Genomic DNA, 72,089 nt, shown 5'->3' with positions numbered 1-72,089 from the left:
TTAGACATTATTTGAGCGTGAATTAGAATTTTACAAAGGAAATACATTATGAGCCACTAAAGGACAAAATCTTCAAGAGAAAAAATCTAAATCTGTGTTAAATACAGTAAATAGAAGAAGATTTTGTAGTAAAAATTTAATTTGAGGGTGAATTTTAAAAAGAACTTATTAATACTGAACGATTAAAGGACTCTTAACGGTTTTAGCTTCTGAACAGATTCTCGTTTTTGCGAAAATTAGGAAGATTTTCCAATAACAGAAACGTTTTTAACGTAAAACCTTGCGTAAAACCGTAAATTTCCGATTGAAGATTAAGTATTTAAGCAATGTTCTCTAGTCATTAAGATGTTTGTAAGTTTTTAGCTGAGAAATTCGTCTTCTGCTCTTTTAAAATGGTATACAATAATTTTGTTGTTGACTTTTGAACAAATAACAAGATAAAATATCAATTTTTTCGTTCTTTACACGAAATCAATGCATCGCGATGCGATCTTAGGTCAAGTGACACTGCATCCCCAATATTAGCAACCCCTTGGCCCAGAGTGCAGGGCCAAACAGCTACACGTGTATCGAAATCCGGAGCGCGGGCATAAAACTACACACACGGCCGTGTATTTAAGGGGTGGCAAAGGGCTGATCGGGAGGCAAAATAATAAAGCCGAAGCTGGATATGTGCGCATTGGTGGCTTTGGCGAATGCTGGCGATATTCGCACAGTATGGCTCTTTGTAGATTTAATTCAGCAAATTCAATTGAAACCATTACACGCGGCCCCACTGCATCCCCATCACAATCCTACATATGCATGTGAAATATGTGCTTTTCGGGCGGCTCGGCCGGCCGATGAGGGAGAGAAGTGGCCGTAAAACCGAGTCCTCTTGCTGTCCTCCACCATTTAGTGTTGGCTTTTACATATTTCATACATGCAAAATGTGTAGGTTGCACAGGGAGGTGGGATCGGGGAATTTGTATTGAAACTAAAGTTCAATAGGAATGAAATTAGAGCGACAAATTGTGGAACTCATTGAATATTTATGCCTAAAAGTTTAGTGTATTAATCATGACACTAATGGGTTGTATGTGAACTTCCTGGTGGGGTCAGCGAAATTGAAGGGGAGCATCATCAATACATCAGAGGCATTCATAGTAATGCCGTGTCCACACACACCGGCCATGTGGGCGGAAGAGAGATTTTATTGTCGCTAATGCAGCAAACATCCTCTGATTATATAATTAGTGCACAAGCGGACATGTTATTGCAATATGCAAAATTCTATTGACTTTGTCACAAAGGAATTCTTAACTAAGGATTTGCCGTGTGAATAAATTATGTATGATGTTCTGGGAAATGTTTCACACACATGTCGATGCTTTTGAAATTCACCCCCTTTTATCCACACACACGAAATGTGATTGAATATATCTGGGCCAGAAAAGAGCATATTCAAGTGCTGATGATGAGCTTTAGAATCCCCAATCATTAAATTATATTAATATTTCATGGGTTTTAAAATTTTTTCTTTATCGTTTCTCAAGAAGTCTCCTTAGAGAATGATAGTTTTACCTCATCTCGATCGCTCAAGAACAAACATGTAGTCAAGTGCCAATCTATGAGCTCTTTTATTTTCTGAAAAGTATATTTTTAAGACTCTTGCAGATTTTTTACCACTCTTTTTAGGTCTTTGAGTCAAATTTTTTATCCATGGAGGCTCTGGATTTGATGTTTCTTTTAAAATTGAGTTCAATTGAAAAAAATTAGTTTTTTAAAACAATCAAAAATTAAGTATTTTCGGCAAAATATTGAAATAAATTAAAGTATATTTAATTATCTTCTGAATATTTGAATAAAATTCGAATATATTGAAATATTTGACCACTTTCTCCGCATGTGGCCGCCAGAGGGCAGTAATGTTGGCGTGGGGGACGCTATTCTCACACTTTATGACTTCCTGGCGTGATCCTGGCCAGGAGAGAACGAAATTTGACTGCAAAAATGAAACATTTCGCGTAGGAAAATCCTGGTTTTATTTCATTTTCCGATTGTATTTGCCAAAGGTAAATTTGGCACCTTTAAGTTAAGCAAATATTTTAATTCATCTGTCTAATAAATTTCATTTTACGAGTGTTAAAGTATTCAACACAGTTAACAGATTATTTAGAGGCATTTAAACCCCCTTAAATTTGCGAATTGTTAAAATTATTGTATCGATTGGTTAAACTGCTGCCCTGATTTAACAATTCCTTTGTCTTATTGATATCTGTCTGAAGCTTTGTGCTTGAAGTGTGCGAAATTTCGTTTATAATTGTCCTTAATGGTTGTTAAGACGAGTTTGACTGACATGACAGAGCCTTGAGGGACTCTTATTCTATTCTATAAAGTTCTATTACTCAATAAATCTTTCATAACATTAAACATATGATATCTCCAGGCTCTCTCGTAAGATTAGAAAATATTAAAAATAATGTCATTAAAGTACTGAAGCACAGACGAGGATTTTTCATTCGAAGACTGTGGCAAATTGAGAGGTAAAGCAGGGAAAAAAAGGATTATGTGAACCGCAGTAAGTGAAAAATTCAGTGTTTTTGCAGTGTTGCATTTGCTGAGTAGTTGTTTCGTGTGCCATCGTGCATGATGTATGTTAGTTATGTATAAATGAAAGAGCGGTTAAAGTGGAGAAAAGTAGCAAAACACGCATATTTGAAAAAGCTTTTTACACCAGTGCTGTGCGCTTTCAAATGAGGGAAAATGTTAGTCCAAACATTTTTACTTCAAATGACCCTAATTTGAAAAGTCCCCTGAAAATGTGTGAATAATTGGTTTCCACCATGATTTTCTTTCTGAGCTAATTTTCCTGCCATGATATGGTTAATTTGTCCAGGGTTTGGAAAAGTGTCTTATTCAGTGTGAAAATTACGACATTCACAATCAATCATTGGAATTTATGTGAGCGGAAAGGATTAATTCTGTTCGCGTCACAGTTGCAAAATTCAACAGAGACATCAATAAAGTGTTTTGTAGCGCTTCTTGCTGTTTGCTGATAACATTCAAATATTCACGAGTTTTCGTTACAATTCACACAATTTCCAATTACATGAGTAATTGCAAAGTGTTGTTCGCTCACTCGTTGAGTTTGAAACACCTCGGAAAGCAAAATATTTCCCCATATTGTAGCTAATGTGAATGTGTTTTCACTGTACAGTAAGTCTAATTGATCAGCTATTGGAAGGGTGGTTTTAAGGGTAAATTTACCAAACAGATAGAAACGCATAGAAATTAATTTCAGTCCACTTCGCCAGCCAATGTCAAGAGCTGTAAAATCGCAAAGAGAGAAAGATAATATGGTATGTATGAACGAAATGCGGGATCTCTTGGAAATGATGTTACGTGTTGAAAAATCTCTCCAGCTCTGCTTGAATATTCACTTTATCCTTTTCAATAATAATGTCAGAGTATGTCGCAGTTGATTGCAAAGTCTGTCATTTCCTACCCTGTCCTATCCAATGTTTTCACTCTCAGTTCTTTTATGTAAATGGAGGATTAAAATGTGCTGCGAGTTTCAAACCTGTCACGCAGTAAATCAGTAGATTCCTGCCTCAGTCCTGCATCCTTCTTCCCCGCCGACAAATCCTATTCATCTGCTCTGCAGCTCCACTAGACGCAGTTCCTGAAAAACTTTCCTCTGTGCCGTCGCCATCCAAGTGGTGCAATGATGAAAAAGGGAACTCATATAATATCTGCATAAAAGAGGAATTTGTTCACATTCCACAGCAGATGAATGCTTAGGCACCCAGAGGGATTTTCAAGGAGACAGAGAGATATTTCGTCATCTGGCTGCACTTAAATTGCATATAATATGTATGTGAAAGCATGGCTGAGTGGCTTTTGAGGCCTTGTTCTCACCCTTTTCTCACCCTCTCTCACCCTCCCTCTCGCAAATTCAATATTTACTTATTAATGGGGTCACACATGGGATCGGTCGCTCGCAATTAATTTATGGAGCACACATCGCACTTGTGCCACAGCTCAATGCTCCAATTTTTATGGAAGGACTGTTTTGTGTGCAAGTTTATGCAGGAGAGACAGAATGTATGTGCAAGAAGATCTGAGTGCGAAAGAGATCCCTGAAAGTCTTCCTTCCCTCCCAAATAATATATGGCGCGTATGATGCTATATTTCTGTGCACATTTGTGTGTGTAACATATGTTTGCAGAGAGGATATTCGGTTGAACATTGCAGAAGATACATAGCTCTTGCCGCCAGGACTCATGCACAGGATAACGCCATGCGTTGTTTTCACCAATTAAATGGATTAGTTTATTGAAAATTTTATCGGAAACTACGGCAGTGAATCTATAAATATGTAAATTCGCTCATCATGGGCTTATTTACAACATCCAGGGTAGCGAAATTTTAGCTCTTTAATGATCTTGTCAAGGTGAAGATAATATGGCTAAAATCTGTACAAATTGTATGAAGATTTTCTGCTTTTAATTAAACTTTTCACATTTCTTCTAATTTCTTGTATTTTTTTTAAGTCTTTTTTCGTCTTTGGCAAGTGACATAACCGAGAAAATATTTATCAAAATTAAGTAATTGATAAGAAGAAAAATCAAATAACGTGGAAAGAGAAGAAAATCTGTGATATTGTGTCAAATTTTAGTTTTATTATCATGAAAAACAACCGAAAAGTAACTGAAATATCACTGAAAACATTAAAATTCAGGTTTTCATACAATATTTTACTATTTTCTTGCGCCTAAATTGCTTTTTTACGTTTTTTTTCTTGATCATAATTCTCAAATGATTATTAAATATACCTTTAAAGATATTGATTAGAATATTTCTATCTCGAAATCGCTCCTGTTCAGTGAAAATTTGAGGTTATGATTGACTTTAGCATTGCTTTTTAATATTCCAACTTCTAATATCACAATTTTATTGAGTAAAAATGCGCAATTCTAGTAATAAACTGAAAATTCTTTCAGTTTCGCTACAAGAATTTCTAATTTAAGCTGTTTTAAAGTCTTAAATCAGTTTCATAACCTAGAAAAATATGTCAAAATCAAAGTTGTGAGTCAAATATTGCATAAATTGAAGCACTTTCACTCCTTAAAATCCTCTCTGATCCGTACATCACTTCTGAACGGATTATCTTCCCCTTGGATCCTATCCGAAGTGGAATCTAAGCTCTTAATAGATTAATATTCCTCTAACACTATATACTTCATGACGATGGTTCGGACGATGCATATAACATACACGGACTTGTGGAGCATAAATACTCTGGATGGAAGCTGAAGAAGAGGAAGAAAGCTCATGTTTATTAATTATTCTCTGACCTCCTCATTCAAGCATGTTATCTTAAATTAAGGGCTGCTGAGTGATTAATTAGAGGATTATTTGGGATGATTTCTAAACTACACTTTGCAAAGTGTTAACCGGAAAATGCAAGGCAGTTTGTTGCTGAAGAAAAGCCTACGAAGATGACGCTGAAGTCTGCATTTTTTTTTTGCTACTTGACAACCTCCAGGCGCGAATCCGATAAGAGTGTCATTGCGGGTGTGGATGAAAAAGAAAAGTTTATTAATTAAATATACAATACATTAATGAGTTTTATGTCTATCTCACAGATTAATGTGCATTCTGGCGTGAATAATTCCTTGACATGTCAAAGCCGCCGTCAAGTCCGCGTGCTCACCGATGTCAAGAGGGAAAAAGTAAATTAAGGATAAAGAGGTGGAATGGCGCCTAAAGGTATAAAAAGCGGGTGAGTTTATGACGAAGTGGGGAAGCTCTGAGGTGTGAAAAATATCCTAATGAGCTTTTATCGGGGCAAACAATTAACGCTGAGCTTTTCTGCGGTGGCTTTTTGTGGTCGCCACAGAGTTTTCGAGGAGGAATTGAGTACAGTGCGAGGGTTTTGTCTCCGCACAGCAACTGCAATTCCGGTACTTTGGCATTTCCTCATTTGCCCACCCCCAAAATGCACACACACTCACACATCCCTTGCCATCCCTTGCCGGGGAAGGCGCACAAGTGGGTGATGACTGTGAAGTGCGCCATATTCATCAACAACTCTCATCTGTGCAGGAAACTCCAAATTTTAATGGTATTTCAAGTGAATGTGTGCATGACTTTGGCTTCACTCACGATGGTGGCAATGTTAAATGCACCCAAGGATGCATGCTGCAATAAATAAAAGTAGCGTTTAATGGTGAAACTTCATTCTTGTCTATTCTGCAAACTCTCCTCTTCATGTTGCCAGCTCAAATTATACATGTATGACGATGTTGTAACATGTTGGACGGCATCCTTCACTATCTCTCAAGAGCGCCAAAGTGAGCAAGTGCTTCCTATCTGGGCGAGATTTTGCGCCCTCTCGCTGTAAACCCCAGGAAATCCATTCAAGTTTTGCTCTCTGCACATTTATGAGTGTATATTTATGTTCTGAGACTCCCAAAAACCCCGCTTAAATAAGTGTACAACAAAGGCCCGAGATGCAATCACGAAATTCCCACCAACAATACCGACACAACTCTACTCATTTTCGTGCGGGAAAGGTGAAGTGAAAATTATGTTTAAATTAATTTATCTAACAACGGGGCGAAGAGATGCGATGGTGGAGGTGGAAATAATAAGGAAAAACTATACTTTTTCCAAAGGGGGAGACGAAAAGAGAGAGATAGAGAGAGAGAGCAAAAGTTGATACGTAAACATCAACTTTGCAAGATACACTTTCAAATGTAATTATTTCTATTGTATTGTGAGAAATACTTGTGAAATGACGTGCATTTCCATGTTTGTTGTGCGCAATAACTTCCTCTTGCCAATTCCGACAATGTTGACGAAAAGATTTTCACTGACTTTGGCAATTCACCCACATTTGTGGCTCACCTCAGTGTGGTGGTTGTAAAAACGAAACTTTTCTGGGTCACACACAGCCATTCAAGTTTCCTGCATCGTTCTCAGACATTCAGCTGAATGAATTCTTACTCTTCACATAATTGTGAGCATCTTCCGCTCCTTCACTTATTTATTGCCTAATGCAATTGGATTTTCCACTTCGACGGGTGAATAGAAAACTATGACAAGTCAAAATTGCAATTTTTTTGAAAGAAGATTTGAAAATTTGATGAAAAATGTGAAATTATTACCTTAAAATAATTATTTTGTGAATATTTCAGTTGATTTTATTGGTATTTATTGAAATTTTGACTAAAATATGGCAAAATTAATTTAAAAACTGAAAATATTATCTTTCAAAGTTGATTTTTTAATAGTCTTTGAGTACATTTTGTCGCAAACACTTGTAAGAAATCATTTTTTAAAACAGTTCTGTATTGCAGAAAATTAAAAATATGCCATATTTTCATATTTTTAGTCGTTTAAGAATAAAACGCCACAGCTCAAGAAATTTTTGAATAAAACAGACAAAAAGCTATCCAAAAATATATAGGACGTAAATGATGAAAAATCAATTTTTCATAGTTTTTGATTTACCCGTCCATTTTTCACTGTGACTTATGGGCAAATATGATTCTAACTCATCCTCGAAGGGCGAAGGATTCATAGAAATCACCTGTCGTCCGAAGTTTCCACGATAATAGCGACATACAGAGGGGAAAGGGATGACGTAAAAGGCACAAAATAGCACTGAAAATATGATGATTTTAATTGAAAATTAATTTGTGGAAAATATACACATGTTTTAATATTGTTGACAATATTCTCTGTTATATAATATGTATAATGGCATTCAATTCTTTGTGAAATTACAAATTTTTCACTTGTATTTTTTCCGTATCTTTCGCGAACGTTTAGCAAAAATTAATTATTCAGAGAGCCAAACAATTTAAATTGCTGACGTTTTCACTCTTATCAGTGATTTTAGTTCAAATGTATCTGAAAATACTTCTCATAAAAAATAGATTGGCTGTATAGTAATAAATTTTTGATTTCAGTTCAGATTGGAATGAAAAAAAAATAAACGATTTTTATCTGTCCTCTTTTATTTTTATATTCAACCCACGCGTCATTTGGTCCCGCTATACATATTAGCAATTACTCTATCGCCATCAAGGGGCGAATCAGAAGGCGATTCTTGAGGAATCTCAATGGTTTCAATCAAATATTTACCAATATTGATTATTTCCTTGTATTTTCGGCAAAATACTTAAATATTTTCAGGATATTTAGTCAAAACAATTATTATCTGCATATATCGACGCCAGAGGGCAGCTAAATTGGCGTGGGGGACGCCAATAATATCGCATTTCACGCATAATTTTCTGTCTTCTAACACTCTTTGACTTTCTGGTGTGAAAATAACACTTTTCGCGTAGAAAAAAGCAGTTTAATCATCAGCTGTTTAGGTTTAAAAGACATGTACAAGTTCCGGTTATATTTCCCAAAGATAAATTTAGCCTACTTTTAGGTATTTGACTTCAGATTGTGGCAAATTCTATGATTTTTCGTCTCTTTTCCACTGTTTTTGATGAGATTTATTGCCCTTAAGGATATTATAAAATTTAATTAGAATTAAAAAATTATTTTAATAGTTGAATATAATACAAATATTTAAATTTATCTCCTTTACAAATTATTAGTAGTTAACAGATTATTTGAGGGTGTTTCATTCCTTTTAATTAAAATTGTGGTATAAATTGGTTTTGGGAAATATAATCGAAACTTCTGTATGTCTGTAGCTGCTGCCCTCTAGTGGATATTTGTGGAGAAAATAATCAACATTCAAATGAAAGTCACGGAAAATCAAAAATTTATGAATATTCAAAGCTAAAATGCTCTGATATCGTGATTGACTTTCCCCTTGACCGCCATTGGATTCTCATAGCAGATAATATAATTTGTACAAATGTCAGAGTTTCGATAATATTCATCTCTCATCTTATCTAATATTCCAAACATATTTATAGTTATTCCCTGTTTCTTTGAACTGTTATTGCATTTTTCACATAAAATTCAGTTGTATTTAAATATTTATGTGCAAAAGCTTATGTTGAAGCATTTAATTATTGTATTTAATTTATTTTCATTTTCATTTTATATGAGAACGAATATGAAAATTCGCAAATGGGGATAATCATTTTTATCCACCTTTTTTTTAATATAACATAACAGTGGAATACGTATGAATATGAGTATGAAGTAGTGAAGCACATAAACTCTCTTGTCTGTATTGCTATCGTTAATAACTTTAAGCCCCAAATTATCTCCGAGTTGAGTCACGTTAGCAGGAAAAGGCCTTGCAAGAGCGATAAAACTATGTTTAAATAATAATTAATTTAGGAGAAGTCAAGTGATGTAGCAATAATTACTTTACTCGGCCACTTTCCGCACTCACTTTGTGAACAATACATCCTTTTCCGCTTTCCACACTCGGTCGTCGCATTAGTGTTATGAAAAAGCAAAGTGTCGATGGTCCAAAGAGTGTATTCGCATGTACAAAGGCGCAGGGACGATATGTGGATGAAGTGAATGAGGAGAATATTGGCTAGGATAATGTAATTTTTGAACTTTTCATCCTACTCAGTGAATCTGGTGAATTGTGTGTGAAGATATAGTCGTGAGTGGCGTTGGGAGGAATTCTACAGCCAATTTCACTGGCACAAGGACTCCTGAGAAGAGAGAGAGAGCGAGAGAGAATGGATTTGCAAAAGGACCCAGAGCGAGATTGTGGAGATTGGCAAAAACGTAAACTAGCTCCATGAAAAATACTTCCTATCAAGTTTTTCGCCTTATCGATCCCGGAACGCTTTTCCCCGTGCATAACTAATGGCTGGGCATTATATTGGGAGCCAGGGGGGGGGAGAGAAGAGAGAGTGTGATGGGACAGGAAGGGTGCGAGGAGGTTGAATTATTGTGCACGGAAAATGTACAAAGAAATCGTCCGGAAACATAACAAATACGATACACACTTTTTGAAATTGGGGGGCCTTCAAACGGACCAAGGGCTTGCCGCCCGCCGGACGGAGAGAGCCATGGGGTGGGCCAAGGGGTTGCTAATATTGGGGATGCAGTGTTACTTGACTTGAGATCGCATCGCGATGCATTGATTTCGTGTGAAGAACGATTTCGTCGTTGTTCTAAACAAAAAAAAATGGATATTTTATCTTGTTATTTTTTCAAAATTCAATTAAAAATTATTGTACACCATTTTGAAAGAGTGGAAGACAATTTTCTCAACTAGAAACCTTGAAAACATGGCAGTGAATAGATAACCTTGCTTAAATACTTAATCTCCAATCGTATATTTACGGTTTTACGTAAGGTTTTACGTTAATAACGTTTGTGACACTCGGAAAACTTCCTAATTTTCGCAAGAACGAGAATCTATTCAAAAGCTTAAACCGTAAAGAGTCCTTTAATCGTTCAGTATTAACAAGTTCTTTTTAAAATTCACCCACAAATTGCATTTTTCTTATAAAATCTTCTTCTATTTTTTGTACTTAATCAGATTTAGATTTTTCTCTCTAAATCTGAATTTTGAATGAAACTTCCTTCGAAATAACGCAAAGAATCGCGATGCAGCGAAGACGCGAGATACTGAGGCACTCAAAATCTACATTAGCAACCCCCTTTGGTGGGCCGTGAGCTCTCCTGCTTTGTGCTATGTATATAAGATGGGGTATTAGGGATTCTGACGGAGTGATGCCCTTGGCATGGGTGAGTATCTGCGCCCTGAAAAGAAAAGTGGAAGACGATAAAAAAAAATCGGAGTGGAGAATCTCGGACAAGAGAAATTGATTTAAATCGTGTCTTGTCGCTCTAATTGAGTTAAGCTCCGCAGCATTCACTGCACGAGCGAATGAATTGGAGGAGTTTTGCTGACGATCGGGTCAGCAATGACGATAAGCGATGGAAAAGTTTAACATTTTACAAAACTACTCCCACTTGTCCAATATGCCGAATATGCTGGCTGCTTTTTTGCCATCTCAATCCGCTTTTCAATCTTCGCAGCGTCTCCTCGAAAGCGTGTCTCTTCCATGTTGCCGAAGATAAAGTTGGAACATGTGGAGAGAAGCGTTCATGTGCAATTACAATTTAGAGGTCTTCATATGCACATGATGGCTCTCTTTGGTGTCTGTGTGTTAAAAAAAAATGGACAATCTGGCGAAGCGCGCGGAAAAATTATCGCTGCGAAGAGAGATGCGATGATAAATGATGATTATAAATTTCCCTCTTCGCACTCTCTGTCCCACCAGAAAAATGCCTTCTTCAGCTCTTCCTCCTTTTTTTATTTCTTGCCATATTTCGCAAATTTCGCGGAAGCACAAATTGGCGGAAAAGCCAGTGAATTTGGCGAGATGCGCAAGATCTACGCAGATTGTTATACATGCGGAATATTTTTCTTCTCCTCCGCACCAATGTTTCAGGGGTGGAACATTCATGCTGGGTGTCTCGCAGGGCGCCGTGGTGCCACGAGAAATATTACACTTTGGCAAATTGAATAAAAGTTTTACAATTTATACACACTGACTTTCACCCACACTCAAAGTATTTTCATTATATCTACTTATTATGCGCTACTTTCGCACGAAACTGAAGCTCTTCGGCGTAAGACAATCTCCCCAGAGAGGGACAAGGCTGAGTGGCGCGCGAAACGGGAGAGGCGAAAAAAGGGGAGGCCACGCAGGAAAGGAAAGGTGAAAAGAGGTGCTGCGCCCCCGCCTTCGTCTCTTGTGCGCTCATTTTAATATGTGAATGTGAAATTATGAGACTGTGGGTAGTGGCGTAGGCTCATGTCTTCGTGGGGCGCTCAACTCCCCGAAAATACGGCGCGCGAGAAAGCGACATTCTGAAACTTTGCTCCTCACTTGGGTGGATTTTATTATTTTGAAGAAAATCCACCCAACACGCTTGGCGTCCTGCTTAACCACAGGTATAATTTCGAGTAATCAAGGAGGAGATAATATGCCCTAAATCTGTACATCACATTCAGACACTTCTTTAGCCTCTGTGCTGAATCTTAACACTTCAGACACTTCTGAACGCCCTATAAAGGCATTTGCGTAGCATACATCTGATATTAATCGAGAATTAGTCTTAAAATCTCTGCAGTATTTCGATAAGATCACATCACAACTGCCTGAAGTCGTCCGCCAGGAAATTGCTGACAAAGACACAGAATTAGTTTATCTTCTCATCCGGCTCGAAGGACCAAAAGTATGACCAAACAATGGAATTGGATCTTTCGTATGCTTAGATTTTCTATTGTAAGAACTGATTTTAGTGTCTCTGGATTTGTTTATTAACAATTTCTGTACAAATTTGGATTCTGTATGAAATTGCGAGGTTATAAATTCACCTTAAAATCTTTTTTGAACAAAATGTGAAATTGTAGTGAATATCTTAATGTTTCCACTAGATAATTAGCTAGAATTTGTCACTTTAAAGCACAAAATAAGGAAATAACTTAGAAAAGAGAAATTCTTCTAGATTGAAACGATACTTTTTAGATTATGGTTGGTTTTCTAACAGATTTTTATTACTCAAATTTAGCTAATTTGAAGTTCTTTTTTAACACAACTGCTTAACTTTGACACGAAAAAGAGAAACATTCCCAGTTTGAAGGTTATTTTATCAACAGAATCTCTTTTAAATCAATAACATAACCTAGAAAAGTAATAAAAATGATCTTTCTAAGCAAAATAATTAAGAAAATATCTCAATTTGTTGCAAAAGAAGCTTTTGTAGTGAAAATATTGTGAATATTTGAGCACTTCCGCAAAGCTGTACACCATTTCCGACCATAATATCATCCCCTTACGGATAATTATGCTTTTATTTTCGTGTCTTTGTGTGGTTGAGACTCTCTCCAGTCTTGTTCCGCCGTAAATATTTCCATTTTTACGGCCCGAATTAATGATAACGCTGTTGAATTAGTGCATTTCTTGCTTTCAGAGTGCTATAAAATAGGAAACAGGACGAATATTCTCAGCTTAGCATTGTGTATTCATCAGTAGTATTTGAGAAAAAAAATCAATGTCTTTTTAGCAAATATACAAGTTAGTAGGATTTGTAAGCAAAATAGTAGAAAGGAATACGCAATGTGGGTGAATTGAAAGCCCCAGCGAAGGTCCTTGTTCTCCTCCTTGCGCCACTCTTTTTTTACCACGAAAAATGTATGATACAGCACATAAATAAGATAAACGAAAATAAACAGTCATCCTCAATTTGTCCTTCGAAGTGAATTCGCACTTTGTCGCGGCGGGCAGGAATATGTATGTGTATAATATCTATAATCTCCGCCTCACTCCTGGGCGAAGGAAGAAGAAAAAAACCGCCGCCGAGGAGGCACAGTGTGTTGGGGAAGTGCCACAAAGGAGGACCACCGACTATTTATTCTAATTTATTCCATTTAACGCAAATATAAGAGTGGTATAACTGCAATGTAAGTATTATACAATGAGATTTTCATCTCTCTCTCTCTCTGGCTCTGTGTGTATGTGGACTTTTGGGAAAAGAAATGACAATGTTCTCGTGGGTGTATAAAATATGGTAATGGACTGTCGTTTGGGCATCTCTTTGCGTTCTGTTGGGCGCCTCGCTCAGCGCAGCGGCCACGAGTTGTGTATTTATCATACGTTTCGAGGACGCCGAATGGCGCTATACACATAGTCAATGTGCCACAATGGGGTGACGGGGGTTGGGGTGGGGGAGGAGGGTGCAGTAATCAGAGTCTCTTACGCCGTGGCGCTTGAGGTGAGACGGAGGAAAGTGCGCGCGCGGGGGCGGGAAGAAATGAGATGAGGAAGTGGAGCGGTGAATTTGAAATTTTTCATGCAAATTGGGTGTTAAGATTAATTTTTTGGTATTTGATATTAGTAGAACGATGGAATTTTTTATCGTATGAATTATTCAAATATTTCCCACTCATAAACATTATCATGCGACAAATCTTTCCTTCTCCACACAGACTTGCTTTCTTTCTGCCTTTGTGGGCGCTTTCCACAATCTGACACTCTCTGAGAACGCTCATCGCATTACACATAAGAATCACGACAGACTATTTTATTCGACGATCTGCCGATAAATTATGACCGAGAGTCAAAGTATTTGTGGTAATTTACATTAAGGTTCACTTAGTGACCATCAAGGGGAAAGTCACTCGCTTATTTATAGTTATTTCCTGATTTTTTTGTGATTATTTTTTAATTTTTGACTCATATTCTTAATTTTGATAATATAATTGACTTATTAACTGTGGCAAAATAGAGAAAAAGCCTAAAATTTGCCATAAGTTGAATTTGGAGTCCTAAAAGGTCAATTTCGCCTTTGGGAAATACAATCGGAACTTCTTCATGCCTTTCAAGCTTGATAAGATAATTAAAACTTCACTCTTGTGTTCAAATTTCCTTCTCTCCTGGCCAGGATCACGTCAGGAAGTCATAAAGTGTGAAAATACGTAAAGAGAGAAAGAAAGTTTTACGAAAAATGCGATATTTTGGCGTCCCCCACGCCGACTTTGCTGCCCTCTTCTGGCGATATGTGGAGAAAGTAACAAATATTTAAATTTTCTTCAAATATTTAACCAATTTTTGCTTATTTTGCAATTTAACGCTAAAAATAATTTTTTTTTATTCAGATTAAATAAAAATCTATAAGTAAAAATTTGATTGAGACTTTCCCCTTGCTGATCATGAAAACATCAGCATTTCAGAAAATTGAACGAAAGTTTAATTAGTATTCTCAACAGTGACAAATAATGAGGAAAGTCTGGGGCATTTTTCTTCATAATCATAATGGTGAATTAATGAGTGGTGAAACATTAGGCGCTGTGACACTTTTCCCAGCACTTTCTGCATATAAATATTTAATAATTGTGTGTCAGACTTGATAATTCTTCTTCAGACGCACTCAGGACTTCCGATAGCGATGCATATATCTGAGTTTTAAGTCAAGAGGGTGGATTGAATGGAGAACAGATGATTGCCATTATGCGTGAATGCTTGTGTGCAAAGAGATGCCGGATGAAAGGGAATCGCGAACGAGGCGGAAAAAAAAAGTAATTTTCCATGTTCATTTGGCAAATTGTGCGCAAGGAAATGGCATTGTTGGTAACGGAGCATATTTCATGTATGTATGCTGAGGTCTCTGTGCGGTACTGATTAAGCACACAACGAGGAAATATAATTTTCACAATTTCCATACATTATGGCAGAGAAACTCATGTGCACAATATATACATACCTTTTGAAAATTCCTCCAAAATGCTCAGCGGTATTATAAGCAAATATTAAGTGGATTGGCGCTTTCGGAGCGGGGAAGAAGATGAGGGAAAGTCAGGGAAAGAAGTATACCAGCGATGTGACTCACTTAATGTTGCCAGTGTGAGAATAAAGAGGACTTTAGATTGTAAGGAATATTATTATATAGTGTCTCGTATCATAAAGGGAGACGATAAAGTCGCAATGACGCTCACTCTCACAGGGGGATGAAGCACGTGGAGCCACTGTGATTGATGCAAATTGAATTAGTCGAGCATTAATTGCAACTCTTATGTGAGTTTCAGTGAGCCACACTTGCCCCTCTCAATAATATTCAAAATCCACCCCATGTGCACGAATTACGCTCCGGAGGAGATTTTGTAGCTCAATTTCTCCCACCCACACTTTCCCAGCCAGATTGTTTTTCCGCCTGATTGACTCGCAAGTGCGTGAAAATATGAATGGTTGAGTGTCTAATCTACCGTACATTATGCCTATTCCGTATTCCATTAGATTAGTTTCACTCACTTCTCAATGATGGGCTCGGACAAGGGGGAGATATTCGCATTGGAGTGGAGAAAAGCAGACGCCGCAAGCGCTGAGCACAATATTATAATGTTGTATTCAGTAAATTGTCAATGGCGTGCTTAATATAGAATACAGTGTATCAAAACTGCATTATGTAACTTATAAGCAAGTTAGTTCCGTTCTTGCATGTAATGTATTAATGCTGTGAGGCCTAAACATAATGAATTCTACATTTATAGATGATAGGGATTAAAGTGAGAATGATTTGTGGATAAAAGAAAGGACGGTAAAAGAGTGAACTTTAACTGGTATCGAATTTCAGCTACAATATACTAGAATTTAAAGAAAATGCACCGTCTTTGCTCTGAAGTAATTGATTTTGAAAGTTCGGAAATAGTTTTGGACTTTAGCGCCCCTAGCGGTTGTTGCATCAAGTAAAATTTCATTAAGTAAAAGGTTACATTTTGTAGGATTTTTCCAATGAGCCTAAAACTATTTTCTTCGGTTAAACAGAGCCTAAAATAATAGTTCATTGGAAAGATCTTAAGGTTAACTCTTGGGTTAACTATAACATTCTAAAATTTGTTAGTGAAAAACAACACGATGTTGTTTCTTAATGTTTTAACAATAATAGGTAGTTTTATTGACTTATGAACTTTGAAAAACTTCAATCTCGAGCTCAAATTTCCTTATTTTTTGGCCAGGCTCAAGCCAGAAAGTCATAAAGTGTTAAAATGTGTGAGAAAAGAGAGAATAATACGATATTTAAGCGTCCCCCACGCCGACTTTGCTGCCCTCTGGCGGCGATATGTGGAGAAAATCATGAAATATTTAAATTTTAATGAAATATCCAAAAAATATTGGAATATAATTTGATTATCTTGCAATTCTTCTTTTTGTCCATACAAAGTAGTAATTAATAATGAAATATTTAATTGAGACCACTAAGATTCCTCGGAAAATCGCTTTTGGGACTTTGTCGCTTGTGTTGAAAGGTCTCTGATGGTGTACACTACACGGTGATGTGTCTGTGCTTTGAAAATCGATGATGACGGGGAGTTTCTACGGATGGGATCACATTGTATATATGGGGAAGATGGGTTCTGTAGTGCTTTTTTGCCACGCCATGCCTCCACCATAAGAGACACTCCCATGGCAGTGAGAAGAAGTGGTGAATTGGCTCTGTGCGATTGATTTTATCAAGTCAATTGCACACGCAACGCATCCATAAAGAAAATTTTCAAGTAAATTGAATGCTATTTGCACATATTCTACTCTTAAGCATCGCCCCAGCAGACAAAATGCCGAAGTATAAACTCTTGTATTGTATCGTGTGCCACTCTGCGTGTCGCCGCCTCAGAGCGCTAAGCCATAAGAGTAGAGTTGGTAATGTGGCGCTGATAGGATTTCTTTTAAGGAAAAATTTCCATTCCCTTTTTTTTCAATTTCAACCCCTTGTATGGGTGAAAAGTTCAGGGAATAAATGTACTCTTTGTCTTTTTATGTGGCCCGCTCTCTCTCTCTCTCTGCCCCCGCCGAGGGTGGCAAAATGGGGGTAGAACAACATTGTCACCAGAGTTTTCAGCATATTACGCACATGTACATGTATGTTGCTATTATAACCGAAGGAAAATTGTGTGAACGCAGTGATTTCCGAAAAAAAAGGTGGGCGATAAGTGTGGGTGGTTGATGAGGAGTTGCCGCTTTTAGTGGGGGCTGCTCGGCAGAGTTGGGGTGCATGTTGTGCGATGAACGGAGGAAAAAAGTGTTCACGGCATTTTATGATGGTTTCACGGATATAAAATTTTACGATTGAAGTCTCTGTGTGAATGTTTAAGTGAGGCGCATAAGAGGCAGAAAATACACCTCAAGTTTGTTGGACCAAACGAGGAGGAAAAACGACGGTGACGTCTTTTTTTTTCGGTGTCGGTGCAAAATTGGGAACCACTTTTAAGAAAAAAAGTTAACTTCCTCCCCAATATCGCACTCTCACCATCAATAATATCACGGCGATACTATCTAATCGGATACATTCCCAATTCCCAGGGAGATATTACCGAAAAACACGCCCTCGCATAACTTTCACCCCCACACACTGTCATCCCCCTCGTCCTCGGCGGTGCCAATTCACTCTTGTTCAGCACCAAGAGGGTTCACACATAACGAAAAGTTTTCAATTTAATGTTTCATGCAGGCTTTCAATATTAAATGGAACGCAAAGGCTGGAGTGCCTCGAAAGTGGTTGGAATATGATGTGTGATGATGTAAGTTTTGAATGATTCTCACCCTTGCCGATTTCCTCTTTTCATTACATTGAAACCCTGTGGAATTGTGCGAAAATATTGCTTTAAACATATTCATTACTGATTTATTTCTGTAGTTTTTGCAAATACAAAAGCAGAGTGTAGAGAAAATTGAGAATTTAGCATTGATATCGCTTCGAAATTTGCCAAATTTTCCTTCATTAAAGTGCTAATATTTATTTTGTAAAGTTTTGCAGTTGAATTCATTCGTTATTTATTGAAATTATCAATAAACTGGAAATATAACCTTGCAAGAGTTTTAGAGATAATATGGGCAAAATGAAGATTGTTTAAAACAAGACTAAAATCTAACTAAAAATTAACTAACAACTTAAAAATTCACGTTTTCCTACAACAATTTATGTTTTTCTTCCACTAAAATTGCACATTTACGTATTTTTTTCTGATCATAATCCTTTAATTGATTTTCTTTTCAATTTCTAATTCAAAATCGCAACGTTTTATTAAAAAAATTAAGGTTATGTATAAAATTGTTTGCTAAAATCACGATTTTCATTGAATAAATTGAATATTTTCAATTTTCTATGGCTTTTTAGATTCCTTCAACCGTTTCTTACAATAATTTTTAGCTTATCACAATCTAATCCGGGTTTTTCCGTCTCAAGAAGTCTAAACTCTTTAAATGCTTAGATTTGTTCAGATCGTAAGAACTGATCCTAATGTCTCAGGATTTATTCATGAACAATTTCTGTTTTGATTTCCTAGTTTTATCTTTGGAAAATGCCTAGAAAGATTCTGGTCGAGGTTATGAAAACCGGCTTTAAAACCGTCTTGAACTAATTTCAATCCTTTCAAACGTAGAAATGGAGTAAATTTAGACAATATTACAATATTTCTACAGGATAATGAAGTTCAGAACGCGGAAATAACTAAGAAAAGAGGCTAAAATAACAATTTTTGAGGTTATGTTTGACTTTAGTGCTGTTTTTCTTTCGAAATTTAACCAATTTGAAGTTTTATCCACACGAATTCTAAAAAATCAATTTATCATTCAAATTCCGAAAGTTTAGAATTAATATTTTTATTAAAGAGGCTTTTTAAGCGATAAATAGTAGATTTTTCATCGATTCTGAATGACACTATTTGACTGAGTGTGTTGAGTTTGTGGCTTTAATTGAATTTCACCGCAAAAAGCCAATTCAATCCACAAAATAATGATATTCCTTTTTGATATTGATAAAGTTATAATTGTAAATTAATACAATTAATGCCGGCAATCTAGATGCAAATTCAACTTGTTGAACTCGAAGCGATGCAGCTTGAGATTGAGCAGCAATAAGAAGTGCTTGAGGATGTTCTGGGTGGGTGTTATCTTGGGCCGGCGGAAGAGTGCGAACCCCTTTCTTGTGGCATCGTGAACATTGTGTGTGACTCGCGTTCACATTCTGCTGGCAGTGCGCGTGGCAGGAAATCCTATTATCCCACGGAGGGTGAATTAGAAAATAAAGAAATTTCCAGACAAACAAGCTGTAGCGACTCCCATCACGCAATGCACGGCGGAATCCACCATTTGAGGCATCTCCTCTTGTCTTTCTCACCCCCAAACAGCACACATTCCGAGGGAAACTTTCGCCACGTCGGTGTTACCTGTTGTAGCGACACGGAGGGCCCACCTGTGCGGCTCCTCTGGCGCCCATCGGCACTCACGGTTGTTGCTCCACCACCACTGGATAATGAGGGTTGTGTGTGGCTGATGGTTTGGGGATTGGCAGAGCGGTATCTTGATTATACTTTGAATCGCTTTGCATGCGTGCTCGGCCGGTAGGCTTCCATTCAACAGATCCTAATCGGTCTTTCATCGGAGCAATATGTTTACTTAAATAATTCCGCACTTTACGACGCCATAAGTGTGTCTCAATTCATCGTTCTTGGCGATCCAGAGAGATAGTCAAAAGTGGAGCACATTTGCGCAACCAGCCGCACAAGTGAAACCCCATGATAAATTTCATAAAACAGATATTCGTATATTCTCTCTCTCTTTAGTATGCAGAAGCTCGCCTACACACTGTACAACAAATTTTTATATAGTTAATACCCACAAATACACACACTCTCTCCGAAGCCCGAAGTATGCACATCATGGACTTTGGCGAAAATACTTTTAATCTGTGCCGTGGATCTAATGGAAAATGCTGGGGCGGCCAGAATTGTTAAATATGACAAGAATGGAAAAAGAATTATAAATTCTTCAGCATATTTGCATAAATGGATGATTCATGTTTGAGGAAGACGCTGCGAAATTTGTCCTTCTGCTCCTCACTCAGCCTCCCATGGAAGTCCCGCGAGGCCTCGCGGAAAATATACTCCTCACGACGACCAAGCGTGCCAAAAGTCTCGAGGATTTCGGGGAAAATCTTTATCAGATTCAAGTTTAATGAAGCCGACACGAAGATAACGCTGAGACAGGAAACCGCCTTCGCTGGTGGCAGCGTCACGAAATTGGGTAGTGAGCAAATGAGCCAGTCCTGAAGGAGGGCCAAATACGCAGAATCGATTGCAGATCGAAATACCTGCAAGTTTAATTGGAAATTGAGGCAGAGTGGCAAAAACCATATATGAACGTCACTCACAAGGGGGAGATAATATGCTTTCAATCTGTACACGACTTCCTAACACTTCCAACACATGAAATTTATAGGTTAATCTGTTAAGTTTCTATCATTTCTATCTAATATTTATGTTGGAATTCATTTAAAAGCACTTTTTCAAGTATCTTTCCAAACATAACCTAAAAATATTACCAAGAGATCTTTAGAAACTCCGTTTGGAAGCTTTCTAGATCACAAAAACACCTGTTATTATTTGCAAATGAACCAAGAATTGCTGATTCAGAGTCAGAATTGCCCAAAAAGATGACAATTTTTGAGGTTATGTGCTATCTTAGCACAATTTGAGGTATTTCTTGGCTTCAAAGGAGTCTAATTCAAGGGGAAAATTATGTTGAATTGAGTTTCCATCCGATATTTGTATAAGAATTCACTGAAAACCTCCTTTTTTGGGTGTCTTTATCGACCCTAACCTCACAATGTCACTAAGAAATCTTCGAAACCTGCTAATGATCTTAAAATTACTCAATAATAACACATAAATGTTATTGAGTACAAAATTACTGATTCAGACTCAAAATCGTCTAGAAAGGTTTCTAAAGAACTATTTTCCAGGTGTAAATGATTATTTTTGAGGTTATGTTCAACTTCACCACAATTTTCAGTGCTTCTTGGCTTCAAAGGATCAGAAAAACAATATTGATTGCATGCAAATGCTTAATTATGATAATAATTGGCGATCTTTCCGACTTCAGTACATGAATTGATGTCTTATAAAGCGAATTTTTCACTAAAAAAACGTCATAGATTCGTCACATAACCTCAAAAAGGATTTTTGTCATTGTTTCTATGTAAGGAATCAAAAGAAATTCATAGAATTGGGATAATTTGACGGTAAAAAGAAGCACTCAGGAAATAAAAAATGTAATTTTTGAGCACTTCCGTTGAGCTGTACACCACTTCTGACTGTATTATCTCCCCCTTGGTCATTCAGTCGCTTTGACAAATTATTCCCACTCGTGTGTGTTTGCCTTCTGTGCTCGCGAACTCACCTGAAACACAATCTTCGCCACAACCTCGCCGTGCGGCTGGGTCAGAGACAGCAGCTCCTTGATAACTTTCGTGAGGATCTCATTAGGTGGCACGAGGTCCCGTGTGATTTGGCATAAGACATCCCCAATGATATTGGCCGCCTCGGGAGTTGATGACTTTATCTTGAGGAAGAGCACATCGATTTTCTCAGTTGACTGCACAATTACTTCCGGCTCATCCTGAACGATGCCATTTGAGTGCTCAGTGTTTTCCAATTGACTTGCTGAACCTTTATTATATTATGTTGTAATAAACAAAAGGATATATTATATTGTGAGAGAATTCCATCTCAAGTGCATTATATTCACGTCGTTTCTCGCATGAAATACAATTCGAGTGTGTGAGTTTCTCGGTGTGACAAACACACACACACGTAAGTCAAAATCTAATCAACATATCAATTTAATTATTCTCCGTCCATTACATATAATTTCAACAATCATCCCAAACCCACATTTTCAGCAAATGTTGTGTAGCAACTTTAATGAATATTTGCCTGATTTTCAAGCCCAAAACATTAAATGAGGGTAAAAATTGGTAATAAAATATTGAAATAGTCGATCAACCATAAAGATTAAATGTCGATGCACATGCTAAATAGCCATTGCACAGCAATTATTTAGTGGCATCACGGATTTAAAAGTTCGTCGCAACTGTCAATAAGCAAGTTATCAGTTTTCCGAAACAAATAGAATATTAATGAACGTCACAAACTCGTAAATTTTCAAATCAATCAATTTAAATCTGCCCCCAAAATGTCACTGAGTCGCGATTTTGCTGCAGCTTTGCTGGAAAAAAACTAAATCCCGCCCTTTTTTTCTATTCGCACGCGAGAGATGAAAAACTAAATAAAACACTTTCTGCTTTATGACCTAAAAATACAGCAAAATCGATTTACATCGCGAGATGCACAGTAATAATGGATAAGTATATTTGTGTAACGATAATATTATTTATTTACAGCTGCAAATGGAGTGAAAATTATAACGTTTGAGTGAATTGAAAGAATGTCTTGTCAATTTTTAATCAAATCAGTGTGAAAATTAGCTTGACTGCATTTTATTGCACCCTTAATTTTCCCGTCATTCATTCATTAAATTGGGCAAAAGATTTTTGAGCAACAAAATTTCAGCGCAGACTTTCTTAATCATATTTCCACATGTATTTTTCTAAAGCTTTTTATTCGTTCTTCCTGTACAAAAAATTGAAATTTGTATCTTATGAGACAATAGAAAAAAATTGTCATATTTTGCGAATATTCATTGTTTACGCGGTACAATTTTTCTAAGAAAAATGTCTCCGAAATTGCAGTGAAACGCATAAAATGCCTTTTAGAAAATAATTTTAGATAATCAGAATTATCCTAAAATGTTTTTTAGTCTTTGAATGAATATTTCTCATATCTTTTAAATTTTTACACTTTAAAACTGTAAGGAAAAGTTTAAGTAACGTATGAAAAGTTGATTTTTACAATCTTGTTGAGATAAAATCGACTCGCAACGATTTAAAATCATATTTCCATTGTTTCTATTAATTTTTCCATATTTAAGTTAAAAATTATAAATAAATATCAATAAAATCAACTGAAATATTTACAAAATAATAAATACAGAGCAATATTTGCACTTTAACGGACGATTTGAAGGCGTTTTGAGGGTTTTGAAGTAAATTTGACAAATTTCGCAGCTTTAAATAAAGAATATGAATTGGTTTACTATAATGAGATTTAATGCCAAGTTTAATGCCCTTAAATAGCACAGAAAGTATAGAGATGGCAATTTTTGAGCATCTAAGAGAAGTTTTGTACTCTTTTAAGGCACTAAAATTTAATTAAACGTTTCAATTTGATTTAAACTATTTCGACGGGCGCTTCGAAAGCGAACAAAGGCGAAAACCGCCGTTCTTTAGTAGAGATTAATTGATAGTATTGGTCAATTTGAATTATTTTCTATAACTTTCAGGTGCTTTCATTGGATATTTTTTGAAATATTAACTGAAAAATCAAGAATTGATAGACAAACTCACGATATTGAGTACAAAAAGGCGGGTTTTAATAGTTTTCTTTGTTCTTATTACGTGAACACATCGTAAAAAACAATTTTTCACCCTTTTTCTGTACATTTTGCTTATGATTTATAAGATTTATAACAGAAATAATGAGATTTTTGCTGTGAATTGAGATTATGTAACTTCCAACTTTATGTGTCCATCAATGTAAAGGATTAAAAGTGGATTTAGGGATGCAAAACAATTAAAAGAGCACCAGAAAAATATCAATTTGTATAAATCTCTGAATTAATTAATGAACGTAGTTAAAATGAAACGAAAAAGTCGAGTTTTCAGCGCATTTTAGAACATTTTTCTACACACAAACATTTTAAGATAAATCTATGCTTTCTTCCAAGGAAGAAATATGATTGAAAATCTGTGCTCAAATCTTGTTTGCTCAGTTCAATGTTGATAAACATGATGTCATAACTCTTTTACGATAGTTTTCCACAAAAAAATCCATAATTTCACATGTTCAAACTTGGAAACAAGTGTAAAAACAGTAGAGAAATTTAATAGAAAGCTTTTTTTAAAAGGTTAATAAAAATGCAGTGCTGCTATTTGGCCTTGTATTGACACATTCCAACTTTTCATGCCATAAAATATCTATTTATTGCCAGCAAAGTGTGGAGAACATTATTTGATTGAGCATCAAAAAAAAAAGTCAAATGCATTTTATCCAATTATATTGGAGCACTTTGGGGAGTATAAAAATTTTCGTTGATGTGTGATGTTTACCGATGAATTTTTAAATAATTTTTGGAAAATTAATACGAATAATGGAATTTTGGAATTTACAGCACGCTTATGAAATTTTCATATGCATGACATTATATGGTTGGATGTTTTTTTTTCTGTATGGAGAATTTTTGCATAATATTCTTGGCTTCTCTTTTTGCTGGTTTTGCTGGTTTTTGCTCTGGCTTTGATCGGAAGCAATACGGAGAAGTCCGCGTATGTAAATTGCAAGTGCATGGCAGATGAGGGAGTTTTAAATAATGCAGAGACAGTGAATTTTATATACTCGGTAATTGCATTCATGAATCTGTTTAATGATTTATAGGTGAAGTGGGTGAATGCATAAAAATTAGAAAGCACCGTGGGGTCGCCAGGGGTATTCAGATGTACAAGAGGAGGTTCTTCAGCGCGCATTTGGCTGTGTTGTGGAAGAATGAAGGGAATGAGAGACAGGAAAATTGCAGTGGGAAATAATTAAATGTGTTTGACTATACTTTGGCAAAGGCAGAATCTTGGGAAATGCTATACGTTAATTAATATGTGCATTGGAAGCGAGAGAGAGTAAGTGGATGTGGAGTTTGCAGAACTTACCGATATACATGCAGGAAATTAGTAGTTTCAGGGCTGGCAGGGAGAATTCCTCGTTGTCACATTTAACTAGATCGAGCGAGAGTTTCTCGATTTTTTCCCGGTACACCTTTTCGATGGAGTTGGTGATTATAAGACGCTGCATTCCCTGAGACGCGAGAGAGAGAGAGAGAGGGTTAAAAAGGTGCTGCAATTGGAGCACAACTGACGTCATTTGCAGGTGAAATTGATATGCATGTCGGTAGTAAGGGGGAGATGTGTTGGAAAAGTGTTGAAAATCCTACAATATTCTTTCTCTGAATTCTGCTTTTACTGACAAATCATCCAGATTCTTTGAATTTCCTTCGATTTTCATGCAAAATCATACGTATCGATCTTTTTTCCAGGTTATGTAACGAATCAAAATGGATTTAGTGAATAATTCGCTTTGTAGAACATAAATTCTACTAGTTTTTGGCAAAAATAAGTATTTTCAAGCTATTGACAGTGCTTTTTTGATCTTTTAATGTAAAGAAACACTGCAAATTGTGTTAAAATTGAACATAACCTGAAAAAATAGTTATTTGGACACTTGGAAAATGTTTATATAGACAACTTTCTGGGCAATTTTGACTGAGAATCAGTAATTTTAAGATCATTAGCAGGTTTTGAAGATCTTTCAGTGACATTTTGAGGTTATGGTCGGAAAAGACACCCTAAAAAGCAGTTTTAAGTGAATTCTTACACAAATATCGGATGGAAACTCAATTCAACATAATTTTCCCCTTGAATTAGACTCCTTTGATGCCAAAAATACTTCAAATTGCCCTAAGATAGCACATAACCTCAAAAATTGTCATATTCTTGGGCTATTCTGACTCAGAATCTGCAATTCTTGGTTCATTTGCAAATAATAATAGGTGTTTTTGTGATCTAGAAAGCTTCCAAACTGAGTTTATGAAGATCTCTTAGTGATATTTTGAGGCTATAGTTGGAAAAATACCCAAAAAGTGTCTTTAAACTTAAGAGATTGATTATAATTTGTGGATTAATGTGGAAACAGACTACAAATTTCGTGTTCTAAAAGTGTTTGGAAGTGTTGTATGGATTAAGGGCATATTATCTCCCCCTTGGTTCATAGTTATAATGGGGAAAACTTACAAGGATGATGCACAAGTACTGTGGCAAGTTTGTCGTCCTCTTTAGAATATTGTTACAGGATATGATGACGTTGGACAAGAGGGTGCAATCAGGCATGAATTTGGACGTTTTCTCAATCAGGTAGAATGTAAGTGTCCACACGAGTTTGGTGTGCGTGTCACTGTATGAATAGCCACTCTCATCAATAACCCCATTCTTATTAATGTAGCTGATTGCAATGTTCCGGAGCAGGATTATCTCCTCGCTGAGCGCGCCAATGCTTGTGCTGGTATTAATGGCAGTCTCCAGCAGACACAGAAGGCCATTCAGTGCTGCATTTCGCACAAATACGTGCGTGCTCTTCAGATATGTTGGAATTATGGAGCACAAGTGCGCCAAATCACTCAGCGACGGCACGAGAATTGCATGTGATTTGCAGAGGAGGTAAATTATATATTGATGCGCCACCGTGTTCTCCAGCGGTAGTTTCTCCTGAAGTTGCTGAATTGTATTCTTAATCCACTTGCATTGATCCCGATTCTCGCAGACTTCACACAATTTTACAACATTCGCCAGCACATGTGTGCACTGTCGATCGATCAGTTGGGCGAAAACGTCATAAATTAATTGGACTGTGCTTCGGAAATCGATGCCACATTGATCCACAAAGTAGTTGACACTCTTCACTGTTGTATCCATGTCCTCCACATTCTCCTCCACAATTTGCCAAATGAAATTCATGCTGAATTGATTGGGTGCAAATGAGTGGGTGCCAATGGCTCTGTCACATGATAAATCCCTCTCTAAATTGCTCTGGTAGAAGATATTAGATCCCGGAATGAGACTGAGAATCTTGTGTAGTTTCTTCACACCTATTCCATCCACTTTCACCCTGTCAAGTCGGGGTGAATGATGAAATTCACCTTGGCGAAATCCTATTCGGGGAAACATTTTGCATGTGAGTAGCAATTCTGAAATCGCTCCCAGGCACATTGTCTTCACGAAGTACTCCTCCTGCGCATCTGTGAGCGAAACCGGGGGGAAAGAGAAGGGAGAGAATAAGGTGAAAATTATAATTACACCTTTCAATCCTCCTAATATTATTATGTGTGATCTCTGTGAGAAGCAAAAATGGGGATTTTTCACAAAGAATTCCACCTCCTCTTCCATGCTATAATCAGATTCATAGAGCAAATCGTTCAGTTCGAGCATGCTTTTAGATAACCAGTGAATTAATGCATTTATTTCTATAGAATGACGGGTCGTTGCAACATTACGGATTTCAGTTCGTAAAAGCTATCAATTTGATATTGCAACTTTACGTTTTAATAACTTATATTAGCGGCCGCTCGGCGGCGCTAGTGTGAAGTACGAATGAAATACAAACGAGAAGGCGTTGCAAAGCAAAATTTGGAGTTTATTTAATACGAATTGCAGCTGTCAAACGCGAAGAATGAATTCAACATGGGGAAATAAGGAATCGAGACTTTCCCTGACATTAAGACTGTTTCCCATAGGATTCTTGAAAGATTTTCCTGACCAGAATGTTCAGGAAGATGTCTTAGATGTCAAAGGATATCCGGAAACACATAACCTCAATCTGGAGCATTGAAATGTGCACAAATGGCCAGACAAATCCAATAATTATGTATTTATTTATATAACAACGTCATTACTGTCTATTTCCTCGGTTTTCTCGTGAATTTTCCGGCTTTTCTTGTCTTCACGCGACGAAATACATGAATTGACGTCAAAGTTTCAAATATTTTAAGTTTCAAATCGTAATCTTGCAACGCCTTTTTACGAATTCATATTTTTGACAGCTTATTTAAAATGTTATGAAAGTAAAGTTGCAACGACGCCTTAATATGGGGTTTGAGGAATAAAAAAAAACTGTGTTTCAAATGAAAATCAATAAGCGCTTTTCAGTGGCGCAGCGATAGAATAGAGATGTGAAAGCTTTTGACTCTTTTTCACAAGCTCATCTCATCCACGCTGTTTTGGCAGTTTTTTCATGCTGTTATTCACAACAAATACCTCGGATTTCATTAAACTAATACCATTTCATTTTTGTTCTCAGCCTCACAATGCCTTTGTCTGGCGATATTGCATATTTTCATAGAACATCTCTCGCTTATTAAATGAATTGTTCTGACTCGCAGAAAGGGCTTAAATGGAAGAGCAAATATATTGATTTCCAAGAAGTACATAAGATACTCCGAGTCATCTTTGCTCAAGGTGTATTTGCTGTACATAAATATCATATAATGTACAGTAAATACTGCTTTTTTTTTAAATACAAATTGCTAAAGGAAACAGTATTAGGGATTTGCTTAGCAAATATTTCACACATTTGACTATAGTTTCTAGAGGAGCAGCAATGAAACCACAATATATGTGAGCACGTGTAGTATTGGATTATAATTAATTAATGATACCTTGATTAAAGCATAATCCAGGATTATTTAATCACATTTCGTGTGTGTGTCTGTGGATTGCAGTGGCATTTTTATGTATGGTCAGAGAAATATGCAGATCAAGAGTAAATAAACTGCAGAATTATAAAAATAGATGCACTCAGAATGAATATTAGTTTATATTCTCAGCACTACACACAGCACAACACTTCATACGAAGCATTTGCTAATGCAAAATTCATGTGCTGTCATTGGAAACGTCATCCTTCGTTGACGAAAATGAAGTGAAACAGGAATTGTTACTTAAATATGAAAAAAAATTGCATATCCAAAGCAATATTTGCTGAATTAATCTTAAAAAAATTAATAGAATAATCGGAAACTATAATAAATAGTTTAGTGAATTTTAATGTGTGTTTAATTCCACCAATTACTTCACTAGCTTATTCATATATAATTTTCAATAAATGCAAAATAGCACTAAAGTCTAATTAGGAAGCGGTCAAAGTAATTAAGTACAATTATCTCTGACTAAATCAATGCTATAAATCAATGGTGCTTAGTAATATAACACCCCAAAATTAACACACACACACACACACTGTTTAATTGCTTAACATCCGTACGTTTCGCACAAATTTCTCATATTGATTTTACTTAAACTTTTAAGCACTCTCACAATGTTACTTCTACACAGAAGACACTCATTTACATTGCTTAATTAGATGGAAACTCAGCAGACTTAAGGTGCGAAGAGAGCGAAAAAAAATATCATTTTTATCCCTCATCCCTTTGTCCATGGCAATGATGGCTTGGTAGGGGTGAAAAAATAATGAAATTCACGAGTAAATCTACACAGAAGTTTATAAACAAAATAATTGTGCAAAGTTCAGCGTCTCTGGGTAATTTTTTCACCATCAAGAAAAACTCAAGGGGCAAATCACAAGACGATTTCTGAGGAAACTCAATGTTCTCTAATTAAATAATCAATTATTTGAGTAAAATAATCAAAAAATGATTATTTTCCCGAGTAAAATCGAAAAATATTCAAATTCTGAATTGAATAATAAAAAAAAGATTATTTTTCGAAAGTAAAATTACAAAATCATTTAATTCTGAATGAAATAGTCAAAAACTGATTATTTTTTCAAGTAAAATTGAAAAAAAATCAATTTTTGAATGAAATAATAAATTTTTAATCAAGTATTTTGAAAATAATCAAAATTTGAGTATTAATCACAGATATAAAAGAAGAAAAAAAATGATTCAATAATCACAAAGTTAATGATCTCAACTGGCGAGTGATTGTCCCCTTGAGAAAAGCAATTACATGAAGAGAAAATATATGATTCTCAAGCTATAAATGGTGGTGTTTGTGAAAATAATTTCAAACGAACTATCACTTGGTGGGGAAAGTTGTGTGAATTGCCCACAAGTTTTTGGGGGAGGTTGAAAGTGCACGTCTTGAAATTTTTGAGTTTTCCAGAAAGAATAAAAACTTCATCATTTGCATTAAAATGCATGCAATTACAGAAACAATACCATTCTTAACACAGAGAAAGAGAGCAAAAGAAGGCGCAAGAGAGAAAATTAAACCTCTTAAATAATACCAGCACAAACTTGACACAATTACTTCCGCGAAATATACTCCTCTTAATAGGATTTATTTAAAATTCTAAAGGAATCCCACACGGATTCCAACTATGCGCTTCGAACACGAAATACTAATTACACGATGAAATGGAGTGTGATGTAATTATTCGGAATCCTTCGACTACAATGATGGCGAATAGGGGATGAATTTCCTCCCAAAATCGCCTTAAATGAGGATAATATTGACAATATAGTATTTGGCTCTGTGTGATGTAGGGAAAATTCATTTAATCGATTTTCAAATGAAACCACCCGGCTGATGTTTGTTTAACTTCAATTCCTATTCAATTCAATATTGATTGTATTTTACAATGTGAGCTTTAATACATTCTATTTCCTTCTTTCTCTTCTTTCGCCACTTCCAACTCTTTGTTTTCTTGTAAAATGTCTAACAAAACAATGATTTATAGTCAAAAATGAATTAATCTTGACATTTTATCTATTCCAGTGAATAAATTGGCAGTAATTAAACATGATTTAATTCAATTTTGCTCTTTTTCACGGAGCTTAAATTGCAACATAGCCAAACTATGTGAAAATACTGATATCAAATATGCTTCAAAAATAGATATGATTTTGGGAGATTCAAATTGCATCAGCAAATTGAATAATCTAATCCATTTCGTGATTGGAACTCAACCGGCTAAATCAATGTTGGATTTTATACAATTCTCAGCAATATATCTAATATAATCAAGGGGAAAGTCACTGGCAATTTCTGATCATTAACTTTGTGATTTTTATTCAGATCTTGATTCTTTTCTTTCCACATTTTGTCACCAAATGGCAGTAGTTTAAACATTAAAGGCATACAGAAGTTATGATCTGCATTCTTAGTCCAATTTTTTGCTCTTAATTCTCATATTTCGCTGTTTCTTATGACATTTTTTACTCTTTAAAATGTTCAAAATTAAAATATAATCAAAAATTGAATATTTTGCTGAATATATTGCAAATATTTTACTTTATCTGCTTTGCAAATTTCATTTTACCGGAATTTTTGTGGTTTATATATTATTTAGAGCCTTTTAAACCCCCAAATTTCGTTTTCTCTTGGTTAGAAAGACGCCAAGAAGTTATAAAGTGTTAGAATGTCTGATATTATAAGCGTCCTCCACGCCAACTTTGCTGCCCTCTGGCGGCGATATTGTTTTTCATGTAAAATACGAATAAATATTTATATATTTGATTAAAACTACTAATATTCCCCAAAAATCGCCTAGTGACTTTCCCCTTGAATACAATTTATATAAAATATGATATGTATTTTATAAAAATGCGTTGAATAAAATTTGAATCACTGAATGTTGTGCTTTTTGTTGAGAACAAAGATACAAAAAAATATTCTGTATTTTTATTTATAGAATACTTTTTTTTATATAAATACAAAAAAAGGGGGAAAAAAGTGTTCTGCACAATGTGTAGATTCACAAGGAAATTGCATTCACTTTGTGTATTGAAAGCAAATGAGGAGGAAAAGAGTGAAATGCAGAGAATATTATGCATGCACACAAATTACTTTTCTTCCTTATGAATTTACATTTGAATATCAAATGGATTGTGCAATTTTGCATTTTAACTCTACATAATAATCAATGTTTAGCAACATTGTTGATGAAATAGAATAAGGCTACACACTTACCAATGATGTCAGGATTTGCATCGCTGTTCAGCAGGACGAGAAGTGACATGAAAATCTCCTCAAACTGTTGCCTTGTGGAGAATCCAATTAAATTCAGCCTGTGGTTTTAGAGAAAGAAAAAAGAATATATATATCCTGACCCTCACAGGAGGCAATAAATAGAGAGATAAAAGAGAGGAAATGTACATAATATGAGTACCTTGATATAAATTTCGGCAGGAGTTCAGAATCATTAAGTTGTTCGATCGGAATTGATGGAATTGGACACCGTTTCGCTGGATACTCGACAGCTAGGGGACCCATGTCATGCAGTAAAATAAAAGGGGTTATCGCTATGGGATAGAGGACGCCCACTCGAAGGATCGCGGTGGCGATTTGAGATAGCTGGCGCAGGAGATTGACAACTTTGCCCCGTTCAGCACTCATGCAGCAGTTGACGATGTCCTTCTCCTCCTCAATAAATCGCGCCACAAAAATGGCATCCATGTACATTTGTCTGACCTGAAACTCAGGCTCATCCACAGCCACACTGGCAAACAACGCCGGCTCACGATGGTTGCGAACGAAGTGTGTCGCCGAGAGAATGTTCATCAAACATTCACGAATTAGCCTCACAACAGCCCTCAAGTCGTCGCCGTATTTGTCTGGGGAGTCGAGCTCGTGCCAGATCTGTGGCTGCTGAAGGGCAATTCTCATGTAGTGCAGACACTTCTCCACATCGCTGAAGTCCGACTCCCGGACGGTCAGCAGTCCGCTGTGGTGGGCGACAGAGTTCAGGGTGGTCAGGACGGGGCGCATGGCGAAGCGAAGGAGGAGGGCGGTGAGTGAGGGACGCAACAGATGCTCCCCAATGTATCGCTCCACTTGCCTGCCGTCGACGTGAATGAGGCAAGTTCTCTCAGTTTCTGACACATTCTCAATGAAGCATGTCGCCGCCTCGAGGCACACACGGAACCTTTGATAATGTGTCACCCCATCGCCTCCCGAATCGTCAGTCAATTGCTGCAGATCAGCCTCAAATCGACGCTGAACAAACTTGAGGAGCGGCGGCACTTTGAGGTATGTCATGTGCGGACTGTGTTGCACACAGTCTGCCATGAAGGCGCGCCTCATGCCATCGAATGCCACCCCCAGGCAGGCGCTGAGGAAGTGGCTGGTGAATTCGCGTGATGTGATCAGGGAGGACAATCGCATTTCCGATTTTATCTCCATGAGCAACCTCGCCACGAGACCCGCTCTCCGCATCTCTGTCATGTGATACAGTATCTGCTGGCTGTACCACTGCTCATCCACACCACCTTTCGACACATCTCCATCGCCACCGCCGCCGATGCGGTCAACCGCGCGCCCGTCAGCCATTTCATCTGGCCGGAGGAAGTCCAGCAGCGTGGCGAAGAGCACGGGAAAGCGATTGGGCAGATTCTCCCGCTTGCAGTCATCAATGATGGCAGTGAGTTCATTAAGTGGCACATTGCGGTGTCTCTCCACGGTGGCCATGGCTCTCAATGTGTCCACTTTGCCAGCAGTTATCACAAGTGCGCGCTGTTGCACTGATTTGCTGCTGTGTGCCAAAAACTCCACCAATAGCATTCGCAGTCCCACAACCGTGGCGATGGGGTGTGATTTATCGATCAATTTTAATATTTCATTGTCAATGGCAATTGAGTGGAATTCCGTGCGACAAACAGCAACGAGAGCGAGAATCCCATTGGCATGCTGCTGGCTGCTGCACAGGCCATGGAGGAATTTGTGGTGGTCTCGCAGGAATGCCGGCAGATCCGATTGAAGAAGTAGCTGAATGGTATTCGACTGCCAATCGCTTGGCTGATGGTATTTCTCTGTTATTCGCCCACTCAATTGTCTCCTCAGTTGTCTATCGCCCAAACTACCACCCAATCGACACAATGCCTCCACTATGGCGTGCTGGTCATAATTGAGATGAATCATCATATCCATGAAGCCGATAAACAGTTTCGGCTGAACTGTTCGTATGCCATGGAAGAGATGAATGAAGTCACCGTGGCGAGTGAATTCATTGAGAAGTGGCGTTGAGAGTGCATTAAAGTTCGCAACTTGACACAATTTCCCAAGAAACCACACCATGAGTGTTGAATAAGTGGAATCACTCCAGGGAATCAGAAAATTTACACTGTCTCTTACCACTCTCGACACAATTTCAGCGAAATAATTTAACTCCAAGCCATTTTCATGCATCACTTTCCCATCGTCTTCTTCATCAACTAACTTCATCCTGACTAAATGCACTTTTATGCAATTTATCAAATAAACTTGGTCCACACGGAGAATGCCATGGCATAGAAGGAGGTGAACTCTCGTCAACTTGTTGTAACTCATGCCAGGTGATGTAGTCGCCTCTAGGAGAACATTCAGCAATTCCTCCAACTTCTCTCCTCCGCACATTTTCCCATCCAGCACATGGAGGAGCAACATGATGCTGTTCAGCTTCTCCTCACAGTCAATGGTGAACTTCTCATCACGAAGCAGTGTTAGCACATGAGCCACGGCATCCATCTCGTACGACTGATCAACATCCTTCTGCGACAAGACAATTAATGCCACGGCGCGCTGAATTTGTGTGTAGTCGAGAAATTTCAACATCATCGCGAACACCACTTCCCTCTCTGTGCTCCAGTCACCCTTGCCACCCACTGTGGGCGCTGCATTTGGCCAATTGAAGAACAACTCATAGCCCAGCTCCACAAGAGCATCAATGCTGCACTGTCTTATCACACTGTTGGCCAGCAAATTGTCCGTAATGTTGATGATCTTGGGAATTGTGATGACTTTCTTCTCCTTGGACTGCTTGCAGAGGTGAAAGAGGAATTTGTAGATATTACTAATGACTGTTTCACACTTTCTCACACAGCCCGTCTCAATAATCTCCAAGTGTCGCAAAATGTACTCGATGAACACATTATTGGCATCCAACAGATAGTAGTTCACCTTAAAGTCCAACAGTTGGCAGAGAAGTTCCAGAATAACTGACTGTAGTGTCGAGTTGGCCTTCATAAATAGCCTGAGACTGTGAATAACCATTGGTTCGAAGATTTTCAAATGCTGACCCACATCCTCGTACGGCAGCAATTTCCTCCCATCCCGCGCCTCTCTAACACACCTCAGCAATGCCGCCACATCGTTCACATTGCCAAAATTGCTACACGTGTCGATAAAGTTGCGGAATTCACCACGACGTGAGATAAAGTTCTTGTCAAAGAAGTGTCTCAGCATGTGTTTCGTGCACACAACACACCACTTTGGCTGGTAACTGACACAGCTCATGAGATACGTCAGGATCTCCTCAATGGCCGCCGTGGACTGGCTTATCGATACCATTGGCTTGAGCTCGAAGATCAAGGTGAGTGTTTGCAAGCAACTCTCCAACAAATCCATAAACTTGCCACTTGTCTCCTTGTCAATGGCAATTCGTCTCGAATCGAAAGCCATCCTCAGCATCTTGTACAGTTTCATATAGACAAAATCATTGCCAAAGTATCCCAAATTGTTAAGCTTCATGGTATCTTTGCCACTCAGGAATATGTCAGTCTTCTGCCCTTTGGGCAATGTAATCACCTTTGTCGCCGTGAATATGTGATGATAGACATTAATCAATTTCAATAAGTGGATTAGCAGCGACTCACCGTGATCCCCAATGTCACCACGAAGGGCTTTGGCTGCCAACAGGCGTGTGCATAGCTTTAGAGCATCACTATGAGCCGTTAAATCATAGACAGTGATTGGATTTTCCTGGATGTACTTAATCACAACGCCAAGGAAATTGAATTCATTCCATGCATCGTAATACACGGTGGGTTTAAAGTGGCGAGAGAGTTCCTTTGTGGCACTCAAGACACCAGCAATTGACTCCTTATCGCTGCCCTCCATCAATTTGTTGCTGAGAATGTAGAGAACCTTAACGAGAGTTGAGTTAATTTTCTCATTACCACCAAATTCAATGTGCCTCAGCTCATGCGGGAGTTCCTGGAGAATTCTACCGCAGAGATCTCTCCTGAGAATATCCACAGGTTCTCTCAATGCTGGCACACTGAAGTGCTGCTTGAGTGTGTAGTGTGAGAGTGACTTTGAGGCGGCATTTCTTATTCGTACATCTTCATCACTCAGCATGCCAATGATGCGCTCAAGACACATTCGCTCAAATTCCACAGACGCATCCTGACCCAGAAGCTCCTGCAATGCACGAAAGTCCAAATTCGCCAACACTTCGCTGTACTTGCACTGCACTGTCCAGTATTTAATGTCATTAACGTCCAGCAAGCTCGCCAAATAACCCTCCACCGAAATGATTTCCGGGATTGTGGCATTGTGGCCACCGCACAAAAGCCAGTGGGGCAGGATAGTCTCTGTTGCAGCGAGAGCTTGACGAACAACAGCGTGATTTTCATCTGATAAACCCTGCATGGAGGATAAATAGAGAGAAGGAGAGGGAATTAATGTCAGAATAGAGGGAAAATTAGCTAATTGTGAAATAGTGAAAGGATATGTTGTATTATTCAGCACTCAGTGTGACTATAATTAATGCTTTGTCGAGATCATTTCGTATTATAGCCAATGATTAGCTTGATATTTGATCTGGGATTCCTTCATAATCACACGATTATCGCTCTGGTGATTGACCAAAGAAAGGGTTGCAATTTAGGAGGGATAATAAATTTTATTTCCTCAAATAACTTAATGATTTGTGCCCAAAATAATATCAAAGTTTCCCTTTAACAACCATCTTAGTTTAATATCCGTGTCTTAACCTTCTCGAGCAGATGCAGATTTAACTATAAAGCAAGGGGGAGATAATACAGCTCAGCGGTGTACATTACAAAATCCGTGAGAGAATTACAGACGCTTTCAGAACATTAACAGTGCTTGAAATACGGGTTTTTCTCATTTACTTCTCTTTTTTAGGAATCTTACACATTTTTCCCAACGCCCAAAGTATCATAACCTCAAATTTGGGAGTCTTTGTCCCGAAAAAGACACAATTTTTACTTATTTGACCCTGTAAAAACTTGCAGAGAAACAATATTTTAATAATATTTGAAGTTTCCAGCGGATATTTTGATGTTAATAAATTTCTAATCGTATTTTTGGATACACTGTTGACCATAACCTAAAAATTACCTTGATATGTCTGAAAGAATTCTTGAAAGAATCTTATTCGTGTAGTAAAATAATGCGCGACAATTGAAAACCCACCGATTTCCATCAATAATAATTCGTTATAAATCAACAATGAACTGAAATTTGCTATTTTAGAGTAGAAAATCAATCAAATAGTTCTTAAGTTTGACAACTTTGTAGATTATGATCAACCTTAGCGTAATTAATTTTAAGTACATTAATTGGCGTTTTCCAATGTTATTTACGCGTCGTTTCAACATTATGTTTTCATATTTCAGTTCGTAAAAGCTACCAATTTAGTGTTGTAACTTTACGCTTTTCATAGTTTTTATTTGCGGCCGCACGGCGGCGCTAGTGTAAAGTACGAATGAAATACGAATGAGAAGGCGTTGCAAGGAAAATTTTTTTATACAAAAGTGCGAAATTTGCACGTGTGAGTTTGATTGAGTGTGTTTCCGATGGGATTCCTTCAGGATTCTGCCAACCAGAATGTCCAGGAAGATGTCTTAGATGTCAAAGGATGTCCGGAAACACATAATCTCAATCTGGAGCATTGAAATGTGCACAAATGGCCAGACAAATCCAATAATTATGTATTTATTTATATAACAACGTCATTACTGTCTATTTCCTCGGTTTTCTCGTGAAATTTCCGGCTTTTCTTGTCTTCATCCTTCAGGTTTCACAGAAAATCAATTCCTCACGTTAATAAATAATACGAATCGTAATCTTGCAACGCCTTTCTATGAATTCATATATTTGACAGCTTATTTAAAGTTATGAAAGGAAAAACAAGCAATGACAATTTTTATTGAAGAAAATAGTGTAAAAATTCTGAAACTATTGCAATAATTTACTTTGAACTGTACTTCTGATCATAATATCTCCGCCTTGCTGTAAAGTTGGGTTTATTCAGTTATTCTGACGAGTTGACTCTTCATTGCGAGAGTTTAGGATATAATTTTATTTAGCAAATTTAGAATTCAACCCCGGAAAACCTATTTCACATATAAATGAGTTTTATCTCGTGAGTTTTCCCAGTCAATGATTTATCGTTTAATTAAATTGGATCAGTTTATAAGTGCATTAATATGAAAATGCCACTTGTTATGTCCGAGAGATAACAGAATTATAACGAACTAACTTGACTTGATTTTAGTGTGAAACACACATTAAATTTTGGGTATGGAATTGAATAGTGACGAATATAATGCACTCTCAGTTCTGGTCACACTGTGTGGCGTTCGGCAGATGTGTGAAAATGAAAGCATATGAGTGGTTAAATAATAATTACCTGCAGAACAATTTCAATGAGTTTTGGAAATTTCAGCAATTCACTCACATCCTCAGCAACTTGGTCGTATTTCATTAAACCACAACTCAGGCACTTAACAAAGCTACTGGCAATTTGTATGATATCACTCCGAATAATTGGATCCTGGTGTGAATGCAGCTGGAGAATGTCGGCGAGGTGTTGTGTCTTGTCGGACGCTTTTGGTGACAATTTTCTGGGTGTTGTTGCACAAATGGGTGTTGTGGATATTTTCAATTGTCCACTCGCCTTCGACAGCATCGCACTCAAATCCCTATTGATTTTTGGCGCCAAATCCACTTTTGATGTCGTCCACGACTCCAACTGGCCAAGCAGTGTGGCATCTGCACTCTTGGCCAGCGGTGTGAAGTAATCTTTGTAAGATGTTTCACTTTTCCCAAAGTGATCATCCTTCATCTCTAAATACCCTTCACTGTTGCCACCCTTCTCCACCCCATCCTCTGGCCGCTTCAGCGCCTCCTCCTCCTCGGCATCCACTTCAGCCTTGATTTCCTCTGTGGCCTTTTCCAATTCAATTTTTATTAATTCATTTCTCGACTGCATCTCAAGGGGCTGCACGAGAAGCTGCGGCGAGAGCAGCACACAGTTGGCAATCACAGTGAGGGAGAGATTCTTTATCGACACCCTCACTTGTTGATCAGACACGAAGCCATTGCGCTCGCCACTTAGGATGAATTTCGATGCAATTAGGCGGGCAGTGTAGGAAATCACAGACTGATCGAAAATGCTACCAATATCCACACTCGCCCCTCTCGCCGCCGTCTCGTACTCGAGAATCAATTCCTCCTCCTCCTCCTCCTCCTCTTCCTCGACAGCATCTGGGCTATTTTTTACCGCCGCCTTATCGCCATCTCCCGGGACTCTTTCCTCCACTTTGCGCGCACTCATCACGGGCGAGCCGCCCAACTCCTCCACAACTCGGGGGATGTTTTTCGGCGTGTTGGCGAGTGAAGACTCACTCGACCTCTGACCGCGGAAGAAATTTGTCACAGTCTCTGTGGTGTTTGGCAGAGGATTTGTGAGCAGTGAGTTGAAGAATGACCCAATGGATTCTGTCGATTTCTGACTCCTCAGCGATTTCGTGTCAGGATTCTGACTACCCGCAGACTCTCCAAAGTCCGTCCTGATGTCCATGCTTTGCAGTGACTCCGACTCCACATCGGACATTCCCGCCAGCAGCGAAGAGCTGTCAATGGATTCACAGAGCAATTGTGCCTTCAAGTGGACATTCTCCTCTTCTGGACTCTGCTCAATCACCAATTGTTCAGCATCTGAGGCATCAGTCTCGATTGTGAGCGAATTGATAAGGCCACGCTTCTTCAGCAGAATCTCCTTGGACGCCAAAGCGGTGTCAATAAGCAGATCTCGCCACAGTGCTGGTGGATTGAGTGTCATCACATTCAGCACTTCCAAGGAGGCATTTATGATGCTGTGATTTCCCTCGTCAAGATATCCCAGACAAATTTCATACACTTCCAGCAACTTTGACAGATCACACTCCTTTTCCGCCAGCAACACAGGAACAATCAGGCGAATGAAGCCAAAAACACCCACTGTAGCCTCTGAGGATTGCTGCTTCACAAGGATTTCTGCAAGAGAATGCAGCAAAATTACAACTTACACTTCAATCCACTTCCAGAGAAGTGAATAATTGCATAAATTGCATGAAATCTGTCAATTGTGGACATAATTTGAACAGGAAAGTCATCGTGTAATGAAAGAATTGAGTTTCTAAGACAGTTTCATGATGGAATATCAAGATTTACTCTAATTTAACAAGCAAACTGATCAACTGAACGTGTATTCTTTGCATTCTTTTAAGCAGAATGTCCATCCAAGAGCGGACAGACTTCTAGAACATCGGAGTGTATTTTTAAATTACATTCTAGAGTAGATTTGACGATTTTTGTGGCTTTTCTGGTGAGCAAAAACTACTTCAAGCACATTTCACGCTTCGGACAAGCGCTTAAGACACCCAGAAACTTCGTAGAAGCTCGCTGAATAAACTTTGATGGCCAAATCCTAATAGAACGGCGCTTCAAAGATCATTTTCGTGCCCTTGGACAATGAGAATCAGCAGTAAAGCCCCTCAGAATGATCACGACGTCCTAAACGGGGCGCAAAGGATGCAATTCATCCTCAAAATATGTTATAAATCATGTTCATGTACAAAATAATTCATTCTAGGCTGAATTTTTGCCTTCTTCGCAATATTTGGCGTAAAATGGCGTAAAAGACACTCAACAGTGCTTACCCATGGATTTAGAGAGAGCCAAGAGAGCCAGTTCACGCTTCTTTCGTGCGTGCTTGATGAACGTGACGAGATTGCACGCAGAGCAGCGTCTCTTTACCGCGCAACCGGACGAGAGATCGTCCAGGAAGATCTGCAGCACCACCACCAATTCGTTGTCCATCACATTGCACTGAAGATACTCGCAGAAGACCTTTATGAAGTCCGACAGGGTCTCGAGCAGGAGTGTCTCGCGCCTCCGGGCAGTCGCTGCGATGCACTGCAGCAGATTCTGGGCGTAAGATCGGGCCTTTCGTTGCTTGATTTGCGGGCAGTAGTGGCTGAAGATGTTGAGGCAGATGCGCAGAGATCTCTCGTTGCCGTTCTTCTTGATCTCGTGGTACAAATCCACCTGCACGCGCTGGATGTTCCCGTTCTCGCAGTGCCGGATGATTCTGCACAGATTCTCCTCGGCGTTCATGCGAACTGTGGGATCTGAGTCCTCGCAGAAGAGCAGCAGGACGCTGATTGCCGTGCTGGTGTGCAGGAAGTGGTTGACATTGAAGTGCGGCGACTGGATGCAATCGCTCAGCTGTCGGAAGTGATGAAGCTTGTCCTTTTGGCTATTCAAACAGGGAGAAAAGACAGTGAAAACTGAGACGGGGAAAATGCAAGGAGATTCTTGTGATTCATGAACCTGCAAATTGTGTTCTTCAGAGCGTCCACGGATTTCTGAAAAGTTCCTGCAATTGTTAATTTTTCCATTTTTCTAACACTTGAAATTGCACATTAGACACTGTAGAAACATCTAAATATAGAAAATGTCACGATTATGATCTCCTTTGCACATTATTTTCACAACAAATAGGAGCAATTTTATCGCAAATCCACGAAATCAAAACACGATTGTCAAAAACTACACTGAGAAAATTCATGAGCAGCAAATTGAAGTGTGTCTCTGCTAAATCTCGTCTAAGAATTTTCCTTTTCGATGACTTTCGGTGCGAGTCTTGATTTTGAAAAATAACGAATTTCAGAATAAGAGATCATTTTCTTTCCGGTTTAATTTAAATAGTATTTTAAGAATGTCGAACCAAACAATTCCACTCAAATCATAGGGAAAGTCACTCGCAATTTTAAACCAATAATTTTATGATTATTCCATAAAAATCTCAGTAATTTTTTGATTATGTCAAAGAATATTTAAATATTAGATTTCTTTGAATTTTTTTTTGAATATTTTCTTCACATATTATCGACAGAGGGCAATAGTTTAAACTTTAAAGACATGTAGAAGTTCTGATCGGCATTCTCAGTGCAACTTTTAGGTGTTCGAGTTCAGTTTATGGCAAATTTAGCGAATTATTTAACTTATTTTACTGTTTTTGATATCTTTTATTACCCTTTAAGATACCCAGAATTAAAATATTATCAAGAAATTGTATATTTTGCTTTGCACATTTTATTTTACCGGAATTAAGGTGGTTTATGTATTATTTAGAGGCGTTTTAACATCTAAATTAATCCTTCGGCCAAAATTATGGTATGAAAAAGCATAAAAAAGAGGATAAAGTGAAAAAATATGCCAAAAACTGGTCTCAAACACCATAAATGAGGAGTAAAAGGCCAACGTTCTAACCACTGGGCCGAATTTATCTTTGTGAAATATAACTGGAACTTCTGCATATCTTTCAAACTTAAAAATAACCCGAAAAGTGTTGTTTTCACCCTTTAATTTCATCCTCTCCTCACCAGAATTACGCCAGGAAGTCAGAAAGTGTAAGAATGCGTGAGAAGATAAAGGAAATTATGCAGAAAATGCGATATAATTAGCGTCCCTCACGCTAACTTTGCTGCCCTCTGGCGTCCATGTGCGGAAATAATATTACATTTTTGATTTTTTTGCAATTTAACGTGGATAATAAACAGTTTTTGATTATTCTTATTCCAATTTTGCTTTTCTTTCCACACAAAAGTAGAATCAAAATTAAAATATTTGATTTAATTCATTAAGATTCCTCAAAAATTGACGAGTGACTTTTCCCTTGACTCAAATTATTTATTGAAATTATTATTCTTAAATAAAGAGTTGAGAGATAAGTCTTGAGATAAGATTATTTGAAAAACGGAAATGGCAGTGAAGCGATAAAATTTCTATTGGAATAATTTTTCGCAATTCAGCAATTCGCCCACTGTTGAATTCATTCATTTATTTGTTTTGCACATCGTTTTGCAACAATTTTTATTTTCATCACATTGAAAAGAAAACAGAATGTTTCGACAGTCTTGCGTAAGAAGAAGCAGAAGAAAAAACAACAGAGATTTTATTATTTCATGCAGACAAATTTGGGTTTTGTTTTTGTTCAGAAATGTGACTCAATTTTGTGTCGCTGAGATGATTAAATAAATTGCGAGATGTCCTTTTAATAATTTTATTATAAATCAATTTCATATTATCTACATTCTCCCCTATTAACATTACAAATACACTTGAAAATATATGGACTTCAAAACTATTTTAAAAATACAGAATGATTTTTTGTGTGTAAAAAATCACAGACATTCTTATTAACCATTTCTCTCTTTCTCCACTAAATAAAGAGGACTTAAAAAAAAAATAGAAGACAAAAGTGGGGTATTTCAGAGAAGATGAAGAAAGAAATACAAAGAGTGAAACAGGATTTTGAAGGAAGTGAATTGGAAAGAAGTTACCCAAAAAACTTTCAAAAATTTCCCAAACATTCACACTAATTGCGCCAGACCAGCAGAATCTACGGATAGATTCAGTGGACTATTGCAAATTGTTGATTTTCTTGTGTTCTTGTTGTTGTTGTTGTGTTTGCACCAGAAAAGAGTGCAATTATTTGCAGACAGAAAAAAAACCTAATCATGGAAATATCGATAAATTATTGTACACCGCAAAAGCATTAATTCCATTACACATTACAAAAATTAACAATAATTAATTTTAACACTCAAATAAATAGGTACTATATTAACCTCGCTTGAACTTAAGTACTGTCAATGTAATGATAAGGAATCCCACAATCCAGAGGATGGTCGAAATGAAGCCAAAGTAGACGTCGGGCTCGGTGATTTCCCAGCCGCGGCTCAGCATCGATCGCAGCGACGTGGTGGCCATGGTGAGCGGGAGTCCCAGGGAGATGTACCTGCAAGGACGAGGTGTGAGTGGCGTGCCGTGGGCGCAATGCCAATCATTGACTCACCTGAGGAACTCGGGCATGCCCTCGATGGGCCAGATGACGCCGGAGAGGAGCAGCGTGGGGTAGAAGGAGCCCAGAGCCAGCTGAATGGCGTTGCGCTCCAGCTCGCAGATGGCAGAGATGACAAAGCCGAAGCACATGCCGCACAGGCCTTGCAGCAGTGTCAGCACGATGACCCAGAAGATGTCACCGTTGCAGGTCACGCCGAAGACGAGGATCATGAAGATGAGCACAAGGGCAGTCTGGCCACACATCACCACGAACTGGGTGACCACGTGCGAGAACAAGATCTCCGTGGGCGTCACGCCGGCCACCCATGAGCGATCCAGAAGTCCTTCGGTGCGCTCGATGATGAGGGCGGACGACGTGAGAGCCACGGCCAAGAAGAAGACGATTCTGCAGAGAGCAGCCGAAAAGCAGGTCAAGATAACTGACAAGAAAACTCTCAATCTGCACACTCACGTTAAGATGACTCCTGGCGCCACGAAATCCGTAAACGACGGGTCACTCGTGCCGTAGATGGGCTGCTTGAACTGTATCGGCACGTCTCCTAGCTTGGGATTGTTGCCGCATGTCTTGAGGAAGGTCTGAGCGAAGTCCTTGTAAGCCAACTGCAGATCCCTGTTCAGCATGATGCCAATCTGCTGGTTTGACATATCCAGCCACACGCGGATTTCCGACTGATCCAGAGTCTCATCATCAGCTTCTCTTCCTGCAATCGCCAAACAGAGATAAACAGAGATCCTTTAGAGGACTCAAGGGGAAGATTTTTTTCTTAACTTTTTTAGGTTATGTGATGGATTTAAAGGATTTAAAACAGTTTCTGATAATTACATAACCCTTAAAATCTAAATAAATCTAATTATTTCTCTTTTTCTGTATAGAATTGAGCATTTGTGTACGGAAAACATCAATTTAATTCAATTTTACTAGTAGAAAAGAGCAGAAAAATATCTTTTTGCTTAGTTATTTTCGTAGTTTGTGCTTGAAAATCGTAAATTCCACTCTGATTAACCAGTAGAATAAGATATTTGCTATATTTACTCATTATCAGGTTTGAAAAGAATAAATTTAGTGAAGCACTTAGTTTAGTTTAACCTTTTTGAGACGGAAAAAGCCTTAATTTGTGCTTTGATAAGTTAGAAATGAGTATAAAAACAGTCAAAGGAGTCTAAAAAGCGATGGAAAATGTCTTGAAAGGCGCTCAAAAGTGACTGAAAAAGCTTTACAGATTTAAGGCATATTTTATTGACTCACCCAACGATATTCTTGCAACCAGAGCGTCTGTGAAGTTGTCTGTAAAGTAGAGAACACCCCAAGCATCGCCCGCTTTCACGGCATTTATAGCGTCTTCGGGTGTTGGATAGAAGTTCTGGTCGATATTGTTGCTCAGATGGCTCAGATAACGACACGATAGATTGCCGAATTTGCATCCTGGATTGAAAGTGCAGTTCTGGAAGAGAAGATATTAATCTCCAGAAGGTTTTCACCATGCAAAAATCGACTTACATCTCCTTCAATTTCCTGATTCACTATGGCCAACTTGAGTCCGGTCGGATCTCTTCCAATTGCCAAGCAGAAGAGTATGACCTGCATGACTGGGAGAGCGAAAATGAAGAGCATGACGCCCACATTTCGCCACATTCGTAAGAAATTCTTCTGGAGGAGTGCACGAATTTTTCCTCGAGAGGTAATCTGTGGGGAGAAAGAGAGAGAATTGTGGGTAGTTTTTCGGGGGTTTTGAGGGCAAATTCACGTGTTGCTTACGTTGAAGCAATTCGAGCAGCTGCCGCAATCGTCGCAATCAATCGCTGTGTTCTGAGGATGTGGCGGTGCATCATTAATCTGGAAGAAATGGTGGAATTTTGTAAGAATTTCTCGTCTTTGGCGCACAAATTCCGCGGTTTTACTCACTCCAATAGTGGATCCATTGGAGTCACTGATTAGGATTTCTTTGCTCTGGTGGAAGTTGAGGCCCACAACGCCACTCTCTTGACTCACATACACGGGATTGTCCTTCTTGCTGCCAAAGGCTAAGGCTGACAGGGAGATGTTGTTGCTGATGTTCATTGGTTCCGTCGTGGCCACCGCCCCATTAGCACCCTGTTTCCGCGACAACTTGAGAAAGACATCCTCTAGACTCTGGCACCGGTACATGGACAGGAGCACCTGCGGCGACTCCTCGGCTAGAAGTCGACCAGAGCGCATAAGGCCGATGGTATGCGCCTGTCGGGCTTCCTCGATGTAGTGAGTCGTGATGATAACTGTCTTCTGGCCGGCTTTGGTTATGTGCACGAGGTGATTCCATATGCTCTGCCGCAGGAGCGGATCCACACCCACCGTGGGCTCATCCAGGATGAGCAGCTCGGGATCGTGCATCAGAGCCACGGCGAAGGACACTCGCCTCTGTTGACCACCACTGCAAAGAGACACGAACGCGATGGACATTAGCACAGTCGCGTGTTGATCGCTATAAGTTTGTGTGCGCCGCATTTGAGCATGACATGGAATAAATAGAAATCTGTAACTCCCGCCGAGCGAATTCATACATTCCCATACAATTTATCAATCATCATTGTTGTACATGGAAGCGCCAAACGCTGTTGATCATTTCGCACGCGCTTCTCTATATTCATTTCACAGCAATTCTCTTTTTTCCACATATTATCCAGAGTAATAATTTTGCTTTTTGGCCTCTTTGTCATGCCCAAAAGCTCAGCAATTTACTCCAAGGGGGAGATAATATGCCTTAAATCTGTACATTACTTCCAGACACTTGTAAACGTATTTGAAGGCATTTCTTGATACAAATTTCTGACTTTATGCTTAGATTTCGGATGTAGAAAATGTGCAAATTTTTTTTTACCATATTGTGAGGTTATGAATGCGGCTCAAAAATCTTTCTTTAACTAATTTGAATGTTTTTACACCAGAAAATCAACGAATATGGCCAAGAACACAATGTTTCTACAAGAGAATGACGTTAAATTTGCCACTTTTAAGCACAAATCGCGGAAATAACTAAGCAAAAATAGAATTTTCTAGACAGAAACGCCATTTCTGAGGTTATTATTGACTTTTAAGCTTTTTCTTACCTAATATGAAGTTATTTTGAAGAGAAAAAGCTAAACTTTACCAAGAAAAATAGATTAAACACAATTTTCATGATTTTAAGGGCTTTTTAATATGAAAAAGCTGTCTTAAATCAATCAAATAATCTAGAAAAAAACAGTAAAATTGATTTTTCTAAACAGAATTATGTTGAAAATGCCTCAATTTGTTGAAATAGAAGGTTTTGCAGTGCAAATAATCAACTGAAAGTATTATTTTCGTTGATTTTCCGAAAGCTCAATTGTGATTTCGTGGTCATTGAATTGATTTGCCTGGGAATTGCATCTCTTCACAATTTCAAAAGTGCACACAGCAAATAAAGGTTGTGCATTTCCATGGTGTGAGAGAGTTTTTTATTCATTGAAATTAAGTATTCTCAAATAAGAATACTGAAGAAATCTCCATGGATGTCAATTGATATTCAGATGCTTTTGCTTTTGTTGTTGATGAGCGAAACACTGCGACGATTGATTCTATAGCAGCAATAAAATATTCACTCCACGCAGACGATTTGCAAACGATAAGACTGCTAAAGAGTGTTGAGACATATTGTTTCGGCACATGAGCATTCTTCAGTTGGAGTGTCTTGAGTGTCTATCTGTGATGTATTAATTGGCTGGCGGCCTTGGTACGCGATCAACCATTCAATCTGGGTAATTTATGCCACTTTTAATATCTCATCCCCTCTCAAATTGCGCGATGTCAATGCGTGGAAATGACCTCTTTTGTGTGTTTGATTGCCAGGACTCACCTGAGGTTCTTCACGAGACGATTCTGCGAGGGCAAATCGAGAAAGTTGAGGAGAAACTGAAGTCTCTCCATAATCTCTGATGTCTGCATGCCAAAGATCCAGCCGAAGTACATCATTGTCTCTTTGATGGTGAACTCGCCATAGAGTGCGATCTCCTGCGGCATGTAGCCCACCTGCGCCCCCGGCACGCCGGAGCCCTTGGTGCCCGGCCGGCCGCCCAGCACCCAGATTTCGCCAGAGTTGAGACGCCGGCGGCCCACGATGCAGGACAAGAGGGTTGTTTTGCCACATCCAGAAGCACCCAAGAGGCCATATCTGTTGAAAGCATTGAGAATGTGAAAGAGAGACACTGAGCAGAAAGACAAACAGCATGTAAATCTGCGACTTTTGCTTCAGACGCGCGATATGGAGTTTCGTGTGACATTGACCCACTTTGGACGGATTAAACTCAGCTCGCTTATGTTATGTACACACTATCAACTTCAATGCAGTGTCATCGGCTAACCATAAAGTCTGTGGCGCTCGTACAATGGAAAGTCCGAGCTTTAATGCGTGTGAAAGTATATAATTTCACTTTCAATCTTCATTTTTCCGACTCGCGCGCTCCATTTACACTTCGCATCACCGGAGATGCAATGTGATGTCTGAACTTTTGCATACGAATTCACATGTATTTCACCTCCATTTCTTGTGAGAAGAGAGAGAAGAAGAAAAAATATCTGCCACTATGTAACGACCTTACTCAAAAGTAAATCGTTTGTGATGTCTTTCATAAGAAATTGCGCCCATTAAATAATATTTCCAGTCTCACAACTCCCCATAAATACATTTTATCTCCGCGCGCGCGCGGCGGTGTTTCTGGCCCAACGCTAGGAAAATCATTAGACTACACAACAATATTTCGACATTTTCGTTTATATACCATTTAAAGCCTATACATAAAATATTACGTATCTCTTTCTGCCAACAAATCATTTTTATACGAGCGCCAATACACTGAAAAAAAGTCCCAGCAAACGATCGATTTCAACTGATCCACTGATGATCAATCAAGTGTGTTTCCATGCCATGAGATTGCACAATTAGATTGTAGTGGAAGTCTTGCATTTCTTGTACGAATTCTTCATGCAACAATCATCGCAACGAGGAAAACTCGAGGGAATCTCTCGAATTTAACACTCTGTGACATGAATTTAGTACCGCCTTTTGATATTTTGTGTGAATTTCATGATGAATGGAGCAATTCTCAGTCACACAAGAAATGTTAAAAATGTGTTATATTGGTTTAACACACGCCTTTGCTTGTGTTATTGTCTAATGCGGCTCATAAATGTTAAACTGTGTAATTTTAACACGACCTCAAGAGGTTGTTTTAATGAATGTGTCAAAAGCTGAGTGACAGATCAGAAAATGCAGAATATCCAAGAATATCTTGTCAAAATGGATCAATCCGCAATTGTGGCTCTAATTTTCAAGCATGAACATGAATTATGTTCTCAGTAAATTCTTTTTATCACGGATTTACTAATTATGAACTTGAATATTACTGATTTTGACAAATTTCACAATTTTTCCTCTCTTACACATTGTAAAAATGCTTCAAATTCTAAAACACTGATTTAGCGAGAATAACAAGGTCTGTTTTTCCTTATTCTTTTGGGATGTTAAACTTTTACATGTTTGAACTTTAACACGTCTGTGTGTTACTGAGAATTGCTCCGAAATATTGAAAGAAGTAGAAAAATTTCTCCTGCATTTTTCTGTTGTAAAAATGTCAATTGTGACAAATTGGCGGATTTTTCACGCTACTTTTCAATGTACAAAAGCTCGGAAGTGGTGACAATGTTAGCCGTACAATTGAAAACGTACAGATAGCAATTAAAAGAGAATTTCGCTTGCCTCTGCGATCGTCAAAATGTATGAAAAAAAATACACAGAGATTGTCAGAAGTGTGTTGAGCGGCAAATTGCTTTGCCATTGCGACAAAACGCAATTGAGCGCCGTCTCAATGATGTGTTCGTCTCAATTATATCATTATCTTCATTAATATCATCAACTGCAGTCAAAGTTCATTAGTGTTACCTTATATAAATTCTTGAATTAGCAATCTAATGTCTGGCATAGAAACAAGGCACAATTTGTTCACAATTATACTAGGAAAAAAAAAAAACAGCTTAAGAGATGCAAAATCCGCTTGACTACTCTAAAACTGACACGTAGAAGAGTTTCTCAAATCGTTTTACGCCACACAAATGCACTTACGGAGTTCTTTTTAAAAACTTTTGACTCAGAGCTGCATTATGATTAATTACGGCGGCTGTTGTGGGAATTTTCTAATAAATAATGCGCTACCTTCCAGTTTGCCTTGGTTGCAAATGGAAAAAAAGAAATATTCATTATACGCACGAGTCAGGAAAAGTGGTTAAAAAGAAAAATCACACAATTATGCATCATCTTTTCGCAGTTTTAACAGTAAAACCGCAGACTAAATGCGTCAAGTGGAAAAATTCTACTCGTTGCTCAACTTACATTGTCCCTTTGGCTACTGTCATATTGAGGTTACTGAGTACTTGATTTGGTTTTGACTTAGATCCATACTGTTTGAAGGCATGCCGCACAGACACCGCCTGTTGCTGTCTGTTCCACATGGTTCCTCCATCCTCAATTGTCGTTACGTTTGTATCACTGCCTCTGAAAAGGACGAGAGAAGAGATTGGCATTAATTTCCATTCATTTCGGTACACTTCCATCCCACAATTAATCACTTATGCACATACTTTTACCCAGAACACCCGTAATTAATTGGATTAAAAACGAAAGATTTAAGTGCGCATCAAGACACGAACCCCATTTTACCAATGAGCCACAACAATATACAAGAGTAAATAATTGCGTAAATATGTACACAAGTGTTTCCTCACATCGATAAATTGATTTAGAGAAATTAATCAGTTTCTTTAGACTCATAATTTCAACCACAAATTTCACCATTCTCAAAAAAAGTTGAATTTTCAGCTCATTCAAAGTGTTTTGACGCATAAATTCACTGTAAAAATAAATAATTAACTTGAATCACGTCATTTAATGCCCCAACTGAACAATATGACGAATATTTTACACGAGGTGATGAAATTAATCTTCAAGAGACCTTTGAAATTCATTGCACAAATTTCATTGAGGGTCACTGAAATGAGATACATAAGTCAAGAGAACTTCAAGAGCACAAAGTTACTTACGTTATTAACATTATTGTAAAATTCCTCCTAGCTTAATTGTCAGCAGAAACTAGCAATAGTCGCAGTTCTGCGTACTGTTGGTTGTTGTTTTTTGGCGGGAAGAAAGGAAGAAAGGATTCTTTTTGATTTTTCAATCCTTTGTCTCAATGGGGAAAAATTGTGGATATTTTTTGTCAATATTTGGGTTAATTTAATTCACAAAAACTATTTGTTTTCGAAGCATGTAACGACTTTCTCGCAATTGTCTAGTCGTAAATATTTAACTTCAATACAATTGAGCGCATTATAAGATAGTCATCAAGGTGTTAAGTGCAATTAACACATTTTGTCAAAGATATTTTCGCACAGACTGAGCGACTCTTCAGTGAATCCGCCTTGCAAGGCTGCGTTGTCAGTCTTGAGCTTGAAGTGAATTTGATAGATTGCAAGTGACAAATCCGGAGTGTTTCAATCAAATCATAACACATAAGATTCCTTATTGATTAAAGGTGATTCGCTGTTCTTGACAAATCACTTAAATTGCACTTTGCACCTGAGAGGATTGACACTCGCTTGCGACCTTGATATAATTCCGCGATGTTTGTTGGAAAATGTGATAAAATTGATGTATTTTTCACAGCCAACTCATTAGCTTTGATAAGTGTGTTGTCGTGAGATGCAAAACAAATAAAATGCGGCGTTAAAATCTATTCAAATTGTAACACTTGAAGCCTATTAACAAATTAATAGACCCTTTCAACGTTTATAGTTGGCGACTAAGAAACTTCCAAGGGGTTGCTAATATTCAGGATTGAGGGTCACTTTTGAAAAAAACAGACATTTTATCTTGTTATCTCTTCTAAATATATTTATAAAATAATTCTGCACAATTTTTAAGGACATAAAACCGAATTTCTTGCTTGAAAAGCTTTCAAAGTAGCAAATTTTTGATCTTTAATCGGATTTTTACGATTTTACGCAAGGTTTTACGACAAACACGAGTGTGAAGCTGGGAAAAACCTCCTGATTTTTGCACATAAAAGAATCTTTAACAATGCTGACGAAAATCTGTAGTCGAGAGAATAAAGAAACACCGTAAAGTGTCCTTAAATTGCTCAATATTCTTCTTAAAGTAACCCTAAAATTCTTTTTTCTACCCGCAAAATACATTTTCCTCGCAAAATCTTCTAATTTCTGTAATTAAACACAAATTTATATATATATTTATATATAAAACTTCTCCTGACGAGGCAATTTGACGCCTAAAATATATTTTTGTCCTTCATTTTCCACTCTTTTTCTCTAAATTTCGCAACAGAATTCCCGACTCTGTCTTTTTGGGCATATTTTCTGAGATTTAAATCTTAAACGGAGGATTGTGAAGACACAATCTGATGCTGAGGCACTCAAAATCCATATTATCAACCCCTCGGAAACTACTGAATACGCTTAGATTTTTCCCGTGTCGATTTTATGAATGTTTGTAACACAAGTTTTTCATCGTGCACTGCCACAGTTGTTTCTTTACATTGAATATCTGTTGAAATGAAGGCAAAAATATTATGCTTACTCCGTGTCTTCCGCATTTTGTATATGAAATGTCATTCTATTTATTGACAATTATTTGATTACCCTACAAAAGACTTTGCAAACGACTTCAGAGGAAAATAAATAATATATGCAATCAAAATGATTGCTCGTTGAAACGAAAATGAAAAATTGGTTGCAAACAGAGACACATTAAATGGAGTTTTGCGAAACTATACTTGGCCAATGTGAGGAGGACTCAGAGGAAAAACCCTAATGACTGGTTCATGCATTTTATTGGAAAAATGAAGGATAAGCCCACTTCCTGTTCCACACAGAAAAGCTCTCTCTCTGGGACTGCACAGCTCAAGATACTGCAGAGACCGGAAAATTCTTTCGACATGCGTGTATGCAATAAATTGTTCATTATTTTTCATTAGAATTTCTAAGTAATATTGCGTCGTTTGTTGCCTTTGGACTCTCTCGGGTGATTTTTTGTCTTCAGAACACTCAACAGTGGAGAAGTTAAGTGGGAATGAGTAATTATACAACGCTAATGCAGCTTTTCCAGACCGATTTTTCCACTGGTGGAAAAATAAATGTGGTTTTCATTGAATTCAAAACAACGGTACACGAGTTAACACGGTGATTAATGTGAAACTCCGAAAGAGTTTCACATCGTAGAAGCAAAAGAGACGACGAGAGAGAATCAGGAAGATATATTGGAAATTTCCTGTGGTGAAATGCAGTATTTTTCCGCCAAAAAATAGTGTTTGTCAAGCTGACTGTGAGTCAGAGAAATTCCCATCAATTTTCAGATTGATTTCTGGTCATTTTGGGGGAGTAAAATTGAGAAACAACACAAAATTCCACACTCTGAAGTTCTCTGAGTTCTTCATGATGACAAATTTCTAATAAAATATCACAAAATTTTTTATTAATGAAGTGAACGAATGTCGGTTCTTTATGTATTGCAGAGTTTAAAACACTGGGATTAAAACGCGTTTCTTACATTATATTTTGTGTTCATAATTACGAAGGCCTTTAACTTTCGATTTCTTCACTATGATATGTGCTTAAAGATACTTTTATACACCTCACAAGCGCACATTTTGTTGTATATACAAACATGAGAAGCAATTACTGCACCAAGATCGGGTGTTTTCTGTGGAAAATGATGCATCAGATAGTTTAGAAGGATTGATAATTCCCTCGCTTTTGGCCCAAAACAATGCCTCAACACACAAGAAGAATGGCTATTGTGGACAACACGAAGAAAGGCTTTTTTTTCTCTCCATTAAAAGTCGTCGAATCCCAAGCAATTCCAATGATTTCATAAGCAATCAGCACAAAGAGAATTTACTCTTTTATGTGTCATTTCGATATGACTTCCATCCAGCACAAGAAAAGATGTTTTCGACAGCAAAATATACAACCATCAAGAGAGTCGCGTTGCCAATGAGTCTATCATTTTGCAATAGAATTGCACAATATGAAATATGGAAAATAGAGTGAGTTCCAAATTCCAATGAAATTAACACATCCACACGCAGATCCTCTCTAATACCACTCAATGTGGTTGAACTATATATTTTTTTCTATCTGGTAGTGACAAAAATATCCACATTTTATCCGAAAAAATATATTATTTAAATTCTTATTTCCACGCAACAGTTGATTGTACATAAAAACGCGAATGCTGGCAAAATATCCGCAATTACATTATGTACGTGAAACTCATTTTAAATGAATTACATTTCCATTCACTTGCAATACAACTAAGTTTTAAGCCACCTAAGCAGAGTTGGAATATATCGATAAGGTGGCTTATTTTTGGGATTTACTACAATCGTGGCGTATTGGAAATGTTAAAATAAAATGAGAAGGAAAAATCTTCAGCGATAGATCCAAGAGCGTTGCTGATTGTGCACCTATTGAGATTCACTCACAACTGACGACGCAACACTTAAAACTAATTGCAATGTCCTTCGGTATCCTGGATTTAATTGTCTATAGCACAGCACTGAGAAGAGAGTCAATCACACTCCGTCCCGGGTCGAAATCATTGAGAGGATAAGAGAGACAATTGGGAAGAACTGAAGGAATTCACACACAGCGTTATGAAATCGACATCCTCAATGGCGAACGAACCGAAAGCGACTGGAGACAGTGCTTTTGTGCAGCAGTAAAAAGGCGCGCTTAGCTTGGAACACGGCGCGACTTTTGGAGTCGAGCTTTCGCGTGGAAGGGGTTTCAATTAAATAATATTAAATACAACAACATGATTGAGTAATTTTTTTTTTAAATCTGCAGTGGCAAAAAGAAATCCACCGATTTGTCTCTGTGTTGGAATATTGTTATGTGCAAACCAAGACTTGTGTGTGTGTGTGCTGCAAATACCATCTTGTCCATGGAAATACATTAAAAATTGAGCAAATGAGACTCTCCTGTGCTTGTAGTGTAAGCTCTTTTGCCAGCGATTTCGCATTTAGTGTCATGGATGATGTGGAGAAACTTGAGTCTCGAGGAGAGCCTCTGAGTGCTTCTGCACTTGGCAAGCAGAGGCGACAAGCGAATGACTCTCGCTGATCTAAAATGCTTTTTGGCGACGATAATAAATATTATTTATGTAAATTTATGGGTCGTTGCAACAGTACGGAATTCGTATTTAAGTTCGTAAAAGTTATCAATTTGATAGTGCGATTTAACTTTTTGATAGTTTATATTGGTGGCCGCCTGGCGGCGCTAGTGTGAAGTACGACTGAGATACAAACGAGAAGGCGTTGCAAGGCAAATTTTGGGTTTATTTAATACTAATATCAGCTGTCAAACACGAAGAATGTATTCAACAGGACGAAATAGTGACAATAATAGTGTTTCCGATGGAATTCTTGATAGATTTTCCTAACCGGAATGTCCGGGAAGATCTCTTAAATGTCAGATGACAGATTAAAAACATGATAATTGTCTATTTTCTTGGTTTTCATGTGAATTTTCCGGCTTTTCTCGTCTTAACACGACAAAAAACAATAATTGATAAATTCCCCATATTAGTAAATAATATGAATCATAATCTTGCAACAGCTTTTTATGAATTTGTATTTTTGACAACTTATTTAAAATGTTATGAAAGTAAAGTTGCAACGACACCTTAATTGCAAATTTTTTCTACTTCGTTTAATTAATTTCTGTAAGAAATATAAGAAGTTCATCACTTCGTAGAATTTTATCAATTTTTCTGAAGAATTCTTGTTACCAATAAAGTACGAAATCTTATCGGAATGCTCGAAAATGTTGAGAAAAAAAGATTTATGCATTTGGAAAAACCTATGAAATTGAATAAGCGCTTCATATTTTGCATATTTTTTGTATGCAAATCATAAAACTGATATTCAATAGGCTCTACGAATACGATTTAGAGGATATATAGACATAAGAGTAAACTAATTGTTCTGTTAACCTTCCGAGTTATTGAAAAAACTACATTTTTCTCACGACTTGTGAATGCGCGAATGATAATGCATGAATGGATTTCCCCGCAATTCTTAACAAAACACTGACAGAAAGTGAACTAAAATTGATACAAACTTATAGAGTTATAATTTAATTCAGAGATGATAAATCTATATATACATTGACTGAAGACAATCGCTCCACAATTGATGCTCTTCGCATTATTTGGTGGAAATCATATGCAGGCATTGTCTTTCGCACGTGTTATTAATGCTTCCAGAAGTCTCAGAAGCAATTGCTAAATTGCCGATTTGTTTTTTTTATTTAAGATATACTTTACATACAACTTTGTATATGAAAACTGCAAAGGGTATTGAAATCTTACCACGCCACGTGAAGACGATTCAGTGACCTATTCGGCCTTGGCATAATTTTCAAACTATTAGGGCGTGTGATGTGTGTATCTGTTATTGCTGATTTGCCAATATAAAAGGCGATTGAAATTGGTTAGCTTTTCAATTATTGAATTAGACAAAAATATTAAAGATTTGTAATCTTTTTGAAGTCAAGATTGTTCAATTTTGTTCATTTCATTCTGACAATACTACATTATGTCGATAAATCTATTTAATACGGTTTGTTGTTACTAAATATCAATTTTCAGAGTTCTAAGAAATTCTTTTTATACAAATAATTCAGAATGGAAATAATTTTCATGCTTTCTGGCATTAAACTATGAAAATTTGACTATTAATCGTTAAAGTTGTACATTTTTTTTCGAAGAAAATCAAATTGCAGTCAAACATATTAAATGTGGATTTTTCTAAAATGTTATTAGACTTTGAATGAATTTTCATTATTATTTAACATATTTTTGAATTTTTTCCCTTCAAAAAGTTGTAAGAAAGTTAATTTTAAATGTAAGAAGTTGATATTTTAGAACTTGTGTGGTTAAAATGTCAAATGATCTTTGAAAAATACTATTTTCATTTCTCCAATTACCTTTAAAATATCAACAAGATCAGATTAAGTGCGTTTGAGGGTAATTTTGGCAAATTTCTCATCAATATTAACGAAACATTTTCAATTTCTTCGATTCACAATAATAGACTTTCCTCCAGACAATGAAAGTGTCAGTAGGTGAACGTCTCCAAATGCATCCAATTGACACACATTCGGTGAGATGATTTTATAATTTATGACAAAATATAATCTACGAGGCGCAAAAGCAGCCTTCTTGTGTGCCACCAATATATGCACAAGAAACCATATATAAATCCGACACGACGGAAACTTTCACTGGTTGTGATGTAATTGATTACGCGGTATTTCAACATTATGAAGATAAACAAAAGTAGCGCAGGTGATTTCAGCGTGGCCAGCACGTAACCACCAATGCCACCGGTCAGCGGAGTCCGACGTCCAGCGTCAGACTGCCGTCTTGGCCGGGCGCGAGGGGCGCGCGCCGATGGAGGAAAAAACAAACGACCTTGTTTCAGCCGCCACTTCAAATTTAAACTATATGTGCGATACATTATGTGTGTAGAAATTTTGCAAGACTCTCTTCTCTCTCTCTCACTCACTCTCGTGCCATCGCGGCGATTTGTACATAACTCTGGTGGTCAATTTGGGCAGATGAAGCGCGCTAAAATGACTGAGCAGAGCTGAGAAGATGTGAAAGTCTCACTGTGAGGAGCATCTTGGTGATTTGCACCCAAAGAAAGTACAGGAGTGACCTTTCACTTTCTGCCTCGATAGCACTATTAAATGTTATATTTAGATAGGTAATAAAGACAAAGTTTTGCGAAAAAAACTATTATGACACGGCGTAATAATCTCCAAATCCATTCACAAAAACCCTTGTTCACTTCTTAGATACAGTCTTATCTCTCCCACAGACATTATATGGCGATTAACGTCAAGATAGCGAACATTTGAAGTGGATGATCAAGAAGACTTTTGTTGTCTTTGCAGTTGGAAATGCTCAAAAAACGGAATCCATATACAACCATTATTAATGTATGCGATTAATCGTCAAAGACGATGACATAGAGATTGATAAATTGAGTGGGATTAGTGTGAATTACATCTCTCCTCGTATATCAGTCGATAGCTCAAAATCGAAGAGTTCGCACCTCATTTCGCGACACGTGAACTCATCATTCTGTGACTTTGCAAAGGATCGTCTTTGGATATCCATTGTGACAATGAGGAGTGTTTTCGCCTATGGAATTGGTGTCTTGATTTTGGCTGTAGTTTTCATTGGCGCAGGTTTTGTGGTGGCCAAGTAAGTCACTATCTTGAAGACCTTCAATTTGATAAGCATCACTTTTCACCATTATTCCATTGGCCATAATAGTGCGGAACATTTTCCCACAGTTGCTCTCTAATGGACAATTGTAGGGGCAATTTTACTAAATGAATATGTATAGATTCAATGCTTCGATTCATAAGTGTTAGTTTGATTAGTCATATTTAATAAATTTCTCCCTCAATCAATGAACAAAAAACGGTAAAAGCTTCCAAACTTCACGTCTTATGAACAGAAGAACACGATTGAAATGTTAGTTGGCAGTAAATCATCGTATATGATTTCTCTACATTTCTTGGAAAGATGTTTAGCAGAAATTTCATAATATATAATTGAGACATTCTTAAGCAATATCAAAGTGAGCGAAATATGTGATAAAACAATTTATCTTTAGAGACCAATAACCTATCATTTGTGTGCTCTTAAACGGACAAATGTTTTCTTCACATGATCTCTGCTGAGTGACTTGTAATTTTTCTTATATAACATTTAAGAAATAAAGTGACATGTGAAATTTATGATTTTCCTCTCATAAAATTAAGACAGTGTATTGAAAAGATAACGCCCCAGTGGAGTCTTCAAAAAAAAAAACAGTATCTGTTTTCAATTGCATTGTGATACTGCTCAAGTGCTTAGATTAGATAAAAAGCCATAAGATTGAAATCTTTGCGAAAATTCTTCTAAAATGAGATCAAGTTCATAAAATTTCAATGATGTTTCGCAACATAATTGCTGCTCAAGACGAAATTTGTCGGCTCGTTACAATTAAAAAAAGACACTCGAGATTTTGCACTGCCATCAAATATTTTCATCGACAATTCTCACCTTGATTTGAGATACAAAAAGAGGTGAAAAAGTGTATTCAATGAGTAGTTTTCAGCATTAATTTGACAGCAATCTTGGTAAGGGAACAAAAATCACACGTTGAAATGTGGTTTTCAAGATTCTTTGGGTCATTAGCTCTTCAACGATGCCTCACTTGGCCCTCTAGGCGCTCAGATTCTCCTCCTGGAACCTATTTTCCCCTATTTTCCTCCGCTTTGCCGCAAATTTGTGCTCATATCTCGCTCAATTTTCCACGGATTTTCCCCAAATTGGGCTCAAATGATACATATTGAAATTATCTACTACTTTGTCAAACATTATGGGAATTTTAGATCACTTCTTGTTGGTCAGAAACGAGCTTTTGTGCACCACTTGGTAAAAAATTCGCCTGTTTCTTGGCCACATTATATTAAATATCTCCGAAACCAAAAAACTTTTATGACAGATTGTTTTTCCTATATATAGAGCACTTCTGGGGCTGCATTTCTCCCATATATTCTAAAGCGATATTTATTCTTTATCTTTCTGAAAAAACAGGGTTTTTCCTGGACAAGTTCGGTCTTCTATAAGAGAAAATTCAGATCAGAAGCATTTTCCAAGGAGTCTTGTTTCCCCAGCATAACTTTCCATTGCAAGTGTTGGTCGAAATGGGAATTATGTTTGTAGAATGTGCAAATTTCGAGTGGCATTGAAATAACCATGAATTCAACATGGTGGAAAATTTGGTCTAATTTCTCTGCGACTAAAATATTGGGTGTGTGATATTATATCACATTTAATGATAACATGACATAATAAACTATATTAATGAAACATTTATGAATGCACTTAACATCAAATAATAGAGATTTTGAAATTATTAGAGTAGGTTATGTATGTGCAATTCATGACTCTCAGTTTTCCTCTAATAATTTTGAAACTGAGACACTTGGAATGACACACTCTGTGCAAGAATTCAAATATATTTGGTGCTCACTTATTTGCAAAATTCTCGCATTCGCTTATCGTCAACCCAGTGATTTGGAAAAATAGTTTTCGAAGTGGGAAAACGAATAAAGATTGAGCGGAACAACTTGTGCTCTTTATATACAAATTTGAATATGATTTTAAGGCTTGGTTTTTGGCACACAATTAAGAAGACGGCTCAAGAGTAGATAAGAATTTCTGCAGACAAGCATAAGTTCAACATATGTATCTCAGTTCTCTGGAGTTGATAGGACAATTGAAGAGTTCAATATCCTTTTGCAGAGTCATCACGATTGACAATGTGCCATCAGACGAGAAAGAAGTCTCGGACATTCTCTCGGAGATTCGCCAAGTGATGAGAAGCTCTGAATACAATGTCAACGCCTATTTGGTCACTGAAAGTGATTCTTATATGGTAAGAAATGGCTGCGGGCGAAATTTCATGAGCGCTGAGTTAATCTGAATTGTTGTTTTTAGGGAGGACGATCGGGAAGAGTGGCTTATGTGAGTGGCTTCACAGGTTCTAATGGTTTCGCCATCATTGCTGACTCGAAGGCTGCAATTTGGGTAGATGGTCGATACCATTTGCAGGCCGACAATCAGGTGGACACGGAATATTGGGAGATAATGAAGATTGGAGTACCGGGAACGAAGAGCCACGAGGAGTGGCTGCGGGACAATCTGCCCAGCAATGCTCGAGTGGGATTGGATCCAAATATCTTCACGCCGAGTGAATTTAATCGCTACTCGAGCTACTTGAAGACATTTGGTCACGATGTGGTCTCCATTTCGGACAATCTCGTGGATTTGGTGTGGTCAGATCGTCCCGAAATCACCCTGTCTGAGCTTGAAGTGCAGCCATTGAGATTCAGCGGTCAGGAGATTGCTGACAAGCTTTCGGTCATTCGTGGTGATATTGAAAGTTCCAATGGCGAAGCTCTCGTCGTGTCGGCGCTGGATGAGATTGCATGTAAGCTTTCACGAATTTCGTATAACTCCAGGCGATAACACATAGCTTTTGAAGCTTACGCGCAATTTCATTGTGCTTTCGACAGGGTTGCTCAATCTGCGAGGCAAAGATTTTGCCAGAACACCCACATTCTACGCACACGTTATCATTACGATGAACGATTTGTACGTCTTCTTCCACGAGAATCGCAATGTTCCTGACAACATTAAGAATCACATTAGAGATGAGTCGAAGACAAACTGTGTCTTTGATTACACGTACGAGAACTTCATCGCTGGACTGCAGAAAGTGGTGAGTTAATGTAGGACAAAACGTAATGAATGTGATATAAAAATGATGTGATATACATTGTAATGATCAATATAAACCAAGGGGGAGATAAGGTACCTTGAAACTGTACACCACTTTTCAAACTTGAATTTTGTAGTCTGTTTCCACATTGAGTCCCATGCAATGCCTTCAAAAATGCACTAAAAACGCTTTTTTGGACATCTTTTCCGATCATAACCTCAAAAATATCACTCAAAGATCGGCATAAACTCCGTTTCGAAGCATTCTAGAAGACAAAATGGTCTGATTATGTTTTGCCAATGAACATAAACTACTGATTTAGAGTCAAAATCGTCCAAAAAGTACTCTAAATGAACATTTTTAACGTTCCAATGACACTTTTTGAGGTTATGTTCGATTTCAACACAATTTTCAGTGTTTCTTGGCATCAAACTAGCAATCTTTCCGAGTTAAATATAAGAATTGATGTGCTAGATTCCAAATTATTCATTAAATCTTTTCTTGATTTATTACATAACCTAGAAAAAATTATTATGATTGATTCTTCGAGAAAATCTTGATGAAAATTGAAAGAAATCCAAAGAATTTGGATAATTTGTCAGTGAAAAGAAGCACTGAGGAATGGAGAATTGCAAGCTTTTCAATACTTCCACTTCTTAAGTACTTCTGTTGAGTTGTACACCACTTCTGACTGTGTTATCTCCCCTTGATATAGACTATTGTTTAGTTGATTTCGATTCACTGTAAAATCTCACATAATCACAAGTCCATCGGAGCAGAGCTCAGCTTGAGCCTGCCAATCCAGTTTTCCACGCCTTGAGAGAGTTTAGCGTAAGGCAGTGCATGACAAATTATTGAATTGCAGGTGAGTGAAACCACCAAGTACATATTAATTCCATCTGGGGGCAACCAAGCGACATTCGAGCAAATTCCCGCCGAGAGACGATCCGTCGTGAGCGGCTACAGTCCCATTGCGCGGCGCAAGGCGGTGAAGAACGCCGTGGAGGCTCAAGGGCTGAGAGATTGCCACGTGAGAGACAGTGTCGCCGTCATTCGCTACCTGCACTGGCTCAACGTGACCATTGGCACGGAGACAATCACTGAAATCAGTGGAGCGACGGTGCTTGAAGACTTCCGCAGCCGGCAGGACTACTTCAAAGGACTCAGTTTCGGATCCATCAGCGGATTCGGGCCCAACGGCGCCATTGTGCACTATTCGCCCACCGAGGAGACCGATCTCGAGATCACCACCGAGGGTGTTTATCTCATTGACTCAGGCGGCCAATATTCGTGAGTATTTCCCGATGGCAATTCCCAACATAGCGCGAAATGTGAGTGAACCTGTGACCTCACCATGACGACGATTGAGGCCGCGCGCTTTTCTGCTTACGTTTGGCAAAATTCTCAAGTGAATTGACTTCAATGAATGGGCAGTTTTGGGCAAATGGACAATGACGCAGACGATTAACGTGAATTATGATCATTTTTCTTCTCTTTTGCGATAGACATTCAAAAAGCGCATGTTAATTATGGATTTTTAACTACATTGTAATCGCACAAGATACAAAAACTCGCAAAATATATCAAAATGACATTAGGGGGGCTCAACATCACGAAATATGACAAAAAAGAGGAGGGTCACTTTTTAAAAAAACACATTTTCGCTAAAAAAACACTATCGCTAGAGGTGCTGGAGTCAAAAAAACGATGTTTTGAAAATTTTGAAATGGAATAATTCGTAAATTATTTTGGGCTTGTTGGAAAGTTCTAGAATAAATCTACAACTATATAGATGAACAATAAAAGGTCATCTGATCACTCTGATCATCATTCCAAACGGTGGCGTTAATAAGAAAATTTAAGAAATGGTTGGATTCTTTGATAGTCAGATTGAGATTAATCCAAAATATCCTTGTTTATTTCTCATCCAGTGATGGCACAACAGATGTCACAAGGACCATCCACCTGGGACAGCCCACGGAAGAGGAGAAGCTGGCGTACACGCTCGTCCTGAAGGGACACTTGGCCATCGATCGCGCCATCTTCCCGCCTTCCACGCCAGGATCGCACTTTGACGGTCTCGCGCGACAGTTCCTGTTCCAGGAAGGCATGGACTATGCCCACGGCACAGGTCACGGCATTGGGGCCTTCATTGCTGTCCACGAGTACCCGCCGTCCATCAGCAGTGCCGCCGGCTCTCCGGGCTTCGTGGAGAATATGTTCGTGTCTAATGAGCCGGGCTATTATGAGGCAAACTCTTTTGGAATTCGCATCGAAAGTATCGTTCAGGTGGTGAAATTCGAAGGGAAACCCGGAATGAGGGATTTCAACGGCCGTGGCGCTTATACATTCCAAGTGGCCACAATGGTGCCTTTCCAGCTCAGGATGATCAACACAGACTTGATCACAAAGGAGGAGGTAAGTGTGTTTTTTCACACGCTTTTAATTACATTGAGACAGTCAGCAAATACTTTAATTAGCAGTTGCTGAACTGTCGGTAATTCCCCAAAAAATATTTCACGGGGCAAGAGGCGATAAAGTCAGCAGAATAATTTTAGACCATTTTGATTGTTTTTCAAGATATGAATCACAAAACGAAGAATGCTTCCCATCAGCATGAAATAATTTTTGTCGAATTGCACCGGCACGTTCATGGTCAAATATTTGTATTTTTGCATTGAAACTCAAGTGTAATTACTTCACTAGAAGAAAATTCAGACAACCTTCTCTCTTTCCACCACATTTGCTATCGCTTCCACTGATGATATATTTAATGTTTTTTTTCTCTCTTTGCTGATATCCCTGAAGTAATTTTTGCTTACAGAATTCATTTAAAGAAATCTAAATTAGGTTTCCAATCACTTTGGCACGAAGGAAGCTTCTGGAGAAATATGTGTTGTTGATAAAATTGAAATTATACTCAAACACTGTTTTCTTTTTCATGGAAAGAAAAAATATTATTTTCTGTAGTATTTTTCCTATTTATTTATTTGAATTAACTGACACACTGATCCAATTTGTGTCCAAATCACTGATTCACTTTAGAATGTGCCCAAATTGAAACCGGCCTTTGGCATTTTCTGGACGAAATTACACTTTCCAGACCAGGAAATTTCATGTCATTCGACTTTGGACATTCCTTCTGCATGACGCAAATGGCATATTAAAGTTTCCACTTATCATAACTCATTCCACGCAGTGCAGAGTTCATGGATGAGTTACATATGATTAATATTGCATTTCATTGTTGTCATTAACAATTCTAGGCTGAACAAATTAATGCATATCATCGAGAAGTTGTGGAGACTGTTGGAGACTTGCTCAGGACTCAAGATCAAGAGGCTTACAATTGGCTCTTGCTTGAGACCGAAGCCATTGAATCGACAATGCTGTGAAGGAAGACAATCGAGACTCAGTCTGACGAAATGCATTGGATTTAAGCCAGTCTTTCTGTACATGTAATGTGAATAAATTACGTCAGATTATCCAGAATAAATAAGGAATTCCGCGAAGCGATTGTCATGACGTTAGCAGAAGATACAACATTGGTTATTGTTTATCGAAAATGAGACTGCGTATGGGATTATTGACTAATCATCACTTTGCCGCATTCATTGTAATCTCATGAATACTTTATAAGGTACACTTGTGTGATATGTACACAAACAATGTGTCGAAGGAGGAAAAGAAGGGAAATTCTACGCACAAGGAATCCCATTTTCACCGACGCACACGTGAAATCCTTCGGAATTCACTCACGGCAGAGACGCTAATAATTGCAAACTATGGACATGACCTCGTGTATTAGATGAGAAAATAGTTATTAGTTAGGCAGATTTCATATCGCAATAATGTCAGATAATTTCCATAGGTTTGATGAGCCAGACACACAACTTAATTAAAGCCTCGTGTGCAATTGATATCGCCATTAACATCCGTATATTGTTGACGCTTTGACTTTGACTCTTCTTGTGCACGTTTTGTCTCGTGCATCAGCATGAAAAATGTGAATTTGACCTGCACATTGGTGGGAAAAGCGTAGGTAATTCCCATTAGGAACTAAGTGCTGAAATCACCAATTATGGTGACACGAATGAAAAGATATTAAGTTTGCGGTAAATTTATTTCTAACGTAAATCACTTTTTGGGTGATTTATAAAGTAACTCTGTCGTCACCAAGGAGGAGATAATAAGCCTCAAATTAATACACTTCAGAACGTCTTTAAAAGCACTTTCCATTGCTTTTTCTGACTTATCAGAATTAAATCTAAGTTTTGCCTTCAGAAAATGCTTTGAAAATTCCTTTTTGGGCAAATTTAGATCTTTTCAAGCCTAGAAATGAGTAAATATAGTGAAAATCTGGATGTTTCTAGATATTTTTGAGGTTATGATTGAATTTAAAGCTTTTTCTCGATCGACATGAAGTTTTATCGCTCGAAAATGCTCAAATATTCTCACTTATCACAATCTAATCTGTGTTTTGCCTTCAGAAAATGCTTTGAAAAACTCTGATCAAATTGTGAGGTTATGAATTCAACTTAAAAATCCTTCTTGGCAAATTTATATCTTTCGAGCCTAGAAATGAGTAAATATAGTGAATCTTTCAATGTTTCCACAGAAATAACCAAGCAAAGTGACATTTTTCTGCATTTAACTGATATTTTTGAGGTTATGGTTCTCTTTTAAGCCTTTTCTCAGTCAATATGAAGTTTTTTTTTCGACTAAAAATGCTCAAATATACCAGGAAAAGAGAAATATTCTCAATTGAAAGATAAATTTGTTGATTTTATTGGTTATTTAATCACCAAATCTGTCTTAAATCGATCACATAACCTAGAAATTTAATAAAATTGATTTTTCTAAGTAAAATAACTTAGAAAATGCATCATTTTGTTGAAACAGAAGCTTTAGCAATATAAATATTCTAAAATCTTAATATTTTAGCACTTCCACAAAATCTGTACACCACTTTCGACTATAACATCTGCCCCTTGATCGCCACAAGTTGTTGACTCACTGAATTTAAGGGAGTTTCAAGAAAATAAAACAATAAAGTAGTCAAAATCTGAGATATTATGGAAGAAAATTATATCGCTTTGAGAGAATTTTCATAAATGAATATCGAATAATCTCTACTGTAGAAAAACCGGATCTACTGAGACCTAAAAAATAGACAAACCCGTCAAACTCATGAAATTGTGAGTGTGAAGAATCTAATCATGTTCTGATCTTCAAATTTTCATTCCTTTTGATGAATTGCGCGAATATTCTCGATACCCAATTTCATTGTTCTGCTGTAAGAAATATTTCGTTCAAAGTGTGGGTGTTTAATCGATATTCCATGAATTTTAAAATTATTCGTGAGCTGATAACAGTCAAAGCATCATTAAGTCGACGCGCGTGGTTCGAGTTTGTTCCAAATTTAGGTGCAAAACAAATATGAATTATCAAGATTACTTCCCGTGAACCGTTCATGGTGCTTTTTCATTGATTTCTATGGCTTTGTCAATTGATTTACACTTGATGATATTTGGCTCTAATTAGCACTCATTTGACTCATTTTCACTCTGTGCTGATTTTGGAAAACCGATCGAAATTGCTTCTCAACGCCACAGAGAGAGAGAAAGATGTACAAATTGCGATTGTGCAGTTCGTCTCATAAGGGCTCTTATGTGTGATTTTGCAACACTGAAAATTTCTACTTGTGAAATTTTCCTCCGTAGAAATCTGGCGCGTGAGTGAAAATTGTGAAGTAGCAAAATACCTTGAATTTTGACCCGTTTGGGCATTCCTCCAGAGAGAATTGCCAATCATTGTTCAATTATCTAACAATATACAGAAGAGAAAATATTCTGCTCCTTTTTGTTACACTTTAATCAATACACTCTTGACGTTGGATATTTTATTATTGATTTGTGATTGATTTTGGGTGGACAATTTTTGATCAAATATTTCAACAAAAACATTTCAATAATGTCTCAGTGCGTAATTGAATATGAAGAGTAGCGTTCATAATTTCACTCTCGATACTGGATTTCAATTAAAGTGCGTCAAGTAACAGCCAAGTTGATTATCCAGCGACCACTCTCTCTCTTGAGCCACGACTTGTACAAAGACGCTCAGTATGCACGGCTCGCGCCTTCTTATGCAATCTCCATTTTCAAATAATACTCTTCGCCGCTTTTGTCCACTCAACTCCGCGCGAATAACATTTACGAGAGAATATTGGAAATTCCACATTTATTGAGCCACTCAATGGGAGGGAAAAAGTGTATTAAATATCTTATATTCTACTATAAAAATGAGCCCAAGGAGGACAACGTGGCTTTCCTTGCGACAAGTTCATGGGTTTTTAATGAAATTGGGACTCAAATATTGATTTTTTTCTTCTGTACACATTCCATTTTCTCATAAACTCTTGACCACCTCTAAACATTTTCCAATGTAGCGAAAGAACGACAGTTGACAGTGTATTGCGAAATGTTTATAAAACACTTACGTTTTGGTCGGTTTTATTTGCATGTTTAGCAAATCTACATTAATATCACTACTTGCGAATTCACTTGGAGTAGTATTCAAATCAGTCGAAATGCTCTTGTCACAAAGAACCAAAGCGGATCCTGGTCAAGTACGTCAACTCGCGAGAATGTCTTCAGTCGATTTGACTGCTTACAACGCCGGCACTTGCCGATATGAAGGAAATAAGAAGAAATCCTAACAGATTACAGAAGTCATTCAATTTATGGCTGATAAGAAAACAAATGTCAAATAGGTACTTTCAGAGTGTTGTAAATATTAATGATTTGTATGCGTCATACTCTTCACAATTTCCGGGAAAAAATATAGTTAAAATCGACTAACTGGATAATTAGAGCAATTCTCAGTCACACAAGAAGTGTAAAATATGTGTTATATTAGTTTAACACACGCCTTTGCTTGTGTTATTCTCTAATCTGGCTCATAAATGTTAAACTGTGTAATTTTAACACAACCTTCAGTGGTTGTTTTAATGAATGTGTCAAAAGCTGAGTGACAGATCAGAAGCTGTAATATATTCACGAATATCTTGCCAAGATGGATCAATCCGCAATTGTGGCTCTAATTTTCAAGCATGAACATGAATTATGTTCTCAGTAAACTCTTTTTATCATGGTTTTACTAATTATGAACTTGAATATTACTGATTTTGACAAATTTCACAATTTTTCTTCTCTTACACATTGTGGAATCGCTTAAAACTCTAAAACACTGTTTTAGCAAGATATTTTACATATTTTAAGTTTAACATTTCTGTGTTTGACTAAGAATTGATCCAAATATTGGTGTTAAAAAGGGAAATTTCACACATTTCGTGTCGATAAGTGTCGGTAAGTTCAACAATTCACCGACATTTTAACGATAGTTGAATAAATCCCTAATTTTAATTCTTTTCCTATTCGATAAAGCGTTTTGTGTCATACTGTAGTGATATTATTTGGACATATTTGTACACAGTCAGAGACGCAATCCAAGGTTGTCGTCCAAGTCTGCGTAATATTTTTTTCTCTCCCAAATTTTTTGAAGGAAAAAATTGTGAAAACGACGAATTAATGATGATTTTTTCCTGTCACTTGAGAGTTTTCTTGAACACCTATTCACACCACACAGCAGCATGTCTTGTGCGCAAGATCTCCGCTTGAAGCGCGAAGAGGTTTCCATGCGAGCACACACATTGGCATTATTATTTGAGATTAAAACCACTTGTTGATTTTCACATATTTATGCAACTATTTACCACCTCGACTCTTTGCCCCCTCTTCGCCCCCCCTGAAAATGTCCATGGCTAAACTCACCCTGTTCCATCGTCGGTCCAGCTGAACATCTTCTTCAGCCTCCTCTTGTCCGAAGGTGGCGGAACACTTTCCATCATTGTCGCTGTGCACAGATTGCTCAAAACTCTTTCCGTGTGACTTCGGAGTCCCTCTTTTGTGATATCCAATGAAGATTTGCGAATCGGCAGAGGAATAGATTTTACTCAGTTTCTTTCTCGCCAACACTTCACCTTTTCCGTGTACACAAATCCATAAGATTCCCCCACAAGAAAAAAATCACCTTCAAGTGATGAAATATCTTGGAGTGAAAACTTACAAATATTCCAAGAGTTTGTCACTGCTCTATAAGCGATTATCAAATGCACCAGCAATGAAACACACAAGAGGAAATATCTCTCTCTCTGGTCTACAGTTTGGCAACAAGGAAGGGAAATTGGTGGAATTTTCTAATTGAAAATTAAACAAAAATCTTCCACCATGACACAAAAGTCTGCACGTTACGATCGAGTCGCGATTGAAACTAAAAGCACTATAAAAAATTTCACTCTATGGAAGCTATGGAACTACAACTTGGAGTCTCGTTCACCTCTGTGGCGACCAACAACCAACACCAAAAAATTGGATGTGTTTGCTGGCCAGGAGAGGGGATTTTCACCTATTCACAATTGCCGTTTTCTCACATCGCAACACTTCTTCGCGACGCGCCTCTGTGTGCGTCTTCACAGCAGGTAAAATCTCAGCCCGAGGTGGCCACTTGAGGGCATATGTAATAGACAACTGGCTTGGATAATTCGCCTCCTCCGTGGAATGGGGAATATTTCAGCTTATTCTATGTGTTAATGCATGAAAATGATATTTAAATTACTCCGTGGCCACAACACTGGTCACTTCACTTCGGGCATTGCATCGGAGAAAGGGAAAAGCTGAAAAACACGCGCACACACACACACACACACGAACATGTACACAACAGTGTGTCGAAATCATGAAAACACAGTTGGATTTTGTGTCCCTTCGAAGTCACGAACGTTTTTGGCGAAATCAACATTATGCCAGAGAAGGAACACTTCTTTCCGCACAGTCATGATCACATCACTTTTCAATCTCTCACCACATATTTAGCCGAACAATTAGCATATGCAACCTTGGCGGAAATAATGCTGCGCTGTTTGTTCTACACACGTCTTCCCAATGAGGAACATCACAGTCAGGAAGACAGTCGGATTTCGTCGCGAATCTTGAAAAGTGATCGAAACACTAGACTTGGCGACGAACCCGAATTGTATCCATTGAAACTTTCTGTTCTACTGAATTTACCTCATCAGTTCGTGTCAAGGGGGAGATAATACAGTCACAAGTGGTGTACAGCTCAGTGGAAGTGTTGAAAAACTCAAAGTGAAGATACTTCAGACACTTTTGAACGTTTTGTAGGCACTTTTAGACTCCTTCAACTGTTTCTTACCCTCATTTCTAAATTTAACCTAGAAAAATGCTTTAAAATATTCTCACCAAATTGTGAGGTTATGAATCCGGGCAAAAGAATCTTTTTAAAAGTGTAAATGACAAAATATGGCGAATTTTTCACTTTGAAACTCAAACCACAGAAATAACTACTTCTAGACTGAAATGACATTTCTTTTTAAGGTTATGATTGACTTTTAAGCTCTATTTTACTACTGAAATTTAACTAATCTGTGGTTTCTCGAACTCAAATTCAAAATTGTGTGTAGGAAAAGGGAAATAATCCAAGCTGAAGCACAAATTTGATGATTTTGAAGGTTATTTCATCACAAAAATCTGTTTTAAATCGAAAACATAACCTAGAAATACAATATTTTAACACTTTCACAAAAGCTATACACCATTTCCGGCCGTAATACTTTCTTTAACTGCCAAATTATCTTGATTCTTTGGATTTCTTTTGAATTCCACGAAGAAACAATCCTTTTCTAGGTTATGTAAGGAATAAAGTACAGATTCTAGCACATTAATTCTGATGCTAAGATCAAAGAAATCGAGAATCAGTGGCAGAATTAAGCATTTTCAAGCAATAATCATTTCTAATCTGATCCTTTCATGTCAAGAAACACAGAGAATTGTGCTAACGTCGAACATAACCTCAAAAATATTAATAAATACATGGAAAATGTTTATTTAGAAAACTTTCTGGAGGATTTTGACTCTAAATCGGCAATTTTGAGACAATTTTGTGATCTAGAAAGCTTCTAAATGGAGTTTTTGACGATATCTTAGTGATATTTTGAGGTTATGGTAAGAAAAAGTTAGATTCCAATAGAAATATCATATTAAAACGTGAGAAAATTATAGTCTGCAAACGAAGATATATTATCTTCCCCTTGTTTCGTGGCGGATCTGATTTATGGATCTTCTGGCTGATGATTCAACCACAATGTCTTGTTTCTCTGTCTGAAGCAAGGTTCCAAGAGACAAGAAACACGCCAAACACTCAATTGACGTGCCCCTAAACATCGCGGTGTTTGAGAAATGTTGGAGGTGTGAGAAAGGAAGCCTTCAAGAAAATTGAGGAATTGACGACAAAAGAATTTATATCTCTCAATTAGGAGTCTCTTTTTGGACAGTTGTCACTGTGTGGCGTCTTACAGTTTGGCGACGACTCATCTTGAGGCCTGTTGAGCGTGTTTGTGATCGCAGAGCATCTAAGGCCCCAAATGGGGATCAGTGTGCAAAACGAAAACGGTGCGTGTGAGATTGTATTATAGAAAGTAAAATCTCTACGAATTCTGCACAGAGAGCTGAGTAAATGATTGTGTGCCTCTCGCTATATGTATAGCATAAAATAATGTACATATATATGGTGTAAATATAAATTGTGCAAACTGTCGTTTTCACTTGAGGCCGTCTCACTCTCGTGAGATTCCGAGTGGATGGCTAAGAAACTGGTTGCTGCGCATGGAGCATTTTTACAAGCTTGTCCACGGATAAAAAAAAACGCCTCAATTGCGCAATATATCGCTA

General features: G+C 37.6%; 3 protein-coding genes across 6 annotated transcripts; 1 reads left to right on the top strand and 2 right to left on the bottom strand.

The window, feature by feature from the left end:
• Nucleotides 1-20,053: 20,053 nt before the first annotated feature.
• LOC132258403 (huntingtin) lies at nt 20,054-41,543 on the bottom strand. The gene is made up of 9 exons (XM_059755728.1): nt 41,335-41,543; nt 40,662-41,260; nt 38,369-39,996; nt 32,123-36,354; nt 31,924-32,021; nt 26,233-27,233; nt 25,096-25,240; nt 21,678-21,946; nt 20,054-20,589 (listed from the first exon to the last, which is right to left on the bottom strand). Exons 1-9 carry the CDS (start codon nt 41,400-41,402, stop codon nt 20,257-20,259), a joined length of 8,373 nt encoding a protein of 2,790 aa, XP_059611711.1. The 5' UTR covers nt 41,403-41,543; the 3' UTR covers nt 20,054-20,256.
• Nucleotides 41,544-43,055: 1,512 nt separating this feature from the next.
• Nucleotides 43,056-69,678, bottom strand: LOC132258194 (ABC transporter G family member 23). 4 transcript variants are annotated; one of them, XM_059755351.1, is made up of 11 exons: nt 54,397-54,621; nt 50,960-51,033; nt 50,253-50,414; nt 47,724-48,038; nt 45,776-46,280; nt 45,629-45,706; nt 45,371-45,556; nt 45,119-45,314; nt 44,324-44,573; nt 43,865-44,257; nt 43,056-43,807 (listed from the first exon to the last, which is right to left on the bottom strand). In XM_059755351.1, the coding sequence occupies exons 2-11, from the start codon at nt 50,968-50,970 to the stop codon at nt 43,633-43,635; spliced, it is 2,271 nt and encodes a 756-aa protein (XP_059611334.1). In that variant the 5' UTR covers nt 50,971-51,033; nt 54,397-54,621; the 3' UTR covers nt 43,056-43,632. The 4 variants fall into 4 exon arrangements, with proteins under 4 accessions (XP_059611334.1, XP_059611335.1, XP_059611336.1 ...); XM_059755352.1 differs by having other exon boundaries at nt 54,415-54,621; XM_059755353.1 differs by lacking the exon at nt 54,397-54,621 and adding an exon at nt 54,221-54,374.
• On the top strand, nt 58,016-64,912 carry LOC132257814 (xaa-Pro aminopeptidase 1-like). The gene is made up of 7 exons (XM_059754852.1): nt 58,016-58,205; nt 60,303-60,435; nt 60,498-60,990; nt 61,076-61,281; nt 62,147-62,571; nt 63,213-63,699; nt 64,548-64,912. Exons 1-7 carry the CDS (start codon nt 58,126-58,128, stop codon nt 64,674-64,676), a joined length of 1,953 nt encoding a protein of 650 aa, XP_059610835.1. The 5' UTR covers nt 58,016-58,125; the 3' UTR covers nt 64,677-64,912.
• Nucleotides 69,679-72,089: the final 2,411 nt, after the last annotated feature.

Source organism: Phlebotomus argentipes, unplaced genomic scaffold (assembly GCF_947086385.1).
Source record: "Phlebotomus argentipes unplaced genomic scaffold, Phlebotomus argentipes genome assembly scaffold_4, whole genome shotgun sequence".
NCBI lineage: Eukaryota > Metazoa > Arthropoda > Insecta > Diptera > Psychodidae > Phlebotomus > Phlebotomus argentipes.
This window is presented reverse-complemented; position numbering and strand designations above follow the sequence as displayed.

Excerpts from the sequence above, each read along its gene's own strand:
- LOC132258403 (XM_059755728.1), bottom strand. The coding sequence starts at position 41,402 with ATGGAAAAATTAACAATTGCAGGAACTTTTCAGAAATCCGTGGACGCT. Across the intron at positions 32,022-32,122 it reads CTGCCGAAATTTATATCAAG|GCTGAATTTAATTGGATTCT; the intron begins GTACTCATATTA and ends CTAAAACCACAG. Across the intron at positions 25,241-26,232 it reads AGTACTTGTGCATCATCCTT|GGAATGCAGCGTCTTATAAT; the intron begins GTAAGTTTTCCC and ends CTCGCGTCTCAG.
- LOC132257814 (XM_059754852.1), top strand. The coding sequence starts at position 58,126 with ATGAGGAGTGTTTTCGCCTATGGAATTGGTGTCTTGATTTTGGCTGTA. Across the intron at positions 58,206-60,302 it reads GCAGGTTTTGTGGTGGCCAA|AGTCATCACGATTGACAATG; the intron begins GTAAGTCACTAT and ends ATCCTTTTGCAG. Across the intron at positions 61,282-62,146 it reads TCGCTGGACTGCAGAAAGTG|GTGAGTGAAACCACCAAGTA; the intron begins GTGAGTTAATGT and ends ATTGAATTGCAG.
- LOC132258194 (XM_059755350.1), bottom strand. The coding sequence starts at position 69,190 with ATGATGGAAAGTGTTCCGCCACCTTCGGACAAGAGGAGGCTGAAGAAG. Across the intron at positions 50,415-69,113 it reads TGGACCGACGATGGAACAGG|AGGCAGTGATACAAACGTAA; the intron begins GTGAGTTTAGCC and ends CGTCCTTTTCAG. Across the intron at positions 45,557-45,628 it reads GCTGCTCGAATTGCTTCAAC|ATTACCTCTCGAGGAAAAAT; the intron begins GTAAGCAACACG and ends TTCTCCCCACAG.